General features: G+C 34.7%; 5 protein-coding genes across 5 annotated transcripts; 2 read left to right on the plus strand and 3 right to left on the minus strand.

Annotated features, from left to right (window-relative positions):
- Nucleotides 1–14,060: 14,060 nt before the first annotated feature.
- Nucleotides 14,061–17,857, plus strand: LOC139891390 (uncharacterized). Its single transcript, XM_071874351.1, has 9 exons — nucleotides 14,061–14,329; nucleotides 15,350–15,462; nucleotides 15,599–15,771; nucleotides 16,074–16,167; nucleotides 16,355–16,465; nucleotides 16,562–16,651; nucleotides 17,113–17,198; nucleotides 17,276–17,340; nucleotides 17,486–17,857. The coding sequence occupies exons 1-9, from the start codon at nucleotides 14,113–14,115 to the stop codon at nucleotides 17,593–17,595; spliced, it is 1,059 nt and encodes a 352-aa protein (XP_071730452.1). The 5' UTR covers nucleotides 14,061–14,112; the 3' UTR covers nucleotides 17,596–17,857.
- A 17,025-nt stretch (nucleotides 17,858–34,882) lies between these two features.
- On the plus strand, nucleotides 34,883–38,658 carry LOC139891391 (uncharacterized). Its single transcript, XM_071874352.1, has 4 exons — nucleotides 34,883–36,052; nucleotides 36,943–37,184; nucleotides 37,278–37,481; nucleotides 38,299–38,658. The coding sequence occupies exons 1-4, from the start codon at nucleotides 34,918–34,920 to the stop codon at nucleotides 38,437–38,439; spliced, it is 1,722 nt and encodes a 573-aa protein (XP_071730453.1). The 5' UTR covers nucleotides 34,883–34,917; the 3' UTR covers nucleotides 38,440–38,658.
- An 86-nt stretch (nucleotides 38,659–38,744) lies between these two features.
- On the minus strand, nucleotides 38,745–40,355 carry LOC139891392 (uncharacterized). Its single transcript, XM_071874353.1, has 5 exons — nucleotides 40,063–40,355; nucleotides 39,645–39,751; nucleotides 39,407–39,554; nucleotides 39,126–39,320; nucleotides 38,745–39,031 (listed from the first exon to the last, which is right to left on the minus strand). The coding sequence occupies exons 1-5, from the start codon at nucleotides 40,294–40,296 to the stop codon at nucleotides 38,798–38,800; spliced, it is 918 nt and encodes a 305-aa protein (XP_071730454.1). The 5' UTR covers nucleotides 40,297–40,355; the 3' UTR covers nucleotides 38,745–38,797.
- A 637-nt stretch (nucleotides 40,356–40,992) lies between these two features.
- Nucleotides 40,993–41,796, minus strand: LOC139888265 (uncharacterized). Its single transcript, XM_071871284.1, has one exon. The coding sequence runs from the start codon at nucleotides 41,794–41,796 to the stop codon at nucleotides 40,993–40,995; it is 804 nt and encodes a 267-aa protein (XP_071727385.1).
- A 597-nt stretch (nucleotides 41,797–42,393) lies between these two features.
- Nucleotides 42,394–42,903, minus strand: LOC139888266 (uncharacterized mitochondrial protein AtMg01250-like). The gene has a single exon (XM_071871285.1). The coding sequence runs from the start codon at nucleotides 42,901–42,903 to the stop codon at nucleotides 42,394–42,396; it is 510 nt and encodes a 169-aa protein (XP_071727386.1).
- Nucleotides 42,904–72,089: the final 29,186 nt, after the last annotated feature.

The following is a 72,089-nucleotide window of genomic DNA, read 5'->3' on the forward strand; positions in this document are numbered from 1 at the left end:
TACATCTAAGGTTGGTGTTAGAACTTCTGAAACAGGAACAATTGTACGCTAAGTTCTCCAAGTGTGAATTTTGGTTGCGAGAAGTACAGTTTCTGGGTCATGTGATATGTGAACAGGGTATCAAAGTAGATCAGTCTAAGATAGAGGCCGTAATGAATTGGAACTCACCGAAAACGCCGACAGAAATAAAGAGTTTTCTAGGTTTAGCAGGTTATTACCGTCGATTTATCAAAGACTTCTCTAAAATAGCAGGTCCGTTGAATAAGTTAACTAGAAAAGATGTAGCCTTTTGATGGAATGATGAACAAGAAAAGGCTTTTCAGACTCTCAAATAGTTGTTATGTCAAGCGCCGGTTTTAGCTTTACCAGAGGGAACAGAAGATTTTGTGGTCTATTGTGATGCGTCATGTGCAGGTTTGGGTTGCGTTTTGATGCAGAGAAATAAAGTTATAGTGTATGCTTCACGACAGTTGAAGAATCATGAACGAAACTACCCTACTCACGATTTAGAGTTAACTGCAGTTGTGTTTGCTTTGAAGCTTTGGAGACATTATTTGTATGGTACACATTGCGAAATCTATACAGATCATAAGAGTCTTCAATATATCTTTTCGCAGAAAGAATTAAATATGCGTCAACGTCGATGTTTATAATTGATTAAAGACTACGATTGTGAAATTAAGTACCATCCAGGTAAAGCAAATGTGGTCGCAGATGCTCTGACAAAAAAACCATTGAAAATGTTAGATTTATGAGAATTGAAATAGTTTCAGACTTGATTGATCGATTGAAAACCGTTCAGTTAGTAGCTTTGAATGACGAAAACCTAAAGACTGAACAAATGACTAAAAGAAAATTTGACCTATGCAATGATTCTAGAGGATTAAAGACCTATAAAGATCGAATTTGGGTGCCTATGCTTGGAGATTTGAGGGATTTAATCCTTACTGAAGCACATAAATCGAGGTTATCAGTACATCCAGGTAGTACAAAGATGTATAGAGACTTGAAAACATTGTATTGGTGGCCGACAATGAAGACAGATGTTGCAGGTTTCGTTGAGAAATGTCATATTTGTGCGCAAGTTAAGGCAAAACATCAGAAACCGTATGGATCTCTACGACAGTTAGAAATTCCTCAGTGGAAATGGGATCATATAACGATGGATTTTGTAACCAAGTTACCCTGAACCCAGAAAGGACATGACATGATCTGGGTGATTGTGGATCGTTTAACAAAGAGTGCTCATTTTTTAGCTATTCATGAAACAGCTTCGTTAAGTGATTTGGAAGAATTGTACTTGAAAGAGATCGTTAGTCGACATGGTATACCGTTGTCAATAGTTTCCGATAGAGATACTAGGTTTGTATCGAACTTCTGGAATAGTTTGCAGCAGAATTTGGGTACGCGTGTGAATCTAAGTACAGCTTATCATCCACAAACAGACGGTCAGAGTGAACGTACGATTCAGACACTAGAAGACATGCTGAGAGCATGTGTCTTAGAATATGGTGGTTCTTGGGATTCGCATCTTCCATTGATAGAGTTTGCTTACAACAATTCGTATCATTCAAGTATTGGAATTCCGCCGTATGAGATGTTGTATGGTCGAAAATGCAGAACTCCTACGTGTTGGTTAGAAGCAGGTGAAAAACAATTTGCAGGTCTCGAAATTGTTCAGATAATCGCAGAAAAAGTCGAAATTGCACGTGAGAAGTTAAAAGCAACCAGAGACAGACAAAAGATGTATCTGATCCGCGCAGACGTCCGGTGACATTTAATGTAGGTGATCGTGTTTATCTGAAAGTTTCGCCGTGGAAAGGGGTGATCAGATTTGGTAAACGTGGTAAACTAGCACCGAGGTTTATTGGGCCATTTCCGATCAAAGAAATTTTGAATGATCAGACTGTTGTTTTAGATCTTCCATCAGAGTTAGCAGGAATTCACAACACGTTCAACGTGTGCTATCTGAGAAAGTGCAAAGTAGATGATGAAAGTCAGATTCTTCCATTGAAAGATTTGAAAGTCGACTTGACTAAGAAGTTAGTAGAAGAGCCGGTTAGAATAGTGGACAAGAAAGTCACAAAGCTAAGAAAGAAACAGATTCCTATGGTGTTAGTGGAATGGCGGCATAGTTTAGGTTCTAACTTGACGTGGGAAACCGAGGAGTTAATGAGGGTGCGCTATCCCCATTTGTTTGACCTTGACCAGATTCCGAGGACGGAATCTTCTTAAGGGGGTAGATTTGTAACATCCTCAATTGGGCCTAGTTGTAAGATTACTATTTTGCCCTTAAGTTTGTATTGCGTTATTATATGCTTTTATTTTTTATTTAATATTTGTTATTATTTAATGATGTGGTTAGGACCAGTTTGTGACAAGGGTCACAGAACAGGTTTGTTTATTTAGTTTGGACTTCGTTTGGGCTACCAAATGATGTGCGAAAGATATCAGATAACTGATAAATACCCGTGTGTTGCACAGTGTGGGAAATTAATCTAAATTAAGTGACTAGTGCAGCTCATTTCTTCCCATTTCTAGAAAATTCCCAAACACACCCGTTCTTCATCTCCCTCACCTACTTCAAACCCTAATCCTTGATTCTTGTTTTAGAGCTCAAATTGTTCATATCATTGTGTTCCTTGTGATTTACTGATTCTAACAAGGTAAGATTCATAGCTTTTCATGCTTTAATCTTCAAGAAAATGGAGTTTTTGTGTTAGTTTTCATAAAAGTGTAAATTTGGGTCAAAACAAGTGATTTAAGTGTTGTTATGGTCAAATTGTTGTGGGTTTTGAGTCTATATCAAGTAGTGAACAAGTTGTGGTCGATTTTGGTGTTTAAAACGAGCTCTAGATCGAGATTTGAGGATTACATCGTGAAGTCCGTAGCTTTTGTTCAGTTTCTGATGAAGATGAACACACTCGGCCGACTGTCGGTCGACAGTCGACCGACTGAGGTAGTGGACCGACCGATTGACAGACAACCGACCGACTGGCGAGTGAACCAACCGACTGAGATTTACTTTCGGCCGATTGTGGAAATACCAAATAAGTCGACCGACTGTGGAAATACCAAATAAGTCGACCGACTGGTAAGGTCAGTCGACCGATTGTATGGGCAGTCGACCGACTGAGTGTCCAGGGCAGAATATTTTACCTAAGTGTTGATTTTTAGCCGTTATGCTGCCCGTTTGTATTTTGATGTTTATGATGTAAATTTTGAAAGTGCACAAGTGTTAAGGAGAAAATTTTTAGCGGACAGTTTTCTGACAAAATTTTCTGTATTGTGTTATTTGGTGTTTATGGACATAAACGAACTCGTGTATATGTATTTCTCAGGAGAAAAGGAGAAAAAGAAGGTTCAGTGATTAGATAGCTGAACACCTATGCATGTATACTCGAATGAAACCTATGCGACACAATTTAAAGTAGTTAAAAGACGCTCCATCTATGCATGTATACTCGACATCCAAGCAAGTATCAAAAAGAGTGCGGAAGCATGTATCAAGTAGCGCTCAAGGACCTGAGAAAACATATAGAAAACTGTCAACGAAAACGTTGGTGAAATCATAGGTGTTTTAGTAAACGTTGCATTTGAACCACATGATTTAATATAATATGATTATAAAAATCATTTGCATTCCAAAGTCGTTATTTGTTTCGCGGGCACCCAATTATCAAACTTAACTGTTTTGCACCCTTTGCGTAGTGTTAGAACATACACTAGACCCGAAAATATATTTCATCCGCTAACAGTAGCGAACTGTCCGAATGAGGCTCGTCAAGCCCATGTGATCACATAATATAAGTTCACGTTTATACCCTGCAAGTGTAACTAATGATAATTGAATTGAGGATTTTCGTTCAAACCCGTACGTGGAATGTTTGTTTTCGTACTTGTGTTCAATGTGTAAAAGTATGATACGTATATGTTTCTCATCCCATAGTTTAAAGCATAAAAGTTGTTTGAAAGATGGGACTATGATCTCACCTTGAGTGCACGTATGAAAACTACTTCACAAATAACGTGTGCAAAGGATAATGCTACTCTCGACCTAAACAAATAGGTCGTATCAATAACGGTAAACACGATAGGTCAAAGATGTTCAATTAGTCCTATGGCTCATTACGACTCGATTATGTAGCATGTGAATCAATTTGTCAAGTTTCATGCAAGATACAAGTATAGAAACAAGTTAGGAAGATTGCATAATCATTCGGTTAAGTTTAACAAAAAGTCAAACTTTGGTCGGTCAAAGTCAACGAAAAAGTCAACGCGTTCGGGTCGGGTCCCGAACTATTTTTCTATGCTAGTTATTCATATATAAGCATGTTAGAACAAGTCTCATGTGAATAGGAGGTCCATAGCGTGCCAAACATTTTTCACATAATTGACATATAGGTCAGAAGCTGGACACGCCTTCGGTCGCGCCGCGACCAAAGGCTGCCGCGCCGCGACATTTAACGGGTGCTGGTACCTGGTCAGTTTCAATTGTTCAAGTCTTTTTCCGAACTTCGATCAAACACAAATCACAAACCGTAGACACTTATGACACCCATTTTATATCGTTGGAAAGCTAATTTGACAAAGAACACAACTAAACATATTTCATCAACCAAAAACATTATTTGCAACAACCGACTTTTCAAATCAAATGATCAATCAATGCACACAATTAATGCTTCAAATTTTACAAGTGCACATTTATGATTCGGGCATTTAATCAAGCATACAATACAACTAACTACTTACTAACAATAATTCATGGCATTCAATGCATCAAATATTCATTTCAAGCTTATCAAACCCTAACCCAAATTCACCAAAATCACTAATCAAGTTTATGGAGTTTTTTCAAGCAACCTACACATGAAATTGAAGCTAGTGATGTTAGGAACACATTTAATACATGCATTTATGACATTTAACATCACTCAAATAACCAAATCACCAAATCAAACACACCAAAGTTTATGTTCATGCTAGTTACTTCAAATAACAAAATCGAACATATAAATCATATATTCATGTTAGACTTGAGCCATAGACACTAATTAACAACTTTATAAGTTAAAAACATCAAGAACACAAAATCTAGTGATTTTAGAAAGTTACCCAAATGTAATGAAATCGGTATGGAATCGAAGAGGAAGTTGCAAGGATTCCAAATATGTAATTTGTTTTGCAAGACACCCGCTAGCTTGGATTTAGATGATGATTCTTTGTTTGAAGATTTGAGAGAAAAATGGAAAGTATAGAAAGAAAAGGAAAATGAAATGGAAAAGAAAGAGGAGGTGGGTTGACTAGTCAAATGCTAGTCACCTCTTTGGCACTTTGGCGAAACTAGTCCCTCGAGTTCGGTTACGGGTGCGTGAATTACCTAAACGAGATATTTTTAAAACGCGTATTAACGAGGGATGTCATAATCATATAACGGAATTTAAATAGTTAAACGGAAAAGTAAACGGAAAAGGCGGGATGTTACATTACCTACTCCTTAAAAGAAATTTCGTCCCGAAATTTAAGTAGGCGTAGTAGTCGTTGTTTCTTCCTCGGAATTTTGCGTTTCCGGAATCGGGAATAAGTGAGGGTATTTCTTTTGCATTTGATCTTGCCTTTCCCAAGTAAACTCGGGTCCTCTTTTAGCATTCCTACTAACCTTGACAATCGGGATTCGGCTTTGTTTCAATGTCTTGACGGAGGTGTCCACAATTTCAACCGGTTCCTCCACAAAATGAAGTTTGTCATCAATAATAAGTTCCTCGAGAGGTATGACGATATCGGGTTCAGCAAGACACTGTTTCAAGTTAGATACATGGAAGGTAGGATGAACAGAGCTAAATTGGGGCGGAAGATCTAAACGATAAGCAACGGTTCCAATACGCTCCAAGATTTCGAAAGGACCAATATACCGCGGATTTAGCTTCCCGCGTTTCCCAAAACAGATTACACCCTTCCAAGGTGCGACTTTTAACATTACTCGGTCACCGACTTGAAATTCGAGGTCGTTGCGTCTTTTGTCGGTGTAGCACTTTTGACGACTCCGGGCCGTCCGAAGCCTATCTCGGATTTATACGATCTTCTCGGTGGTTTCGTGAATGAGTTCGGGTCCGGTGATTTGCACGTCGCCTACCTCGGCCCAACAAAGAGGTGAACGACATTTTCGACCATATAACGCATCAAAAGGTGCGGCTTTAATACTCGCGTGATAACTATTGTTGTAAGAGAACTCGGCGAGAGGTAAGTGCTTGTCCCAAGCTTTTCCAAAATCAACCATGCAAGCTCGTAACATGTCCTCCAAGGTTTGAATTGTGCGTTCGCTTTGTCCATCGGTTTGGGGATGATATGCGGTGCTCATGTCTAAACGCGTTCCCAACGCTTCTTGCAAGGTACGCCAAAATCTAGAAACAAAACGGCCATCTCGGTCGGAGATAATCGATAAAGGTACACCGTGTCAAGCTACGATCTCCTTAATGTAAAGTTGTGCAAGTTTCTCCATTTTTTCGGTTTCTTTCATAGCGAGAAAGTGTGCGAATTTGATGAGACGGTCAACAATAACCCAAATGGTATCATAACCGACCGTTGTCTTTGGTAACTTGGTGATGAAGTCCATCGTTATTCTTTCCCACTTCCATTTTGGGATTTTGGGTTGTTGAAGTAACCCGGACGGTCTTTGGTGTTCGGCTTTGACTTTGGAACATGTCAAACACTTGGCAACATAAGTAGCTACGTCCCTTTTGATGTTCGGCCACCAATATTGTTCTTTAAGGTCGTGGTACATCTTATTGGCACCGGGGTGAATCGAGTATCGTGACTTATGGGCTTCATCTAAAATAAGGCTTCGTAGGTCCCCATAGCTAGGCACCCAAATCCTTCCGGCGTAATATCGGAGTCCGGTCTCCCTAATTTCGAATCGAGAGACGAGAATGTTCAAGAGCTCGTGTGAAACATTTTCATCCTTGAGAGTCTCATCTTGGGCTACCCGAATTTGGCTATTAAGGTTGGTGTGGACGGTGATGTTTAAGGCTCGGACACGAAGAGGCATCGCTCTTTCTTTTCGACTTAAGGCATCGGCTACTACATTTGCCTTTCCGGGATGGTAACGAAGCTCGCAATCGTAATCGTTTAAGGTTTCAATCCACCTTCGTTGTCTCATGTTTAGTTACTTTTGATCGAAGATGTGTTGGAGACTTTTGTGATCGGTAAAGATAGTACTCTTGGTTCCATAAAGATAGTGTCTCCACATTTTAAGTGCAAAGACAACGGCTCCGAGTTCGAGATCATGTGTCGTGTAGTTTCGTTCATGAATTTTGAGTTGTCGAGAAGCATAAGAAATGACTTTCGTTCGTTGCATCAACACACACCCAAAACCATGTTTCGAGGCATCGCAATATACAACAAAATCGTCATTACCTTCGGGAAGTGACAAGATAGGAGCGGTGGTTAGCTTTGTTTTCAAGATTTAAAATGCGGATTCTTGTTCGGTCGCCCAATTGAGTTTCTTTCCCTTGTGAGTTAACGCGGTTAGAGGACGAGCAACCAAAGAGAAATCCTTGATGAATCTACGGTAGTATCTGGCGAGACCCAAGAATTGACGAATGTGAGTAGGAGTAGTAGGAGTCTCCCATTTACTAATGGCTTCGATTTTCGTTGGATCGACTTTAATACCTTGGTCACTTACAACATGACCAAAAAATTGAACTTCCTTTAACCAAAATTCACACTTGGAGAATTTGGCATAGAGTCGTTCTTGTCTTAAAAGTTCAAGCACAAGTCGGAGGTGTTCCTCGGGTTCTTCTTCGCTTTTAGAATAAACCAAAATATCATCGATGAACACGATAATGAATTTGTCAAGATACGGTTTGCACACGCGGTTCATAAGATTCATGAACACCACCGGTGCGTTAGTGAGACCAAATGGCATTACAAGAAATTCATAGCTACCATAACGAGTTCGGAAAGCGGTTTTGGAGACATCTTCCCCCTTAACCCTTAATTGATGATAACCCGAGCGGAGATCGATTTTTGAATATACACAAGACCCTTGTAGTTGATCAAAGAGGTCATCGATGCGAGGAAGAGGATATCGGTTCTTAACCGTCAATTTATTCAGTTCACGATAATCAATGCACATTCGTAGGGATCCGTATTTCTTTTTAACAAACAAAATCGGAGCGCCCCAAGGTGAATGGCTAGGTTGGATAAAACCACGATCAAGTAGTTCTTGGATTTGGCTTTGCAATTCTTGCATTTCAGATGGAGCAAGTCTATAAGGTGCACGTGCTACGGGTGCGGCTCCCGGAATAAGATCGATTTGGAATTCAACCGGTCGATGAGGTGGAAGACCCGGCAATTCGTCGGGAAATACATCGGAATAGTCACTAAAGATTGGCACATCATCGATGTGCTTCTCATCGGACTCGACTTTCTTAACATGGGCAAGGATTGCAAAACAACCCATACGGAGTAGTTTTCTAACTTTAATGCACGAAACGAGGTTGAGTCCAGTGCAACTCTTATCGCCATAGACGATCAAAGGTTCGCCGTTCTCGATAGGAATCCGGATTGCGTTAAGATCACAAAGGATGTGAGATTTCGTTTTGGCTAGCCAATTCATACCGATTATTACATCGAAGCTTCCTAGTTCCATGGGTATCAAGTCAATTTCAAACTCATTACCCAAAATGTTTAACGTACACCCCCGGTAATATGTGTCGGCACTCAATAGTTTTTCGTTGGCCACTTCAATGGTATAAGTGGTATCTAGTGGAAGTGGTGGAGTGTTAAAAGAATGAGTCAAAGTCTTGGATACAAAACTCTTATCGGCACCCGAATGGAATAAACAAGTAACATAAGTGTTGTTGAGGAGAAACGTACCCGTGACTAATTCATTGTCATCTCGGGCTTCCTCGGTGTTGATGTTAAAAGCTCGTCCGCGTGTGTTGGTGTTGGCTTTCTTCTTCGGACACGCATTTCTAAAATGACCCGTTTGGCCACATTCATAACAAGTACCCGGTTTTGGTGCATTGGGCACCTTTTGAGCGACGGGGGCGGCACTTCTACAATCGTTGGCCACATGACCACCCCTTTGGCACCGGTGGCAAAATAGATTGCTACATTCACCATAGTGGTGTTTGTGGCATTTATTGCAAAAGGGTTTATTTCCGCCATAACTTTTCTTGGCGTCGGAGGTGAAAGACTTTTTGGTGAAGTTGTTGTTGTAGTTGTTGCTTGATTGGGGGGCTTCCCATTTTCTTTTGTTGCCGCCCGATTTATCCTCGGCCTTAGGTGCCGAAACTACGATTTCGTCAACCGTTTCGATCAATTGGCAGGCCATGTTCAAGGCTTGTTGTAGGTTAGCGGGTTTGGATGACATCACTCCTTGTTTGATGCTCTTTGGAAGACCATCCATATAGAGTTCAACCCTTTGAGATTCGGGGTTCACGAGGTTGGGACGCATCAAGGATAGCTCGGCGTATCGTTGATTGTAGGCCTTGAGATCGTTTCCGACCGCCTTTAAAGTTCTTAGCTCTTGTTCGAGCTTTCGGGTTTCTTCACGAGGGAAAAATTCGACGATCATCCTTTCCCTCAAATCGGCCCAAGAGAGGGCGTGAGCTTCATCGGTACCCACCGATTGTACATACGTGTTCCACCACGTGAGGGCGATACCGGCAAAGGTGTGGGTGGAATATTTGACTTTATCTTGGTCCCGACAACCGCTTATGCTAAAAACGGCTTCCGTTTGTTCGAACCATCGAGTGAGTACAACCGGTCCTCCGGTTCCATCAAAAGTGTGAGGTTTGCACCCCATGAAGGCTTTGTAGGAGCACCCTTCGCTTGAGTTACCGGCCCCTTAATTGTTGTTGTTGTTATTGTTGTTGTTGTTGGTGGAGTGATCGGCCATGGCCGCCTCTACGGCGGTGGCTACCATTCATTGTAGAGCTTGTTCAGGAGTCTCATGGTGTGGCACACGACGAGGAGGCATTGTTCCTTCAAAACACAAGAATACCGTTGATTAGTATTCTTAATAACACTAACCATGATATGGAATAAGGATAGAAAGAAATTTTCCTTGACTCGCCTTAAATTCTTTATGCCATAATGTCGGAATGTTCATATGAGTCACCGTAATATAATCCCGGAAATTATATTACCCTAATTCATATGTGCATTCGACACTAATTCATATAGTCAAGGTGGCGCGTCAATTAAATCAAGTAACGTGAGATTAAGATTGAATAAGAATTAGATATGATAGACGAGTTCGAGTATAATGCACAAGTAGTCAAGTAATTCCTAATTCAAGTCTATATGCCGGTTGTAGTCTAGACTCACCAATGTACCCTATGACTCGGGGTCGACACCAATGAACTCTAAATCCCTACAACCAACGCTCTGATACCATCTGTAGCGACCCGACCAAATCATGTTTGACGGCGCCGATTACTTAGGTCCCGTTACGTGGTCATAAGTCTTTAACATGACGTTTGACCAAAATATATCGCATTCATTTCATAAGAAAAAGGATGTTTCAAGTTTACAAATGTAGTTCAAAAGACTAGTTACATTACAATGTTTAACGTACGAATGAAACCTATGCGACACAATTTAAAGTAGTCAAAAGACGCTCCAACTATGCATGTATACTCGACATCCAAGCAAGTATCAAAAAGAGTGCGGAAGCATGTATCAAGTAGCGCTCAAGGACCTGAGAAAACATATGGAAAACTGTCAACGAAAACGTTGGTGAAATCATAGGTGTTTTAGTAAACGTTGCATTTGAACCACAAGATTTAATATAATATGATTATAAAAATCATTTGCATTCCAAAGTCGTTATTTGTTTCTCGGGCACCCAATTATCAAACTTAACTGTTTTGCACCCTTTGCGTAGTGTTAGAACATACACTAGACCCGAAAATATATTTCATCCGCTAACGGTAGCGAACCGTCCGAATGAGGCTCGTCAAGCTCATGTGATCACATAATATAAGTTCACGTTTACACCCTGCAAGTGTAACTAATGATAATTGAATTGAGGATTTTCGTTCAAACCCGTACGTGGAATGTTCATTTTCGTACTTGTGTTCAATGTGTAAAAGTATGATACGTATATGTTTCTCATCCCATAGTTTAAAGCATAAAAGTTGTTTGAAAGATGGGACTATGATCTCACCTTGAGTGCACGTATGAAAAGTACTTCACAAAGTAATGTGTGCAAAGGATAATGATAGTCTCGACCTAAACAAATAAGTCGTATCAATAACGGTAAATACGATAGGTCAAAGATGTTCAATTAGTCCTATGGATCATTACGACTCGATTATGTAGCATGTGAATCAATTTGTCAAGTTTCATGCAAGATACAAGTATAGAAACAAGTTAGGAAGATTGCATAATCATTCGGTTAAGTTTGACAAAAAGTCAAACTTTGGTCGGTCAAAGTCAACGAAAAAGTCAACGCGTTCGGGTCGGGTCCCGAACTATTTTTCTATGCTAGTTATTCATATATAAGCATGTTAGAACAAGTCTCATGTGAATCGGAGGTCCATAGCGTGCCAAACATTTTTCACATAATTGACATATAGGTCAGAAGCTGGACACGCCTTAGGTCGCGCCGCGACAAAAGGCTGCCGCGCCGCGGCATTTAACGGGTGCTGGTACCTGATCAGTTTCAATTGTTCAAGTCTTTTTCCGAACTTCGATCAAACACAAATCACAAATCGTAGACACTTATGACACGCATTTTATATCGTTGGAAAGCTAATTTGACAAAGAACACAACTAAATACATTTCATCAACCAAAAACATTATTTGCAACAACCGACTTTTCAAATCAAATGATCAATCAATGCACACAATTAATGCTTCAAATTTTACAAGTGCACATTTATGATTCGGGCATTTAATGCACACATAAAACACGCCGTTTTGTAGATAATCAAGCATACAATACAACTAACTACTTACTAACAATAATTCATGGCATTCAATGCATCAAATATTCATTTCAAGCTTATCAAACCCTAACCCAAATTCACCAAAATCACTAATCAAGTTTATGGAGTTTTTTCAAGCAACCTACACATGAAATTGAAGCTAGTGATGTTAGGAACACATTTAATACATGCATTTATGACATTTAACATCACTCAAATAACCAAATCACCAAATCAAACACACCAAAGTTTATGTTCATGCTAGTTACTTCAAATAACAAAATCGAACATATAAATCATATATTCATGTTAGACTTGAGCCATAGACACTAATTAACAACTTTATAAGTTAAAAACATCAAGAACACAAAATCTAGTGATTTTAGAAAGTTACCCAAATGTAATGAAATCGGTATGGAATCGAAGAGGAAGTTGCAAGGATTCTAAATATGTAATTTGTTTTGCAAGACACCCGCTAGCTTGCATTTAGATGATGATTCTTTGTTTGAAGATTTGAGAGAAAAATGGAAAGTATAGAAAGAAAAGGAAAATGAAATGGAAAAGAAAGAGGAGGTGGGTTGACTAGTCAAATGCTAGTCACCTCTTTGGCACTTTGGCGAAACTAGTCCCTCGAGTTCGGTTGCGGGTGCGTGAATTACCTAAACGAGATATTTTTAAAACGCGTATTAACGAGGGATGTCATAATCATATAACGGAATTTAAATAGTTAAACGGAAAAGTAAACGGAAAAAGGCGGGATGTTACAAATATAATAAGCATTAATATTAATATTAACTAAAGTTATTTTATATAATTAGTGTAAACTTTAGTTAACAAAAAGTGTCGACTAAAAATAAATATTTGATCAACGTCAAATTTAATTATATATTACGTATGGATAACAACCCTATAGGCAAATTAGTCAATTCAAGTATGGAAATATGAGGGTTGTTATATTTTGAACTATTCAACGTTTAATTATTCGGTTTTATCAAACACGCACTTAACAAGGTATTTCGCGTTTAAACCAAAGTAATCTCGCTCAATGTTCGTGCACACCAACGGATCACGATATATGTAGAGACATCATGAGCATGAATTGTTAGAACTTTCAGTGTTGACTACAGCAGTGGAATTAAAACATCATTTTGATATGCACACGTCTTTATCGTCTCGTCAGAAAAATAATGTACATCTTATGAATATTTTGAGATTAAAGGGAATTTCTTATATTTTGTATCATTCGATTTGTATTAAAGTGTTTGTTATTGTTTGTTTTTCACTCTACAAATTGTTATGTCATATGTCGGTGCTGACGCAGACGTTTTTACTGTACAATGTTTGTTTTTCTTAAGACACGAGGTAAAATAATGTTTTATTATGTCTATAAACTTGTAGACTTGAAAATATGCCTTCTCTATTATGTACCAGATCAGATTAAGCTATTTTATAGATATAATAATAAATAATATTTTACTACTACCTCCGTCCCATTACAAGTGTTCACTTACTTTTTGCACACAGTTTTAGAAAATTCCACTAACTCCATTCTCCACCAATCAGAAATTTTCTCTCTCCAGAATAACCCCTTCTTATTGGTTGAAATACAAAGTGGACACTTGAAATGGGACATCCCAAAATAGAAATGTGGACACTTGTGGTGAGACAGAGGGAGTATTAAACATATAGATAAGATATTTTGGCCACATGCATATCTTCAGACATATTTTATTAATTAAACAAAAAAAACTGTTAAGTGTCTTTTGTTTTTCAGTCTACATATCCTATTATGTTTTATGTCTGCGCGTCTGCAGAAGTTTTTACTGCAGTTTGTTTTTCCTAAAAACATAAGATAAAATAATGTTTTATTGTGTCTGTAACCTCGTAGACTTAGAAATATGTGTTTCTAACAGCTGCACACATGATTAAGTTATTTTGCAGATATAAAAACAAACCGTATTCAATATTCCACATATAAACCTTCATGGTACATCTTCTTTACATACATAGTTGGCAGATCTTGGAAAAAAAAAATATTGAAAAATAAAGAGTCGTTAATTTAGTTGGCACGTTAAAGAAAAAAATGCAGAACGAATTAGACAAAATCACAAAATCATCATATCATATCATATATCCTTCATCAATCCAACTCACAAACACACCAAACGCATGGGCTTAACAACTGTTTGCTTATCTCCGGCAACCTTCTTATTCACCGGACTCACTACTCATTCTTATTCACGCCCATCAACCACCTTTAAACCTTCAATCTTATTCCCTATAAACCCTAATCGTAATCCCACATCCAATTGTTCTTTATCTTCATCTTCCTCATCGATGTCATCATCCTATACTTTCCAAATCCACGCGTCATCATCATCCACCGGTAACCAATTGTGTAATTTTAATCTTATTTTTGATTCATTTTTTGCAATACGATTTCACTACTAAAATGCAATTTTTAATTCTCTACTCCAGCTGTATGTACAAAACATTATCAAGTTATTATTTCCTTGCAATTGTAATCCGATGATGATCACTTTTGTAACTCATAATTATATGTTACTTGTATTACTTACTAAGGCAAACAAGCAATTCTTAATTTGATAGCTATAAATGTTAACATACTACACTATTATTCTCATTTTCACAATTCATATGCAGTCCCGGAAGCTAGGATTTTTTTTCACCGGGGCGAAATTTTTTAAAACCTAGCAATTTTTTTGGGCAAAATATGGAGGTTTTTGGCCAAAATTTGAATGTTTTTGGACAACATTGAAGGTTCTGGGGCAAAATATGTAGGTTTTGGGGCGGAAAAAAACCCACGGAGGCAAAGTCGAAAAATCCGGAATTTTTACACTGAAAATTGCAAATCTACTGACCCCTTACATAAAAACGCCCCTGTTCATATGTAACTTGCTTCCTATCTTTTTACCATTTAAGTTTGAGGTTAATTGCATAAAATAGTATCCAACTTTACCAAAATTCTCATTTATAGTACTCAACTAAACTATAATTTGGTCAGTTAGCATATCTAAGTATTCTTTTATTTGTAGATATGGGCTATAGTCTGTTATCAACTCAGGCTATTAAGTTTTATTAGTATGTTAATAAAGGGAAATTTAGTACAGTTACATGTCTAAACTAAGTGGTTTTATCAGATTAAAAGGAAAAAAATTCTTATCTTAATCAGACCAGTCTGAAACTGAATTGAATGAGAACCAAACTGAACCGCACATAGAATCGCTTATTTTTTCATGTATATTACTCATTTGTGTCATGGACCATACATATGTTAAACATTATGTATGTAATTCAGAGGAATTTTTTTCATTAACTATCTTTTATACTTCCCAATATTTTTGATCCTCACCAACTTCTCTTTATGAACTTGATAATGCTGAAGATGCTGCAAGTGAAGAATTAGACCGTTCATCTACTACCCACATTGGAGCCAGTGATTTGCTGATTGTTGGACCAGGTGTTCTCGGCCGTTTAGTTGCAGCAAAATGGCGGGAGGTGAGATCAACACATATTAATGTTTTTACTACATTCATTCATAGATCATAATGTACTTTGATTCACTTTTTGTTATTGGATTAGCTAAGGGACTTGTATTTTTTGGCGAATTAACACTAACTCATGTGACATGCAGGAACATCCTGGATGCAAAATTACCGGGGAGACAGTTACTACTGACCATCATGATGAGCTAATCAACATGGGTATCAATCCAACTTTGAAGGGAGTTAAACGGGACCATAAGTATCCTTATGTGATCTTTTGTGCCCCACCTTCTCGAAGTTCAGACTATGCTAGCGATGTTGGGTAATGTACAACAACTTTCACCATAATAAATTGGAAATTATACTTACTTTCTGTTGTCTCAATTGTGGGTAAATCACAAAAGCTTTTGATATGAGTTCTATCCATATTGCCTTTTAAAGTTTTGATCTTTTCTTGGTTCCAATACTTTTCCATGGTTTTTGCAATATTTTACATGTAATTGTAGCCAAGCTCCAAAATAATTGACTTAATTTGTTTCATCCAAGTATTGAAGACCTACTCTAACACTTAACATTTATATATGCCCTCAATTTGTGTTTAATATTAAACAATATAATAATCAGGGAAGCTGCATCACTTTGGAATGGTGAAGGTTCTTTTTTGTTTACATCAAGCTCAGCACCATATGATCGATACGACAATGGAGACTGTTATGAGGTGTTGCATCTCACATATATCATTCTGCTGCTATCACATTACTTTTTACTTCCTTTGTCACTTACAAGTTTCAACTTCAACTGTTGTTAGTTTCTTCATATTAAATATTCATAAATTTATATAATCTTTCTTGTTTTATTTTGTTCTATCCTGTATAAATGGCGATGTTCAAATATGGGGCATACAGGATAGTCCAGTGGTTCCAATTGGGAAAAGTCCCAGGACCGATATTCTTTTAAAAGCGGAGAAGAATGTTATGGATGCCGGTGGATGTGTCGTTAGGTTAGCGGGACTTTACATATCCTTTTGCACTTCCTAAATTTTGCTAAATTTTTTGTATTTTCAAGATGCAATCTGCAAATCTTGTATTATTGAATCTTAACTATGTACGCACAAAGCCGATAGAGGAATGCATCTCTATTATTTGCGTGTGGGAACTGTTGAAGCTAATCCAGATCATCTCGTCAATCTCATCCATTATGAGGTGCGCTTACTTTGGCAATTACATCAATCAAAATAGTATGTAGAGGTGGTAATTGGGCGGGTCATTAGGTTTTGATAAATTGTCAAAGCTCAAAACTTAAAAAAGTAATGGTTTTGCATCAAAATATGTCAGGTTGGGTTGCATTTATAACAAAAAAAAAAATACTCCGTATATTTTATTAATATTTAATATACAGTATCATATTAAATTACAATGTTATTATTATGGTAGCAATAATAACATGTTTTTTCTTCTAATATGATGCCTTGGGAGGTTTTACTCATAAAAATAAAATTGAATGAATATTTTAACCATACCACCGATTGACCCACATTCTTTTTTTAGCAAATGATATAATTTTTTATCCGAATGATATGACCCATTCTTAAATAAATTATTTATGATTATTTGTGTGTGATTATGTTCACGTAATATGATATGGAGTTGTTGCATCCCTACAGGATGCTGCCTCTCTTTCAGTTGCAATTCTGAAGAAGAAGCTACACAGTCGGTTATTTTTGGGCTGTGACAATCATCCTGTATCCAGGTTTGTTCTTATCACATTTTCGTATTCGTGTATGTATGTAGTTCATCCTAAACTGAATAAAGTTGTTTATTTTTCAGACAAGAAGTTATGGACTTGGTTGCTAAGAGTGGGAAATTTGATCAGACATTTGTGGGCTTTACAGGTAAATTAACATAACCAGATCTTTAAGTTTTGCAAAAAAACATACAGTGATCATTCATAATTCTTCAATGGCTTATTATACCTTAACAAAGTATATGCTTTATGAATCACATAATTACATTTCATGAGATGATATGGTTGTGCAGGCACGGATGGTGTTTTGGGTAAGAAATTGAACAACTCAAGGACAAGGGAGGAGACAGGATGGGAGCCAAAATATAAAAGCTTTGCTCATTTTCTTGGGGTACCTACTTGAAGGTCTAGCTCTCATATTGAATGGTTAAATCAACATGAAAACTGAAAAGGGAGTTTGTATTCTTTTAGCGATTAGTTTGGTTACGGATGATGGTTGTACAGAAGAATGATGATGGTCTGTGTAAGATGGGATGTATTGAACACTTTTGTGGATTTTTGCAATGAGAAATGCTAGATTAACCAAAAATTGACAATTTTTTCAGTTGAATATGTAATGGTTGACGTGGTTATTGAGAAATATTATACACTGCATCCATACAAAGTTTACACATAAATATCATCTATCAATTACTATATGATAAAAGAGAAGTAAGCAAGAGAAATAAATAACTAATTTTGATTGTTGCATTTACTTGTTCACATGATTTTTTTTTTTTTTTTTTTTTAATATTTTTGTGTTTGTGTGAATTTAGCAAACTTCGTATTTATTTTATCCCTTAAAAGCTATCATGGACATTTTTAGGATATACCTCACATAGATTAAATATTGTTGTTATATTTGTAAGTTATTATGGATATTTGAAGATTTTCATTCTGAGTTGAGCTATCACTTGATCAAGATGATGAATCCATATATCCATCATCTATTTATCTTTTATAAATCAAACAACGACAATAATAAAACTCAATCTTACATGGGGAGGTGGGGTCTGGACAATCTAAAATAATTAATAATATTCCTACAACTTTTATCATTATAACCATGTCCAGTGTTGTAAAAAACCCGATTACTCGCCGATTAATCTTCGATTAATCATTTTTAGGAGCAATCCGTTCCGATTTTTAAAAATTCGTTTAATTAAACGGTCAACGTCAATTGATGGATCAAAATCGAATTTGGTAATCAAAGTTAGTCAAAGTAAAAAAAGGTTAACATTTTAACATGAATTTAAACTAGAATTATATAATTTTGAAGCAAAATGAACAATTTTAGACAATCTATATATATACATATATATATATATATATATATATATATATATATATATATATATATATATATATATATATATATATATATATATATATATATAAGAATTGAGTCCTGAAAAATTAAATAGGCCTTAATAAATATCGTTAACTCTATCAGAATTACCCTTCCTTTATATTATTTACCGCCTGTAGAAAAAATTGACTCCTGAAAAATTAAATAGGCCTTAATAAATATCGTTAACTCCATCAGAATTACTCTTCCTTTATATTATTTACCGCCTGTAAAAAAAATTCATCATTAACTCAATTGCATTTACCCTTCCTTTTTAATATACGGAAACTCTTAAAAAAATAAAGTCAAGTTATATTCCTAATATTTTTGCGACACTTTTTTTATTTTTCTTTCTAAGATTTTTTCACCATGCATCGTATTTTTATCTCTCTCCCTAATTTATTTTTATCTCTCTCTCTCTCTCTCTCTCTCTATATATATATATATATATATATATATATATATATATATATATATATATATATATATATATATATATATATATAGGGTGAGGATCCATGGAGAACTCATGGTAGTAGAGAACTCATGGAACTCGTACAGATTCACTAAATCTGCGTGCAGATTCACATTTTTTTTTTTTTTTGCAGATTTTTTTTTTCTGTTCAGATTTTTTTTTTGTTTGCAGATTCAGTCAATCTGCGTGCAGATTGACGATTTTTTTCAGTTTTTTTTTTTTTTTTACAGATCGACTTTTTTTCAGTTTTTTTTATGCAGATTGAGTCAATCTATCTGCGCTTTTTTTTTGCAGTTTTTATTTTTTTTTTTGCAGATCGACTTTTTTCTGTGCAGATTTGACTTTTTTTTTTGTGCAGATTGACGTTTTTTGCAGTTTTTTTTTTTTTTTTGCAGATTCACTTTTTTTTTCTGTGCAGATTCGCTGTTTTTTTTTTTGCAGTTTTTTTTTTCCCAGATTGCATTTTTTTTTTTCATAGATTGAAGCTCAATCTCCACATAGATTGAAGTTCAATCTATGAGTTCTATGAGTTCTCTACATACTCTAGTTCTCTAAGGATCCTTTCACTATATATATATATATATATATATATATATATATATATATATATAAAATGTGACTCCTTGAATCATAATTATGCACATTAACTCAACTAATTTACCCATTTACCCCCACTTAATATTAACCCATTTATCCACTTATATAGCTATAATAATAATAATAATAATAATAATAATAATAATAATAATAATAATAATAATAATAATAATAATAATAATAATAAGAAATACGACTCCATGAGTCATCATCAATATTTAAAACGTGACTCCATGAGTGTCATAATTATACACATATATTAACCCAACTAATTTATCCATTTACCCCCACTTAATATTAACCCATTTATCCACCGGGAAAAAACTACTTCATACTCCATGGTCACGAAAGAAATTAAGGTTCCTTACTGATACGATATACTTCTACCTACAAAAAAGTTTCGGGCAAAATAACATTGACAGACAAAATTTATGGTTTATTTGGGAATTACGAGTTAACTGGTTAGCGGTCATCTTTTGTGCTACCGTTTCGCGGTGTTGTGGTCGACTTTCAAATTGATTTTGTTGCAAATTCTGAATCAGTTTAAGAAATTAAGGTATGTTTCTTATGATGTTTGTTAGTAATTGTGGAAATTATGTTAGATTAATTATAGAGTAATGCTTAAAAAATTGAAGACAATGAAAAATGTTTACCCAAATTAAAAGTGGTTTAATAATAGTAACAGCCTGGATAAATCAAGAAGTTTAACGCTAAAGGAATTCAATGCAAGCATCAATATATATATTTTTTTTTTTTACTTCAGTTACCATCAATTAATTGATCTAATTACTTGAACATGACTTTTATTACCACCTTTAGAAGATGAATAATGACACTTAATCATTCACCTTTAATGAACTTATTATGTATGTATAGTTATGTAATCATTACATATCACTCACATTTAATTAGACATGTCCAACTTCTATAGATTATATTAATATAAATACTTCATAATGTTAAACATCAAACACAAAAACACTTCTTTCTCAAAATGGGTAAGGTTAAAACTCGCTGATTCTCACAAAAATTCATTCGTCTATCTTATTTAACTTCAATTTGAAGATAGTGAATCTCAAGTACAGGTCCTAATTTTCCTTTAATGGGATATGAATACAATTCATGTAAAATAAATGAGATTGGGGTTTATTGTAGCGACCCCGACAAATCGTCAAGTGATGGCGTCGTCTACGTAGGTCCCATTGCATGGTCATAAGTCTTTAAGACAAAGTTTGACCAAAATATGTCGCCTTCATTTCAAAATAAAGATTGTTCCCAAAGTTTACAAGAATTGTTCAACCAAAAGTTAAGTTACAAGGTTATAAGTACAAAGGAAAATCTAGGCGACACGGTTTAAAGTAAAGTCATAAGACGCTCCATGAAAAGCATGTATACTCGACATCCAATGCAAGTATCAAATAATGAGCGGAAACATGTATCACATATCGTGCAAGACCTGAGAAAAACATAGAAATCTGTCAACGAAAACGTTGGTGAAATCATAGGTTTAGTAAGTATTAAACGTTGTTTTTGAACCACAAGATTTTGTATTTCCATAACGTAGATTATCCAAATCATTTGCATTCCAAAAGTGTTGTTATACGCGAGCACTCAATTATCAAAACTTAACCAACGTTACCCCATCACACAGTGCTAGAACCCGCACTAAAACACAAAAATATATTTCATCCGCATAACGGTAGCGAACCGTCCGAATGAGGGTTTGTTAAACCCGTATGGCCACACAATATAAGTTCTCGCTTACACCCTGTAAGTGTAACTAATGATAATCGAATTGAGGCATTTTTGTTCTAACTCGCACGTGGAATGTTTGTTTTCACACTTGTGTTCAAAACATAAAAGTAAGTAGTACAAGATGTAACAAAGTATATGTTTTCTCAGCCCACGATTTAAAAGTATAAAAGTTGTTGAAAAGGTGGGACTATGATCTCACCTTGAGCGCAAGAGTTAATAAAGTACTTCAACGAGTAAACGCGTGCAAAGACAAAGCTAGTCTTGACCTAAACATATAGGTTATATCAATAACGGTAAACACAAAACGGTCAAAGATGTTCAATTAGTCCTATGGCTCGTTACGACTCGATTAATATAGCATGTGAATCAATTTGTCAAGTTTCATGCACGATACAAGTAGTTAAGTATGTTAGAACGATTGTATAATCGTTTGGTTAAGTTTGACTAAAAGTCAAACTTGGTCAAAGTCAAAGTCAACGGGGTCGGGTTGGGTATCCGACAATTTTCCCATGATGAGAAATCATTTATGAGCAGAATGGCCAAGTTTCATGTTAATCGGAGTTACGGTTAAGCGGGAAACATTTTGTGAAAGGAAAAATAAAAACAAAAATGAGCTGGGCATATGCACGGCGCGCAATGGGTTGCGCGGCGCGCACCCAAGTGTAAATCCTGGTCAGAACTTAACCACGAAGGCAAACATCTGGGATTTCTAATTCTGCGCGGCGCGCGGGTATATGCGCGGCGCGCAATACCTGGGAAACATGCAGTTTGCAGAAAAATGGTCCAAGTCACGAACCAAAACTCAAATTAACATATTTTATGAACCGAAAACATCCAAAATGCATACTATATATCGTTGGAAAGGTAATTTGACAAGGAAAACAACTAAACACGTTTCATCAAACAAAAACATCAATTTCAATAACCGATTTTCCGTCAAGTGATCATTAAGAATCCATTTTCAAAGTTTCAAGTTCATCAAATGCATTTTATGATTCGGGAATCCAATTTACACATACGATATGCCGTTTCGAAGGTAATTAAGCATACATTGCATCTAAACACTTACTAACAACATTAACAAGTATTCAACGCATCAAAAGTTCATTTCAAAGTCTAACAAACCCTAACCAAAATTCACAAAAATCAATAATCGGGTTTTTGAAGTTTTCTTAATCAACCTACGCATCAAAACGAAGCTAGTGATACTAGTAACACAATTAAAACATGAACTTTAACAATCAAACAACATTTAATCTTCCAAAATGCAAGATTAAGCAAACCCATTTCAAATGTTCAAACTAGTTACTCAAAACAACAAATCGAGCAAGTAAATCATATATTCATGCTAGACACGAGCCATAGACACTAACTAACACCATTTCAAATCAAAAACACGAATTTAGAGAAATCTAGAGTTTTAGAAATGTTACCCAAACGAGATGAAGTTGGTATCAAATTGTAGAGGATGAAGAGAGGATTCCAAATATGTAATTTGTTTTGTTGTAAGCCTCCTAGATCGAATTTAGATGATGAATGATTGAATTGGGTGTTTGTGTGTGTGTTCTTGCTAGAGAGAAAGAGAGAGAGATGGAGGTGATTGAATGGTGGTGATTGGGGTGGACTAGTTGACCTAGTCAACTAGTTTGCCCCGTGTCAATTTTAGTCCCTCGAGTTTAGAAGCGGGTGCGGGATTTAACCGATCGAATATTTTTAAAACGCAAGTTAACGAGAGGTGTTATAATTAAATGACGGAATTATTATGAACGTTAGTCAACGGAAACTACGAATTTAAATAACGAAAGGTATTATTAAAAAAAAAAGACGGGCGTTAAAATAATTTAACGGAAAAATGCGGGATGTTACATTATCCACACCTCAAAAGAAATTTCGTCCCGAAATTTAGTTGGAAATAATAATCGATACCTCTCACTCGAGACCGGAGATGTCAATGCTATGAATAAGTGAAGGTACGTCCTTGAGTGTTCTCATGAATTTGGATTTTTACGATCCCCGGTTTCAACTGGTTTTCCTATGAAGAGAAGTTTGTCATCAATAGCTGGTGCATCTAGAAGGATTGCAAGTTCCTGTTCCGCAGGACACGTTTCTAAGTTTGTTACACGAAATGTAAGGTAAACGGAAACTTAATTGAGTCGGCAGTTCTAAATGGTAGGAAGCGGCTCCAATACGCCCCAAGGTTTCAAAAGGTTCAATATTGCGGATATAACCTTCCTCGATTTCCCGAAATGAATTACACCTTTCCAAAGTGCGGTTTCTCAATACTACGCGGTCACACACTGGGTTTGGTGGGGTTTTCATCTAAGTTCGGCATAACTCTTCTGGCGACAATGGGTTGTCTCGAGCCCTTCTCGGACTTGAACGATCTCAATTGTTGTTTCTTGATGGAGTTCAGATTTCGGTGGTTGATGCTTTGGTTAAATGAACAGGGGTATGACATTAGCGGTCATATAGGGTTTCGGAAAGTGCTGCGTTAATATACGAGTGATAGCTGTCGTTATAAGAGGAACTACAGAAGGTGACAATACCAGTCTGTAACATGTCTTTCCAAGATTGAATCGTACGTTTGCTCGGTTCGTTGGTTGTGGGAGATACGCGGTACATGTGTCTAAGCAGGTTCCCAAGGTTTCTTGTAACACTAGAAGTGAAACGAGTATTTCGATACAGGATAAATGACGAAGATACACCGTGTTGGTGTAGAATCTCTTAAGATATGTTTGAACAAGTCAGTTAGGGTTCGAAAAATGTTCGTTAGGACTATTCACCCTCGTGGCGAATACTAATGTAATATGAGGAATTTCTCTATCCATGGAGGAATGTTACAAGGAGTTTCTTTAAACGGAAATGCGAGCGATAAAGATAGGAGTGAAATGAGGACTTAGAATAGGATGAGCTTGCATCTCGAGGTTGCCATAACGCGCCTCTAGTTGTCAAAAATTGAAGTCTGGAAGAGAAACAAGATAGTACACGTAATTGTATAGTTCGGGGTTGAATAATAGTTGGCCGATTATCAGAAACACAAGGACGTTAAGTCAAAGAAGAGTGAGGTATCGTTGGATTGTGTGTTATCTTAAATTCCAGTAATATCAGACGGTAACGGTGAAATAACATAGGTATGTAGTGTGGTACGTGATGACGAGAAATTTGATCGGATCCACAATTTAGTATTCGAATTCTTCGCGCAAAACAACGAATTTTAGTTACGTTGATTTTTGAGTCGAGAGAGTATGCCTTTCGGCGTTCAAGTAGAAATATTTCCATGTTTGAGTTCCATCTAGTGCTATACGAATTTAGCTAGGAAGGTTGGTGTGAAGAATCACGCTCAAGGTTCGAACACGGAGAGGTTTAAAGTTTTCCCTTAGTGAGTTAACGAGTTTAAAAGTCGGGTAACACGAGAAAAGTCAGAAATGAATCTTCGGTGATAACAGGCGAGATCTAAGATTTTACGAATACAAGTCTGAGTTGAGAGAGTTTCATGATTACGTGTGGCTTGATTTCGAGATTGATTGTAATGCCTTGACCATTAACATCATGGTCTAGAAAATTTGACTTCGTTTAACAGAAATTCTCACTCGGAGAATTTGGTATAGAGTTGCTCTTTTCTCAAAGTTCGAGCGTAAGATGATGATGTTGTTCGTTTGCCTTCTTTACTTGAATAAGTTAAGATGTCATCTATAAATATGATAACAGATTTGTCTAGATAAGTTGCATACGTGGTTTAGGAGGTTCATGAATACGGACGGAGTCCTAAATAAATCAAACGGTACTAAGAGGGATTTACAACTAACGTTGCGAGCTCGGAAAATGGCTTAGGAGACATCGTCTCCCTTAACCCCCAATTGATGATAACCGGAACGGAGGTCGTTTTGGAATGCACACGAGATTCATGCAAGTAATCAGGTGGTCATGGATACGAGGAAGAGGGTATCGGTTTTCAACCGAAAATTATTTAGTTCACAATAATCTATACCTAGTTGTAGGGAAACAATTTCTCCTTAACGAATAGGTTCTGAGCTCCCTAGTTCTATAGGTGTCAAGTCAATATTCTTAACGTATATCCTCCGATAGAATTTATAGACACACAATATCTTTCCGTTGGTCGCTTAAATTGCCTAAGTAGTATCTAAGGAAAAAAAAGTGGAATGTAATGAGTACAAGTCAAAGTCTTGGTTGTAAAACGTCTAGCGGTAATTGAATCGAATAAGTATGAAATATACGGTTTGTTGTGAAGAAACGTACCCGTGACTAGTCCATCATCGTCTCGGGCATCCTAGGTGTCGATGTTGTAAGTTCAACGGCGCGCGTTGGTTTTTGCTTTATTCCTTGGGCATTCATTCCTAAAATGACCCGATTGGCCACATTTGTAGCAAATACTCGGCTTTGGTGCGTCGGGCCCCTTTTGAGTGACGGGGGCGGTACTTCCACAATACTTGGCAATATGACCACTACCTTGGCACCGATGGCAAATTAGCTTGCCACATTCACCAAAATGATGCTTGTGGCATTTGTTGCAAAAAGGTCGTGTCCCGGCATAACTTTTCTTGCCGACGGGGGTGAGAGGTTCCTTGGAAAAGTTGTTGTTGTAGTTACTCGATTGGGGGGCTTCCCATTTTCTTTTGTTGTCACCCGACTCATCCTCGGCTTTAGGTGCCGGCACTTCAATCTCGTCTACCGTTTCGATCAATTGACGGGCCATATTCAGGGCCTCTTGGTGATTACTGGGTTTGGATGACATTACTCCTTGTTTGATGCTCTTGGGAAGACCATCCATGTAAAGTTCAACCCTTAGAGGTTCGGGGGTCACGAGGTTTGGGCACATCAAGGATAGCTCAGAAAATCGTTGATTATATGCCTTTAGGTCATTCCCGACCGCTTTTAAAGTTCTTAGTTCGTGTTCGAGCTTACGGGTCTCTTCGCGCGGGAAGTATTCGGTGATCATCTTTTTCTTTAAGTCGGCCCATGAGAGTGTGTGGGCTTCATCGATACCCACCGACAGCACATACGTATTCCACCATGTGAGGGCGATACCGGCAAAAGTGTGGGTGGAATATTTGACTTTGTCTTGGTCCCGACAACCGCTTATGCTAAAAACGGCTTCTGTTTGCTCAAACCATCGGGTGAGCACAACCGGTCCTCCGGTCCCATCGAAGGTGTGAGGTTTGCACCCCATGAAAGTTTTGTAGGAGCAACCCTCGTTTGAATTACCGGCTCCATGGTTGTTGTGGTTGTGGTTGTTATTGATGTCGGAGGAGATACTAGCCATAGCCGCACCTATGGCGGTGGCTATCATGCGTTGAAAAGCTTGTTCGGAAGTTTCATTACGTGGCCCGCGACGGGGAGGCATTGTTCCTTCAAGACACAAGAATATCGTTGATTAGTATTCTCAATAATACTAATCATGATAGGGAATGATGATGTAGAGAAAATTTTTCCTTGACTCGCCTTAAATTCTTTATGTCATAATGTCGGAATGTCCATATGAATCACCGTAATATAATCCCGGAAATTATATTACCCTGATTCTCATGTGCATTTAACATTACCTCATAAAGTCAAGGTGGCGCGTCAACAAAATTTATCAACGTAAGATCAAGATCGAATACGAGTTAGATATGATAGAAGAGTTCGAGTATAAATGCACAAATAGTCAAGTAATTCCTACTTCAGTCTATATGCCGGTTGTAGTCTAGATTCACCTATGTACCCTATGACTCGGGGTGGACACAAATGAACTCTAAATCCCTACAACCAAGGCTCTGATACCACTTGTAGCGACCCCGACAAATCGTCAAGTGACGGCGTCGTCTACGTAGGTCCCATTGCATGGTCATAAGTCTTTAAGACAAAGTTTGACCAAAATATGTCGCCTTCATTTCAAAATAAAGATTGTTCCCAAAGTTTACAAGAATTGTTTAACCAAAAGTTAAGTTACAAGGTTATAAGTACAAAGGAAAATCTAGGCGACACGGTTTAAAGTAAAGTCATAAGACGCTCCATGAAAAGCATGTATACTCGACATCCAATGCAAGTATCAAATAATGAGCGGAAACATGTATCACATATCGTGCAAGACCTGAGAAAAACATAGAAATCTGTCAACGAAAACGTTGGTGAAATCATAGGTTTAGTAAGTATTAAACGTTGTTTTTGAACCACAAGATTTTGTATTTCCATAACGTAGATTATCCAAATCATTTGCATTCCAAAAGTGTTGTTATACGCGAGCACTCAATTATCAAAACTTAACCAACGTTACCCCATCACACAGTGCTAGAACCCGCACTAAAACACAAAAATATATTTCATCCGCATAACGGTAGCGAACCGTCCGAATGAGGGTTTGTTAAACCCGTATGGCCACACAATATAAGTTCTCGCTTACACCCTGTAAGTGTAACTAATGATAATCGAATTGAGGCATTTTTGTTCTAACTCGCACGTGGAATGTTTGTTTTCACACTTGTGTTCAAAACATAAAAGTAAGTAGTACAAGATGTAACAAAGTATATGTTTTCTCAGCCCACGATTTAAAAGTATAAAAGTTGTTGAAAAGGTGGGACTATGATCTCACCTTGAGCGCAAGAGTTAATAAAGTACTTCAACGAGTAAACGCGTGCAAAGACAAAGCTAGTCTTGACCTAAACATATAGGTTATATCAATAACGGTAAACACAAAACGGTCAAAGATGTTCAATTAGTCCTATGGCTCGTTACGACTCGATTAATATAGCATGTGAATCAATTTGTCAAGTTTCATGCACGATACAAGTAGTTAAGTATGTTAGAACGATTGTATAATCGTTTGGTTAAGTTTGACTAAAAGTCAAACTTGGTCAAAGTCAAAGTCAACGGGGTCGGGTTGGGTATCCGACAATTTTCCCATGATGAGAAATCATTTATGAGCAGAATGGCCAAGTTTCATGTTAATCGGAGTTACGGTTAAGCGGGAAACATTTTGTGAAAGGAAAAATAAAAACAAAAATGAGCTGGGCATATGCGCGGCGCGCAATGGGTTGCGCGGCGCGCACCCAAGTGTAAATCCTGGTCAGAACTTAACCACGAAGGCAAACATCTGGGATTTCTAATTCTGCGCGGCGCGCGGGTATATGCGCGGCGCGCAATACCTGGGAAACATGCAGTTTGCAGAAAAATGGTCCAAGTCACGAACCAAAACTCAAATTAACATATTTTATGAACCGAAAACATCCAAAATGCATACTATATATCGTTGGAAAGGTAATTTGACAAGGAAAACAACTAAACACGTTTCATCAAACAAAAACATCAATTTCAATAACCGATTTTCCGTCAAGTGATCATTAAGAATCCATTTTCAAAGTTTCAAGTTCATCAAATGCATTTTATGATTCGGGAATCCAATTTACACATACGATATGCCGTTTCGAAGGTAATTAAGCATACATTGCATCTAAACACTTACTAACAACATTAACAAGTATTCAACGCATCAAAAGTTCATTTCAAAGTCTAACAAACCCTAACCAAAATTCACAAAAATCAATAATCGGGTTTTTGAAGTTTTCTTAATCAACCTACGCATCAAAACGAAGCTAGTGATACTAGTAACACAATTAAAACATGAACTTTAACAATCAAACAACATTTAATCTTCCAAAATGCAAGATTAAGCAAACCCATTTCAAATGTTCAAACTAGTTACTCAAAACAACAAATCGAGCAAGTAAATCATATATTCATGCTAGACACGAGCCATAGACACTAACTAACACCATTTCAAATCAAAAACACGAATTTAGAGAAATCTAGAGTTTTAGAAATGTTACCCAAACGAGATGAAGTTGGTATCAAATTGTAGAGGATGAAGAGAGGATTCCAAATATGTAATTTGTTTTGTTGTAAGCCTCCTAGATCGAATTTAGATGATGAATGATTGAATTGGGTGTTTGTGTGTGTGTTCTTGCTAGAGAGAAAGAGAGAGAGATGGAGGTGATTGAATGGTGGTGATTGGGGTGGACTAGTTGACCTAGTCAACTAGTTTGCCCCGTGTCAATTTTAGTCCCTCGAGTTTAGAAGCGGGTGCGGGATTTAACCGATCGAATATTTTTAAAACGCAAGTTAACGAGAGGTGTTATAATTAAATGACGGAATTATTATGAACGTTAGTCAACGGAAACTACGAATTTAAATAACGAAAGGTATTATTAAAAAAAAAAGACGGGCGTTAAAATAATTTAACGAAAAAATGCGGGATGTTACATTTATTGTCTCTGATGAGCTGGTGTATAATTACCTTTTATATTATTTTAAACATATTTATATATGGATATGTATATGATTTGTATATGTAATGCAGTTTGTATGTACGTGTTTTATATATAATGTAGTTTTTATCAATTGATACAGGGCAATGCTATTCATAGTACTACAAAAAGTAATATAGCCAATTGTTTCATGAATTGCAAGAAGGGATGTGTTTACTTCATTGGTACCTTTATGGTCCTCTCCTAAACAACAAAGATGCATACTCCATTATGAATGATAACAAACACTTTATTTAGCTCTAAAGCTCGATGTATTTGAGAAATGATGCAAGTGATGCTGTTGATGGATTCGATACCCATTCAAATATATCAAATTTGAAAATCTAGAACCTACAAGGCCAAACAATTTTATTGGTATCATCTCATATTCTTTGATGTCTTTATGTATTGACGTATTGTAGATTCTAATTCATTTGATCAAATATAAACTATGATTATCTTCATATATTTTAGATTCTATTTTTTTGATCAAATATAAACTTGAGTTGGATATTATGTAGATGTCATTGGATGTGTACTAAATGTTGGCAAGTGGCAACCCATAACTCTAAAAATCAAGCGCAACAATCCTAGATTTTGATCTTGCGAACCAAATGTCACATCAACTTAGTTTTCATTATTTTTATCTCTGAGACGAATGGATGATAAAATAGAAAGAGTTTGGGCAGAGAGGTGTCCATATTGTATTATAGATACACAAACTCTTTTAATGCACCAAAATTTAAGCCAAAATGGTATATAAAATAAATATTAAATCTCTGATGTCATATTAAATATTTCTATATCTATATATGTTATATTCTAAAGTATTTTACATGTGATTTTGTATTTTTTTTAATACTACAAATGATCCCTCTTAATTATTGACTTTCAACTATCTACGTGAAGATATACATGTACTACATGGAAATATACATGTACATGTTACATGTACATTTACATTAATTTATTTTGTAAACATTATCTTGCAAGGCCAATTTCATATGCACTTTTCTCAGTCATTGGAGGACTTACTGAACAACCATTGAAAGAGCATCAATAGTGTCAGGGAGATCATTTGCATATTGCTTCACAAATTACACCTAATAACCGTTAGTTACTAAATTGAAAACTATTAGTAAACTTAACAATATTGAGTATTATAACCTCTATTTAGTAAAGCCCGTTGTATTGCATCAGAGAGTTTTTAACATCGTTTCTTTTCTAATTGTATAAATTAATTAATCAATTTAGAAATCAATAAACAACCCCTTTATTTTTAACTTGCAGCCATAATAGAAGTATTCATGTCTTTTTGGATGTGTTCTCCGTTCGTACTTGATTCTCAAAACATGAAGAAGATGCTATAATTTGCTGCAGACTTTTTTTTTGAAATAATCATTTATTATTACATGATTAATTATCGTATGAAGATGACCAAACATTAGAATATATTTTGTGTGGATGTCCAAAAAAACTTTGAAGGTGAAATATGCCAACAACTGAAATGAATTTACAGTATATCAACTTTTGATGATCTCAATTTCTATTTATCTTCGTGTTATAAAATTTAACACAATTGTATTGAGATATACGCAAAGTTTAATATGAGGTATTTTTTTTTTTTTTTTTTTTTTTTCAGGATGTTGAATTGCTAAATCTTAGACATATGATAGACATTTCTACATAAACCTGCTATCTACAGTATATGTTGTTCTTATTATAATAAACTTTGAGCAAAATCGTACAGAGTACTATGGTTCCCAGCTTCGAGCTAGACCGACTCAAGTTCATGGTTCAGCGAGCCACAATCAGAATGGATCAAGCGTTTACATCTCCAAACTTTAATAATTCAAAACACGAGAATCAGATTATTGTGACGTGAAACAAATCGTGCAACGCACGGGTCTTACCACTAGTTATGTTAAAAAGTATCTTTATATTTATAATTTTAGTCTATAGTTACACATATAATTATTAAAAGTTAATATTTAAATGTATACAGTACAATCCGATTAATCTCCGATTAATTCCCGAATTACCGATTAATCTTTCCAAAGTCCCGACCCATTAATCCCCGAATAGCGAATTTTGCAACCTTGACCATGTCACTTGATGAATTCACATATACATTATCTTTTGGTCAATTACTCATAGTTTTGATAAATTCACAACTTTTATGCAATATATATGTGTACAATATAAATCTGCAATGTATAAAACAAGAGCGTAGGCATGCGCGCTTCGCTGCTTAAAATTGTGTGCGATATTCATTACAAAGTTTTTTTTTGTTGTGAAAATATAAAATGTTAGAAGGTTATCTTAATGTAAATGAAAAATGTAGAAGCTAAAGAAGAATGCGTAAAGCAAACTTATAAATATCAACGCAATACTAACTAAGCTGCGATAATTTACATTGGCAACATGTTTACGATTACAAGTTAAGGATTACAAAAAGTAGGCTGGAATAGTTGCAGTGTTACAAAAAATATGCAAATGCTTTTTGGATGCTGCCTTCTAATTATACACCCCCAAAAAAAAACCAGCCATTGTCACTGATTACGTGGCGCGCATATACAGGGGACGTCCGATCCATTTAACAGCGAGGCAAGCAGGTTACGTTGTTTTGTGCATTTTGTTACATCCGATCCATGTACCTCACTGCACAATTACATACATAACTTCGTTGCGTGAGAATTACATGTTTTACATATTACAAGCCTAGAAAACTCGCATTCGTTAACATAGTGAGATCGAACGGAAAAAAAAAACCAAGTGAAAAACACTTACAGTGTCACCAATATAACCAACAAACGTTCGATTTCAAAGGAGAACCAAGCTCATAAGTCTGCTAAATTAGTAGACTTTTGCAAACTACTAAACATCCAGTTTTATTAAAGACTCATGAAAACAAACTACAAAAGAATTAAATCTTTCAATTGAAGTCAGACCACCTCATGATGCAAGTATGATTAAAAAGAGGTAATACCTGTAGACGACAATTATCCTATCAAATGTTTGTTCTTGAATTGTGATCTTGCTTGTCAAACTCCTTAAACTCGTAAGATGAAAATAACAGTTCAGTAAGTTAGCAATCACTATTTATTAGGTAAAACGCTTGGATAGCAAATACAATTAGTTTGTGTTTTTATTACATACTTTTATCACATATAAAATAAGATGACTTTTTTAAAACTAAGTAGCTTTAAGTAATATCCGTTAGCCTGCAAGCATAAAAAAATTAGTTTAAAAAAATACTACAACTGATATATAAAAAAGGATAAAAGAAAAAGGAAGGAACTAAACGTTTATGGCCAAAAAGTAATTTGGTTCAAGCCAGCCCAAGTGAGATTGACCCATCTAAACCCCAAAGTTCTTTTGAATTCTGATCCTTTACCTGCCCCGCCCATTTTATCACCCCTGCCAATTACCAACATCATAATTCAAGATTTTCAAGCCAATAAGCAAAATTTGCAATAGAACTTGCCTTGTTAGTCTAATAATCCATGCCCATAGACGTCAACTGATCATGTCCACATTCTCCATGATAAAGTAGTCAGTAGTCTTATCAAATCCAATACCTCATCAGAAGATTACATACTAAAACAAATTTATACAGTAAACAATAATAGCATACCATGAAACATGAAAGTGTACAGCTTCTAATAAGTCATTAAACTTGAGCTTCTCAAGTATATTATGTTAAGATATATCCAACTGTACACTTTCATTATGTTTAAGATATATCCAACCTGATACACTTTCTTTCAATAAAAAATATTAAATATTAATAAATAAATAAAGAAAATATAGTTTTTGTAGACGATCTCATCATATTATTAATTTTTACAGAATGACCTTTATCTATTTTTTTGACCTTGATGACCTTCATCTTTGCAATTTCGAAACGGATGACCTCGTGCCTAACTCCCGTTAATTTCCTACCGTTAAGTTGTGTCACATGCTCAGCACATGAGGGCAAATCCGTCCAAACACATAAAATCGACAAACTAAACACATAAAGTTACTGTTGCATCAAACAAGTTACAGATTAAATTCAAATTCAAATTCAAACAAGTTAAAGATGATGAGTGCATACGTGTCAACTTAAGAATTACAAAGCATATGCTTTCAACTTCTGGTCCCTGGTAGATAAATAAGTTAATTAGTATGGATTTCTGATTTCATTGCTCCTTAACAAATGAGGCTACATCATACTCCATAATAAACAGTTTTACAGTGTACATCTCAATAGTATTTAACAAATAATATATGCTCTTCTAAACCCAAAATTTCTAAATAACTATTATAATAAAATAACACGTCCTCTTATTAAACTATTATGTCTCAATATTGAAGAATGTAGCACAAACAATTTATTATTATTATTATTATTATTATTATTATTATTATTATTATTATTATTATTATTATTATTATTATTATTATTATTATTATTATTATTATTATTATTATTATTGATTTTGTACTCTGGGAGGTAAGAGTAAGTTTGAATGAAAATACCTCTTGATTTGAATCCAATTCATAACCATTTTTTGCAATCAAGGGCTTTGGCAATCCCTACAGATTCCAAAATTACACATGTGAAGTTAGAAAGTATAATATTATGTAAATGAAAATATTATAAACAGGCACTCTTTTTAAGTTACCAGCTTCTTTTAGGTGAGGAAAAAATATGAAACATTTAATTCAATTCAATAAAATTATTTAAAAATCAGTTTTTAGGTTTTAGACGAAATAGTCAACATGGTCAAATTCAAGTTAACAACAGAATTATGCTCTTAACAGTATAGCCACTCAAGTAATAAGAAATGGTGGGGATTAAAGACTCGACATTCGCAAACTCTTTATCGATGGAAAATGAGGGAAGCCTTTGCGGTATATTTCCCATCTCTCATATGCTAACATTTTATGTGTTTGGACGGATTTACTCTCATGTGTTGAGCATGTGACACAACTTAACGGCAGGAAACTAATGGAAGTTAGACACGAGGTCATCCATGTCAAATTTGCAAAGATGAAGGTCATTGAGGTCAAAAAAATAGATAAAGGTCATCCGTGTTGCTTTGTACAAACATAAAGGACCAACGACGCAATTTTGTCTAATAAATAATACTTCTCTTTTATACAGCACAAGACACAAATCACAAGTACCCTCTATTCGTGCAAAAACCATAATTCAAAAACCCAATGGCGGGTGCCGTCGGTGCAGCTACCATCACCGCCGCTACAACCACCACCTCCCCCTTCCCGCCGGCATCGCAACCCACCGGAAAAACACGTATCACCTCATCTTCACTTCCATCATCATTTCCATCACGTGTAAGAAGAACTAGTCATCTCCGTAAAAAAATCCTCAAAACCCTAGAAAATAAACCCTATCCAGACACAACTCTTTATCCCCAATTTCCCGCCGAAATTCAAACAATCTCGATAGACGAAGCATCGAAACAACAGCAAATAGCTGAAGTTGACCAGTTTTCGGTATCTGAATCAACTGGATTTTTAGATGGCATTGCGAGTACATTTTCGAATCAATCGTTTGCTAAAATTGGGTTGTATTTAGTTGGGGCTTTTGTATTTCAGACGATTTGTGCCGTGTTGATATTCGGATCGAATGATTTAGATGATAAAGATGAAAACTTGGATAGTGATAGTTATGAGAAAACTATGGTTAGGGCTAACAGTGAATCGAAATCGAAATCGGGATTGAATTCGCCAATGAGTGGGAATGGAGGTGGAATGGTGTTGATTGATGAGTCTGAAATGGATAATAAGATAGACGAAATTCGAGAAATGGCAAGGGAAGCTAGAAAGCAAGAGAAGGTTGACGCGAAGAGGAAGGGGTTAGTCGAAGATGGTGATGAAGATGAAGTTGATTTTGATTTAATTGATAAGAATTTGAAGGAAAAAGAGGTTGATGGTAGGTTAATGAAGTTGAGGAAAAGTTTAGAAGGTGAGTATGAGAAGTTGCCGAATAAGTTTCCGAAAAAAGAAGGTGATGTTAGTAACGATGGTGATATTGGTGTATCGGCTGCAACCGATACATTTGGTTCATTGATGTTTAATAAGAGGTTTAAGCATAAAAGTCCTTCGATTGATTCAGGGGACAAGCCGAAGGGATTTAGTGGGGCAACAGAGAGTAATGTTGCTAACGGGACATTGATAAATGGTGTTACCTTTGAGGATGAGAAATTGCAAATGAATAAAAGAATTGATGGAGAGACATCGAGTAATGATGATAATAATGGATTGGACATTAGTGTTACGAAGGATGATAATAAAGAGCAAGAATCCAGAGTAACTAAGACTGAATTGATAGCTGGTATGTTCAAAAGACAGTTTATGTAGTTACTATTTTGGTAGTACAGTGTTTTGTGCATTGTTTTTGTAATTAGTTTGAAATATGAGATTGGTCTTACTAAGGCATATACAAGGAATTTTGTTGAGGTGGCAAAATGGGCGTATAGGGTTGGGTTAACACTTTAAAATGAGTAGCTCAATGGTACCCGATGCTTATGATCCCTGGGCCCACATGTGTTTGGCTTGAATCAAAGACAGGTGCAAGTTCGAACCCTTTCGTTTACATTCTTGGTATCCAGGGGAAGGTACTTTAAAGTCACACGTACCTTTCGGGGTGGGATTGGTGGTTGCCATAGGCAAACAGGGTACAGGGTTAATAAGGTGGCTATGCCAAAATACACTTTTTGAATCGAAGTTTATTGTGATTTGGGCCAACCACAATATACTTTTTGTCCTTCCTTTGTTGAATTATATAAAATAAATAAACGGGTGCTAAATATTAGCATTATACAAACCATAGTATTGCAGTATATTCTAATAAACTTTATGGAACAACTTATGAGGTTATATACATTTGAAATCCATCTTTGGCAACTTTCGACTTGAAAAAATTTAAACTATCTTTTCCATGTTTACCCATTTGACCTGTTTGAAATGTAATTTAGTCCAGAACCTCTTATACCCATAAGCGGGTTGGAATTGCCACCTCTATATATATGTTTTATAGTGTTCAATCAGTTCATGAGATAACCCAGCATAATAGAAAAGAAAAGTAATATAACTTTGTCAATGCAGTACAGATGGATATTTACTTCAATCCATTTCAGGACTCGAGACTTGTAGAATGTGTAGGAACTGGTGAAGTATGGAATTACTGTGATTCACCTAAATTATGATTTATTTAATACACAGGTACCTCATACGAACCAAAACATGAGAAGCAAGCAAGTAAAACTATGAAGTCAGGAAAATCAAACAATATGGAGACAAGAAAACCTCGAGGATTTGGTAAAGAAAGTCCTTCAATATCCACCGAACAGGATGATTCTAACAGGAATAGCAATTTGAAGGGGAAAAAAGTCGGAAACAGAAAATCTACAAATAAATGTAGTTCCCTCACTGAATTTTGGTGGACTAGACTCCCCTATGTTCTAGTACGTAAATTTTGAGTAGTTAGCTTTCATATATCATAAACATTTATTCCAATAATCGCTTGAGCCAGTAACATGACATCATTAATTTATTAGGCTGTTCTCATGCAAAGAGGTGGCGAAAGGGAAGAATCGGAAGGACTGTTCACTTTAAGGAGTACATCTCAAAGTAAGAGCGGGTTATCTCACACTGTTGCTTTTGAAGATCGTAGTGATGCTACAAATTTCTGTTACCTTCTGGAATCTTTTTTTGAAGATCTAGGCGACTTCTACACAAATATCATACCAATACCAACAAATGTGAGTAAAAAAATTCATTCTTTATGCCATATACCGATTTAAGTATGTTTAATGATCATCTAGTGTTGTGAATTTGGGGATGCAACCGTGCTCAAACATTTGGTAACAGATGTAGAAGTAATATCCCCCTTTACAAAACTTGACTCGATTCTTCATTCTTGGGATCATAGTAAGCCCATAGTTTTGATCGTTAGCCCATTTACTTTTGAATGGGTTAATTTGGGTTATGCTCAGTTCTAAGGGGTCAAAATGGGTGTTGGGTAATAGAACCAGATAAAAAGAGAACGGGTCAAATGGTCGATACCCAGTGTGTATTTCTATTTCTAATGTGAACATACACCAAACTAAATTTATCTTGAAAATCAGATAGTTTTTGTGATCATATATAAAACACATTAATATTTCTCCCGTTTGACCTGAGCCCATTTTGACCCATTAACTACATTCATTTTTACAAGAACATACCCCTCAAATTTTTAACATAACTTAAATGGTGGTGTTCGTTTAGCCACCTTAGATGGTGGTGGGCTAATGAATGATGTGGAAATGAGGGATTTAGGATTGGGAGTTAAGCACACTTCAGGAAGTTGGTGGGGTAATTATTATATTTACTATTACATCATTTAAAAAGACTTTGAAATTAAAAATATAGAAAGATCGTGAAAAGGGTATTTTAGTCAATTTAGTACGGACGGCCATTTAAGAGGAAGAAGTAAACTTCTTGGATGCAAAAAAGTTAAGATATGGTTTATGTAAATCGGTGTAAACCACATGAACACTTTACTCATGTATTAGTTACATTGGTAAATGTTCTCAGGAGCTTGAAGAGGCTGTTAAATCACAGAAAATGAATGTAGTTGTGGTGAAGAAAGGTCAACTCCAGCTCTACGTTGGTCAACCACTTACAGACGTCGAGTCAGCCTTGCGCACACTGATTGAACAAAGCGAGAGACTCTGATACACATTTTTATTATTTTAAAATTCTGTTGATCTGTAATGTTTTTGTTCTAATGATAGAAGGATGTTCTTAAAACTAGCATTTGTATTGTTTGTCTCCGCAGTGTTTTTCCCCCTGTTGTACTGCTTATTAATTGAATAGTTAGTCATTAGTTCAATTTTTTTTTTTTTGGTTTTCAATAACAAAAGCTTCAATTATGTAGAATAATAAGTTGAAAATCATTGACAAACATTTCATTCTTATTGAAACATATTCAAAGTAGTTATCCTAAAAGAGCAAACTGCTCTTTTACATAAACAAACTTGAGCCATCTTCATATGATGGCCTTTAACTAAACATTAATGGCATAAAACAACTTTTACTGAGATGCAACAAGTTTGACCATGGTCAATGCATCAATGGCTGACAAATTCAATTGGCAAAAGTGTTGCCATTTATCTTCTTCATTGTCCTTATCCTCCATAACTGTCTTGTAAATCAGCAACACGATACCTCGAGCTGCTTCTCTTGCTTCTGGGAGTCTATCTTTCAACAATTCAGCTGACATTTGCACCAAAGAAACAAGCCCATAATCTCTCATATCTCCCACCTCCTAAAAACAAACCAACAAGTTTAATTTGATGATGTCATCTTCGATATACAAGAGATAATCAGAGATAATCGAGAAAAGGTTAATTTTTTAATACCATTTTTGAGACACATTGAGAGATTGAAACAGCTGCTTTGGCCCTAACTCTCATATTCGAATGGCTGACATACAATTTGAGCTTGTTAAGCAGAGGGATAGGAGTTGTAAATACCACCATTGTATTTAATGTTCTCTCTGCTTCTTCACACACAAACTTTTTATCTTGAGAAGCTTTCAGCAGTAGTTGGAGCATCTGTTCAATCACAAGTAAATTCTTAGATCGTAATTACAGATCGTTTATGCGAAAAAATAATTTGTTAAAAAACTAATAAATTGTACCATTTGGTCAACAGCATCAGAGGTGATTAAGTCAAGCAACTTATCACCATAAGATTTAAAAAGATCAGAAGCAGCCATGATTGAAGTCTTGCATAAAGCACTTCTTGGATTCTTCATTGATTTCACTAAAATCGTAACAACCTTATCTCTGTTTTCATAAAACATAATATCAGTAAACCCCACAATTTTTACTTTTTTAGCATCATCAAAATACAGGAAACTATAAGCTTTTACATACAAGATTGGGATCAACAGAGTGGAGTGGTGCAACGCAAATCGTCTAACGTCATTCAGTGAATCGCAAATCTTCAGCCAATCTTTAGACTCAAGTCCTTCCATAAGGTTCTGAGTTATCAAAATTCATAAAAGTCTGAATCAATATAAAATAAATTTAAAAGTGGTTAACGAAGAAATTGTACAAAACTATAATTCCCAAAACGTCTAATTAGGGTTCTTGATAAAGATCTGATATTTTCAAGAAACAGTATACTGTAGACACATGTATATCTCGAACTTAACATCAAGATCAGAAAAGGGTAACGAAGAAATAAAAAAATGACTAAATCCCTAAAATCCCAATTAGGGTTCTTGATAAAAATCCAAACTTTAAATAAATCATACACACGTGTACCCCAAACTTAACAACATATAATTACCTGAAACTTGACATCAGGATCAGAAATTGCTTTGAGGTTTTCAGAGGCGATATATTCAACGGAATCAACAGCAGGAGCAACAGCAGGATCCAAAGGGGCTTTGTTTTCATCATTAACAATCAAATCAGTTGGCTGTTTAGGTTTTGATTTAGCAATCAAGTTCGAAACTTTAATGGCCTTTTTAGGGCGTTCAGGGGATAAAGGTAAGGTATTATCTAGAGATCGAAGCGCCATTGAATGAAATTATTTGTGTGCGTATGTGAATTTTTTGAAGAAGTGAAAGTAATGAGTGGTAAAATGGTGGGAGAGTGAGATGAGATAATTAAGTTGAAATTTTGGGGGCAACGGCTTTAATTTTGAAATGGGCCAAAAAAGTAAAGTTAATTCTGTAACGGTCGTATTTGTTGACTTTTGGAATGATTAGATATCGTGGATCATGGATGGAGGGTCCGGTGGCCCGGCCCATGTTTTTTAATGCTGTATCCGTACTAGTACTTTTTAAAGTTATTTTTTTCTTTTTTCTTTTAAGGAAAAAAAAAAAGAGAGTAAATGTTCACCATTTTAACCTTTCGGTGTTTAATAGTAAATAAAAAATATACGTAATTTTATTTTTTTTGAAAAGCAAAAAGTTTTATTATTATTATTATTACCCGGATTATAACAATACAAGTCCCTATATGCTTCTATACAGTGCTATAAACAATCGAAACAGTCGGAAAAAGATAGGAGATAAAAATCTAAGCTGTAAAATCGGAAGTGACGTAGACTAGGTAACACTATGAGGGAACGATCTTGAATACTCAAGCGGGAAAAGAGGGCGCAACCGTGCCGATCAAGCGGCGACAAAGTTGACACACAACCAAACCATTTAATCTACCCCACATAGGCTAAATAGAATAATGAACACTACCCGATTTAAATTAAGTCATATTATCCAACACCAATGCGATTTGAAGGAGATGCTACGTAGAATGACGGGTTGAGGAGCCATTGATGCCACTCGATTGGTACTTTTTTTCGCGAACGATTTGATATCCAACTAAAACTTTGGGTTTGTATTTCGGAGATTATCGCTGTGGGGTTCCATATTTTTCCGGAAAAGATCATTAGGTTTCTATGTTTCCATATAATGTAGCACGCAATCCATTTAGTAGCTTGCCACAAGGACAATCCAATAGAATTATGTGTGAAGCCTTGATCAGTGATGATGGCTTCATTGATGTTAGAGATATTTATGCTATTTTGATTCCACCAATCGAGTATTTGTGTCCAAATTGAAGATACTTTTTGACAATTTACCAACGCATGTTCAGTGGTTTCGATATGATGCTCGCATAAGGGACATAAGATTGTATGAAGGTCAATTCCTTTTTTATCAAGTTCACTTCTAACAGGGATTTTTTGTTGGACGACCCTCCATGAGAAAATGAAGACCTTTTGTGGGACGTATTTGTTGCGAGGTAGTGATAGATTTCTAGAGTTTGTGCCATATTTAAGCGTATTGATCAGATTTGACATTGTTGATGTAGTGAAGATGCCGGATGTGTCGAGGGAAAATTTCCATGAATCAGGGCAGTCTGAAATATTTACGGAAGTTATAAGATTATTGATTTCCGTGAGTTCATCCATTGCGCGACCGCTAGGAGGCCTGGACCAATCCCAGTTTCCTATCGAAGTGGAGTTAACGTGCAATATTCTATCGACAACAGTTGCTTCTTTATGGGATTCTAACATGAATAATCTATGAAATAATGATTTTAAGCTCTCAGTTCCGATCCATATATCATGCCAAAAACTTATTGAAGTGCCATTCCCGATGCGCTTTGAAATTGAGGATGTGAAGGATGTGCCTACGTTGTCAGCAACTTTTCCGGCTTTAATAATCTCTTTCCAAATGGTGCGGCCTGAAATGTTCCTGCATAAAATGTTAGTATCCAACCCCCCCCCCCCCCCCCCCGGCCCATAAATGCTTTTGATTATTTTTACCCATAATGCATTACTTTCATTTTTAAAACGCCACTACCACTTACAAAGTAATGATATGTTTTTAGCAAAAAGGGACCCCACGTTTAAACCCCCGCATTCGTATGGTAAAATTATTTGGTCCCATTTAATCCAATTAATTTTATTATCATTTGAAGACCCACCCCAGAAGAATTTCCGTCTTTTAGATTCGAGAACCTTAAGGATAGCGGATGGTGCATGGAATAAGGAGAAGTAGTATAATGGGATACTACTTAGAATAGATTTGATGATCGTAAGACGACCCCCGAAGGAAATAGATTTTGCAGCCCAATCCGATAGTCTTTTATCGAATTTTTCAACGATTGGCTACCAAGAAGAAGTGTGTGAAGTGGGGACTCTAATAGGAAGACCGAGGTAAGTAAAAGGGGTAGATCCCGCAGAGCAATTAATGTACTGAGCCATTTGCTCGGTTTCGGTCAAAGATGTACCAATACCGTAAAGCTTGCTTTTGCGGAAATTGACTTTGAGTCCCGAAATATTTTCAAAACATTTAAGGAGTTTGGAGATATATTTTGCGTTTCGTTTATTCCACTCACCGAAAAAGATTGTATCGTCTGCGTATTGGAGATGTGTAATAGTGAGGTTGTCGTGTCCGATTTTTAACCGTTGCAAATGACCATTGGCTAATGCTCTTTTGACAAGTATGTTAAGACCTTCGGCAACAATGATGAATAGAAACGGCGATATGGGATCGCCTTGTCGGATTCCCCTTTCAGGGGAAAATTCTTTGGTGGGAGAGCCATTAATTAAAACAGAAATAGACAATGAGGAAAGGCATGCCCGAATGAAACCAATCCATTTTAAACCAAAGCCCATGAATTGCATGGTTTTAAATAGAAAGTCCCATTCAATGCAATCGAATGCCTTTTCAAAGTCGACTTTAAAGATTAGGCCTTTTTGTTTTTTACGTTTTAATTCATCAATTATTTCGTTTGCAATTAAGACACTATCTAGGATGTTACGACCTTTGAGGAAAGCGGTTTATTCAATTCCTATGACTTTATGAATGACCTTTGCAAGGCGATTGGAGAGTATTTTGGTGAGGATTTGATGTGTGCAGGGTAGTGTACGAAATAGTTATATTTTTATTGCTAAATACTATTAAATACGATATAATTTTACACAAGTTATTTATTTATTTATTTATAGAGTGGATATACCTAAACCTTGCTACAACACTATAGGCAGTGTACCTAATCGTAAAGTAGTGTAGTTTTTAGTAAGTCCGGTTCGTCCACAGGGAACTAGCCAAGTTTAACGCTATATTTTTAAAACTATATATATATATATATATATATATATAATATTATTATTATTATAAAAAGGGGGTTTTACCGTTTAATGACCGGTTTGTCGATTTTAAATAAAGCGTAAAGATAAATGACGATAATATAAATGACAGAATTTAAATTGCGATAAAGTAAATTGCGGTAATTAAAATGACAGTAAATAAAGGTACGATGAAATATGAAATAAAAGTATTATGCTTATTTAAACTTCCGTAATCATGATGTTCGACGTGTTGATTTTAATTTATTACCCGGGTTAATTGTCCTTTGTCCTGGATTATTTGATACCTATTTGGTTTTTGTCCATAATAGTCCATTGGTCATAATTATAAAATGCTCGTCAAATTAACCTTATTCCCGAAGTCAAATATTCCAACTAATTAGGGATTCGAACTGTAACAAGGTTTTAATACTTTGTTAATAATTACACCAGGTTATCGACTGCGCGTAATCCAAGATTTTAATACTTTGTTAACAATTACACCAATTATCCTTGTATGTAATCCACCCCTGTTTTAATGAGATATGAATATTAATTTACCCACTTGATCAGAATGAATAATCAATTACCCAACCCGAATAATTAATTAAATGATTGTAAAAGATGTCGTATAAACGTCACTAAATAGGACATACATAATCATTTTAATAATTATTAGATTAACTAATTCGAAGATAGGTTCGACAGGTTCCAATGAGTTGTCGCTCAATTAGACAATACCCCTTATCTATTAATAGTCATAGTCCAATGTCCACAAGTGTCGGTCTTTTGTCCAAACCTTAATTATGGTACAAAGTCTAATAACCCCTTCTTAATATTTAGTCTAACATCATGATTACTTTAGCTCAAATAAGCATAATAATAACTTAGTTACGAGACATTAATTTAAAAAGGAAGAACATAGCTTACAGTGGTGATTAATCGCGTAGCGTTGCACGGACAGAGTTCCGACTTTAAAACCCGTAAAACATTTCTTACATTAACCCAACTAAACCATAATTTATTATTAATCTTAATTATAATTAAAATTATAATTATAATTATATATTACATAGAGATAAAGAGAGATTAAAAAAAGGTGTATAACTCGTCCGAAAAATGCTGAATTTATAGAATGTGGCCTGCTACAGTAACTCATGCGGTCGCATGAGATTTTAGTGCAAATCTCATGCACTCGCATGGGCTCATGCACTCGCATGAGTTTTATGCCTATTTCCCATGCGATCGCATGGCCGTCAGATCCAGCTCACATATTTTTTGTTTGCTAGTTTGTCGACGTTATTTAATATAATATATAATATATAAATAATTTATATAATTATTTAAATATTATATTATATTCTTGTGCACACTTGACTTGTAATTTTAGCTCCGTTGCATCGCGCGTTGATAGTTGGCTCAGGTCCCGGTTCCAGTTTTTCGAACGTCCTTGCGTACTATTTAATATCTTGTACTTTGTGTTTTGCGGCTTGTACTCTTATCATTTTTGGACGTTTCTCATCAATAAATTGAACCACTTGAATTATATCTTGTACATTTGAGCTTTTTGGTCATTTGCGTCTTCAAATCGTCGTTTTCTTCTTTTGTCTTCGCACTTATTTATTTAAACGAATATTACATAAAAATAGAACAATTGCAACTAAAAGCTCTACATATTGGAAGGATATTGTGCCTAAATATATGTTCATTTGGAGCACTATCAAATATCCCCACACTTGAGCGTTGCTTGTCCTCAAGCAATACAGAATTTGAAATTAAAATCACACTTCACTCGAATCACTTTTTTATTCTCACACTTTATACATCAGTGATTTTGATACGGCGGTAAAAACAATGATAGTAACGATGTGGTTTACAGTCCCACATGACTTATAAAATTTAGATCCTTAAGGAAATTGGATCTTTATGAAAACATTTGGTCTTTTGAAAATTCATTCTAGCTTTTACCCTAGATAAGTTTTCTGGAATAACCCTTCACCAGTGTTTGCAAATTGTTTTTGTGGATTTTGTGGGTTTCAGATTTGAAAAATTTAGCTCAAAACTTGCGGTTTTGTGTCACCCACTTGCTAACCTTGTATTGGGAAAGCAACACGTCCAGTTTACTTGCTCCGTATATTACCTTTCGGTAAACTACCGTCCGGTTGTAAAGGAAAGCGTTGAACAAGCAACTGTTAAGGCAATGTCCCTTGACATGCTTTTGATTATGTTCTATATCGTGTCGGATGCAATTACTATCCTTTGTAGGAGCAATAGTAAAGATCACCCTATAGTTTTTCGGTCTGGAACAAGGTCCTGTCTTCGACCATGCTATGCAACCACCGTTCTTACGGTTGACACCCGATTTGGTTCAGGTGACCTAATGAATTCCAGGTGAATTTCTAGGCTTTTACGTTCAATGGTAATGAACGCATTGAAAATAGGTTTTCAGAAAAATAAATCGATTTTAATTTTGATCAAAATATTTTCTCGTTCAAGCTCGAGTTTAGATATCATTGAATTCCATGAGTTTGTAATTCTCAATCTTTAAAGTCAATCTCAAGGATTGAGTAATATCAGGCTTAAAAGCTGATTTTGTATCTTTAAGGAGATTATCCTTTCCGGGGGTCTGATTCATTAGTCTTATCAAGCTAATTTGCACAGCGCCCTCCCCATTTTACGAGACAGATCCTCTCATGGTTAGGATAAGTCTGACCACTTGGCGACCATGTTTGATGCTGAGGTCCGTGAATTTCCTGCTGATTTTAGAGATGACTTTTCTAGATTTTTCGTCAACCTACAGCTGGTCTGGACGACAACTTCCTGACTTAAATCAAGAAGTGCGTGTCTTTTTCGGAAGACTTTACTTCCTTTTAATGATGGAATTGATTCATCGTGTAGATCCATCTTTCTTTCAAATATATATTACAGTAAATTAGGTAAAACTGATTAAAATCGTCCAAAACAAAAGTACCTGCAATAATCTGTACCAAATATATGTGATATGTGTTTTAAAGAACTTGGTAAATTCTTCCCACACTTAGCTTTTATTTATTTTTTTCTTTGCCTTTTTATTCTCCTCTATTCCATTTTAAATGAATTCTAACGTTTTGGGTTGTTTCTCCATTTATGTTCTCTCCGAGGTAACAATAATTTCGGTATTATCACCTAGTTTTATCGTTCATAAATGTGTATAAACATGATTTTAAATTCATTTAGTTGAAAATTTTTCAACTTTTCACAAAATTTGGCAATTATACTAAGTGTAAACCCGAGAGAATTTATAACCCTTCCCCACACTTGAGATCATGCAATGCCCTCATTTGCATGAATCAGACTATAATTATAAATTCATGAGGGTGATTAGTGTAGAAAAGTGATTAAAAATACCCAGTTTGAAATTTCTAAGCTCGTCGAATGATAAATGGCGCGCCTCATCGTTCATTCCTTTTGTTGTAATTTCACATATGTTTTGCGTCTTATCATCAAAATTAGTAGCTTTTGCTGAACTTAATGTCATTCTTTGAAAGTGCGCCGTTTTACCTTGTTTTGTATATAAGATAAACTACAAACATATATATAATATATATATAAATATATATATTTTTTTATATAAAACCTTTATTTATTAAAACAATTTAAATGAATAATTTTTAAAATTTTGTTTCCTTTTACTTTAGGTAGTTTCGGTATGTTTACCTAGTCCGTCCCTCGACAAAATTTAAAATTTGTCATTTTTAAAGCGATTGTTTTAAAAGCAAAGATTTTTGGGGTTTTTAAATTTTTTTGGTATACTTTAGATCAATAATATTAAAAATAATGATAACAAAATTTGTCGTCCCGCCCTCGGGTAAAACAATTTCGGTTCCATGACCTAGTCTTCAACTTACGATGAATTTTAGAAATCATTTTTTAAACTTAATGAAATAAAGTAATTTTTGTTTTTAAATTCACACAAAACTTAAATTTAAAAGATGCATATTAATTTCATACAAAACCTACAAAACAAAAATTCAGAATGGGGGGAGAAAACTAGTTCTTTAGTGTCTGCTAGCTAAAAAGACCAATCAGATTCCATTCTCGAAACTACACGAGAACAGAACAACTAACTCTAGACAGCGTTTTTTTAGAACATTCGAATCTCTCCACACTTAGGTAGATGTGGTGTCGAAATTGTGATTAACTTCATCGTCAATTTCTTTTAGACCATAATCAACTTGCATATCTGTGACCTTTGCTTTAAGTCATTGGTCGGATTCCTGTGTAATATCCACAAATTTAACTAGTTTCGCCTTTTCTTTAGGCGATAGATTAGATACTAACCGGTTACATAACTTAAAGTTTCCCTTAATTCTAGCATCGCGAACTCGTTTAATAAGTTTCTTCATTAAACTATTAATAACGGGGTCATTTAATTTCGTATCAACAACGGGGTTCTTTGTTATCAGGTCATCATTAGGTGTTACTTCATTTTTCCCACACTTAGGCGTTTTATTATTGTTAAGCACTACCGTTGGAGTTGGTAAAACAACATGGTTCTTACCAATTGGTTCAACGGTTTTGGTTGGTGGAGATTTAGACTTTCAACTCACAAAGGTGATCAATTTTTCATCATCACTAAGTGTCATTCTACCCTCTCTTACATTAAATAACGCCCCGGTGGACGCTAAGAATGGTCGACCTAAAATTAGAGGAATGTTTGGGTCCTCTTCTATGTCAATGACAATGAATTCGACTAGAAAGGTTAAATTACCTACTTGAACGGGTAGATTGTCAGCAATTCCAACTGGGTGCCTAATGGTTTGATCAAAGAGTCGGACACTCATCTCTGTTGGACTTAACTCACCTACTCCTAATCTCTTATATAATGAAAGAGGCATAACACTCACACTCGCACCTAAATCTGCTAGTGCATCATACATGATACAATCACTAAGTAGACAAGGAACAATAAATTCACCCGGATCACCCACCCTGGGTGGAGGTTTTGGTGGAACTGTCTTCACCGGGTTTATCTCTACGGTTTTTGTTTCTTGTACTTTCTTATTCTTCATCTTCTTTCCAGAGGTATCACAAATTTTATTACCTATCACTTGCTCATACTCAACTCCTTTTCTTGGAAACGGGATGGGTGGTCTGTATGGTGCCACCACTGGCTTTACATACTCGGTTGGTGGTGGTGTTCTAACTTCTTCATTATTACTCACATCTAAAACCTTCCCATCTTCTGGAGCTGGTTTTTCAGAATTTGTTGATACCATATTAACATTCTCATTCTGAGGATTTACTTCAGTATTACTCGGTAGCTTTCCTTGTTCCCTCTCACTCATCATGCTAGCAAGAGTACCTAAGTGTTTTTCTAGATTTAAAATGGAAGCTTGTTGAGTTCTTAATGATTGATCAAACCTCTCATTTGTTTGGGTTTGAGATGTAATAAATTGTGTTTGAGATTCCATTAGTTTTACCATCATTTCTTCTAGATTTGACTTTTTCTCTTCGGTTTGTTGTGGTGGTTTATACAAGCCAGGTTTTTGTTGATTGAAAGTGTTGTTTTGAGTTGGTTGGTTATTCGGACCTTGTTGGTTGTACGAGTTATTATTAGGTCCATTTGGATTGTAAAGAATGTTTTGATTTCGATTGAAGTTTGGCCTTGGCGGTTGATAATTATTTTGATAATTATTTCCCTGCCTTTGGTTCATGTAGGAAACATTCTCACGTTGTTCCATCATTTGCTCAATGTGACAATCTTTCATTAAGTGTGGTCCACCGCATTGCTCACAACTGATTCGTATTGCGTGAATATCTTTATTCATCTTTTCCATTCGTCTTTTGAAAGCATCTATTTTTTCGGAAACGGAATCAAAGTCATGGCTAGAATCGGCTCTAGCCGCTTTAGATGATCGAATGATATCTTTTTCCTGGTGCCACTCATGTGAGTGGGATGCTGTGTTATCAATAATTTTGTAGGCTTCAGTTGCGGTTTTCTTCATAATGGAACCACCAGCTGTTATGTCGATGTCTTTTCGTGTAGCAACGTCGCATCCTTGGTAGAATATTTGTACTATTTGATAAGTGTCTAAACCATGTTGCGGACATCCTCTCAATAACTTTCCAAATCTTGTCCACGCATCATATAATGTTTCATTTGGCTTTTGCGTGAACGTAACAATTTCTCCTTGAAGTCTCACGGCTTTAGATGCTGGAAAGAATTGTTTAAGAAAATTTTCAACTAAAACATTCCATGTATCAATCGCCCCTTCAGGTAATGATTCTAACCAATCTTTGGCTTCTCCCTTTAAAGTCCAGGGAAATAACATGAGATAGATCTGTCCATCCTCCACTTCTCGGATTTTAAATAGAGTACAGATCCTATTAAAGGTTCGAAGATGTTCGTTTGGATCTTCTTTTAGCGTACCACTATATTGGCATTGATTAGTTACCATGTGTAGGATTTGTCCCTTGATTTCATAATCTGGCGCATTAATGTCTGGCTTAATAATGGCGTGACCTTGGCCCGTGCGTGTGGCTCTCATTCGGTCTTCCATACTTAGAGGTTCCGTTACTTCCATAATTGAATTTGTTGAATCTGAATCACTAGAGGATTCTGATTTAACGATTTGTGGTTCAGGAGGAATGATTAGTGGTTCAGGATCTTGGAATTGTCCTTGAATATCCTCCGGGTTTTCAATTTTGAATTCGGGTTTAAAAAATGGATTATCAGGATTTTGAGTTGGAGTACTTGGATTACTAGATGATGTTTCTAGAGAAAAATCAACGGCGACAATGTTGGCTAGATGTCTTGATCGAGTTACAGGTGGTGAACGTATGAAAGGTGGTGAACGTTTTGCTCGGTGCATTCACAGAATATCCTATTAGTTATAAAAGATAAAAATTAATTAAGTTATCAAATTAATAGACTTTTCTGATTTTGCCCACGTTTCAAATAGCCAATAGATGCAGCAGGTAGCCAGGACCCTTTAAATCGAAAGCCCACAACTCGCCACTAACAAATCCAAGTATTACTAAGAACCAGAAAATTTTGGATGTCTATGAATTTAACATCTTAAAATAATTTTTCGTTTTGAAATTTTAGAGAAGAAATAAGAAATTCGATGTCCTAAAAACTAGAGCGTAGAAATGAGAAAGAAAAAGAGTGCGTCGAAAAATAAAAATCGAAAAACAAATGTCGAAAAACAAACAGTCGAAAAATAAAAATAAGAAAATAAAGCGTCGAAACTTAGAATTCTAAAAACTAAATATTAAAAGTTGCGTCTAACGGTATTAAAGCTTAAAAGGAAATCTATATTCAAAACGGCAATAACTTAAAAGGCACTAAAATCTATTTAAAATTAGAGCGATAAGTGACGTCGTAGAATTCTAAAGTGCCTAGATCTTAATCTAAAGAAAAAGCACTTGGTGTAATGTCGTTGTAGTATAGTGGTAAGTATTCCCGCCTGTCACGCTGGTGACCCGGGTTCGTTCCCCGGCAGCGGCGCCAAAAACTTGATGTGTGCAGTGTAGTGTACGAAATAGTTATATTTTTATTGCTAAATACTATTAAATACGATACAATTTTACACAAGTTATTTATTTATTTATAGAGTGGATATACCTAAACCTTGCTACAACACTATAGGCAGTGTACCTAATCGTAAAGTAGTGTAGTATTATTTCAAGTTCTATATTGCTTGAGGACAAGCAACGCTCAAGTGTGGGAATATTTGATAACGCTAAAAACGAACACATATTTCATAGCATTATCCTTCAAGAAAGACAAGCTTTTAGTTGCAATTGTTCTATTTTCAAGTAATATTCGTTTAAATAATAAAAGGTGAAGACAAAAGATAGATTCGATGATTTGAAGACGCAAACGACCAAAAAGCTAAAAAGTACAAAGTACAATCCAAGTGGTTCAATTTATTGATGAGAAACGTCTAAAGATTACAAAAGTACAAGTCGCAAAACGCAAAGTACAAGATATTAAATCGTACGAAAGGATACAAAACCATAAGTTTTGAGCTAAAATTTTAAAATCTGAAACCCACAAAACCCACAAAAACATTTGCAAACACCGGTGAAGGGTTATTCCAGAAAACTTATATAGGGTAAAAGCTAGAATAAATTTTCAAAAGATCAAATGTTTTCATAAAGATCCAATTTCCTTAAAAGATCTAAATTTTTATAGTCATGTGGGACTGTAAACCACATCGTTACTATCATTGTTTATACCGCTGTATCAAAATCACTGATGTATAAAGTGTGAGAATAAAAAAAGTGATTCGAGTGAAGTGTGATTTTATTTCAAGTTCTGTATTGCTTGAGGACAAGCAACGTTCAAGTGTGGGGATATTTGATAGTGCTCAAAATGAACATATATTTAGTATCAATATCCTTCCAATATGTAAAGCTTTTAGTTGTAATTGTTCTATTTTTATGTAATATTCGTTTAAATAAATAAGTGCGAAGACAAAAGAAGAAAATGACGATTTGAATACGCAAATGACCAAAAAGCTCAAATGTACAAGATATAATTCAAGTGGTTCAATTTATTGATGAGAAATGTCTCAAAATTACAAGAGTACGAGCCGCAAAACGCAAAGTACAAGATATTAAATTATACGAAGGGACGTTCGAAAAACCGGAACCGGAACCTGAGCCAACTATCAATGCGCCACGCAACGGAGCTAAAATTACAAGTCAACTATGCACAAGAATATAATATAATATTTAAATAATTATATAAATTATTTATATATTATATATATTATTAAATAACGTCGACAAACTAGCAAACAAAAAATATGTGAGCTGGATCTGACGGCCATGCGATCGCATGGGAAATAGGCATAAAACTCATGCGAGTGCATGAGCCCATGCGAGTGCATGAGATTTGCACTAAAATCTCATGCGACCGCATGAGTTACTGTAGCAGGCCACATTCTATAAATTCAGCATTTTTCGGACGAGTTATACACCTTTTTTTTAATCTCTCTTTATCTCTATGTAATATATAATTATAATTATAATTTTAATTATAATTAATATTAATAATAAATTATGGTTTAGTTGGGTTAATGTAAGAAATGTTTTACGGGTTTTAAAGTCGGAACTCTGTCCGTGCAACGCTACGCGATTAATCACCACTGTAAGCTATGTTCTTCCTTTTTAAATTAATGTCTCGTAACTAAGTTATTATTATGCTTATTTAAGCCAAAGTAATCATGATGTTAGACTAAATATTAAGACGGGGTTATTAGATTTTGTACCATAATTAAGGTTTGGACAAAAGACCGACACTTGTGGACATTAGACTATGACTATTAATAGATAAGGGGTATTGTCTAATTGAGAGACAACTCATTGGAACCCGTCGAACCTATCTTCAAATTAGTTAATCTAATAATTATTAAAATGATTATGTATGTCCTATATAGTGACGTTTATATGACATCTTTTATGATCATTTAATTAATTATTCGGGTTGGGTAATTGATTATTCATTCTGATCAAGTGGGTAAATTAATATTCATATCTCATTAAAACAGGGGTGGATTACATACAAGGATAATTGGTGTAATTGTTAACAAAGTATTAAAACCTTGGATTACACGCAGTCGATAACATGGTGTAATTATTAACAAAGTATTAAAACATTGTTACAGTTCGAATCCCTAATTAGTTGGAATATTTGACTTCGGGAATAAGGTTAATTTGACGAGCATTTTATAATTATGACCAATGGACTATTATGGACAAAAACCAAATAGGTATCAAATAATCCAGGACAAAGGACAATTAACCCGGGTAATAAATTAAAATCAACACATCGAACATCATGATTACGGAAGTTTAAATAAGCATAATACTTTTATTTCATATTTCATCGTACCTTTATTTACTGTCATTTTAATTACTGCAATTTACTTTATCGCAATTTAAATTCTGTCATTTATATTAGCATCATTTATCTTTACGCTTTATTTAAAATCGATAAACCGGTCATTAAACGGTAAAAATCCCTTTTTATAATAATATTATATATGTATATATATATATATATATATATATATATATATATATATATATATATATATATATATATAGTTTTAAAAATATAGCGTTAAACTTGGCTAGTTCCCCGTGGACGAATCGGACTTACTAAAAACTACACTACTTTACGATTAGGTACACTGCCTATAGTGTTGTAGCAAGGTTTAGGTATATCCACTCTATAAATAAATAAATAACTTGTGTAAAATTGTATCGTATTTAATAGTATTTAGCAATAAAAATATAACTATTTCATACTATTTAAAATTAATGTCGTTGTAGTATAGTGGTAAGTATTCCCGCCTGTCACGCGGGTGACCCGGGTTCGTTCCCCGGCAGCGGCGCCAAAAACTTGATGTGTGCAGGGTAGTGTACGAAATAGTTATATTTTTATTGCTAAATACTATTAAATACGATACAATTTTACACAAGTTATTTATTTATTTATAAAGTGAATATACCTAAACCTTGCAACACTATAGGCAGTGTACCTAATCGTAAAGTAGTGTAGTTTTTAGTAAGTCCGGTTCGTCTACAGGGAACTAGCCAAGTTTAACGCTATATTTTTAAAACTATATATATATATATATATATATATATATATATATATATATATATATATATATATATATAATATTATTATTATAAAAAGGGGTTTTTACCGTTTAATGACCGGTTTGTCGATTTTAAATAAAGCGTAAAGATAAATGACGATAATATAAATGACAGAATTTAAATTGCGATAAAGTAAATTGCAGTAATTAAAATGACAGTAAATAAAGGTACGATGAAATATGAAATAAAAGTATTATGCTTATTTAAACTTCCGTAATCATGATGTTCGACGTGTTGATTTTAATTTATTACTCGGGTTAATTGTCCTTTGTCCTGGATTATTTGATGCCTATTTGGTTTTTGTCCATAATAGTCCATTGGTCATAATTATAAAATCCTCGTCAAATTAACCTTATTCCCGAAGTCAAATATTCCAACTAATTAGGGATTCGAACTGTAACAAGGTTTTAATACTTTGTTAATAATTACACCAGGTTATCGACTGCGCGTAATCCAAGGTTTTAATACTTTGTTAACAATTACACCAATTATCCTTGTATGTAATCCACCCCTGTTTTAATGAGATATGAATATTAATTTACCCACTTGATCAGAATGAATGATAGTTACGCGAGGTGTATATAAAATAGCTATTATATTTTAGCAGAAAATACAATTAAATACGATACAATTTTACACAAGATATTTATTTATTTAGAGAATGGATATACTTAAACCTTGCTACAACACTTATAGGCAGTGTACCTAATCGTACAGTAGTGTAGTTTTTAGTAAGTCCGGTTCGTTCCACAGGGAAAATCTTTAAACAAAGCTTAACGCTATATTAGTTTACTTTTATAAAAATACAAATATATATATAAGTAATATTATTATTATAAAGGGGGGTTTTTACCGTTTAATGACCGGTTTGTCGATTTTAAAACTTTAGTCGCAGTTAAAACCAAATGTAAAATATTAAAAATAAATACAAGACTTAAATTAAAGCGTAAAGTAAATAACGATAATGAAATTGCGAATAATAAAAGTGCGATAAAATAAACTTGCGATAATTAAAAAGTACGATAATTAAAAGTGCAATTAAATACAATAACAATAAAAATGTGATAATTAGAAGTGCAATTAAATATAAAATAAAGGAAATTAAATATGAAATAAAAGAATTATGCTTATTTAAACTTCCTTAACCATGATGTTTGACGTGTTGATTTTAGTTTTATGCCCATGGGTTAATTGTCCTTTGTCCTGGATTATTTAATATGTCCGTCTGGTTTTTGTCCATAACAGTCCATCAGTCATAAATATAAAGTGCGAGTGTCCTCGTCAAATTATCCTTATACCCGAAGTTAAATATTCCAACTAATTGGGGACTTAAACTGTAACAAGATTTTAATACTTTATTTAATAATTACACCAGGATGTCGACTGAGTGTAACCCAAGGTTTTAATATTTTGTTATCAATTATGCCAAGTGTCCTTGTACATAATTTCACCCCTGTTTTAATTATTCTAGTGGCTATTAATCCATTCCCGTGTCCGGTTAAATGAACGATTATTCGTACATATAAATACCCCGCCCATCGTGTCCGATCGAGTGTATATGGTAATTTATAGGGACGCCCAATTGTAAATCTTTATATTAACATTAACAAACTATCATTTAGTTAAACAAATATAAAGCCCATTAATAGCCCATAGTCTAATTTCCACAAGTGTCGTTCTTTTGTCCAAACCCCAATTATGGTACAAAGCCCAATTACCCAATTTTAGTAATTAGCCCAACATCATGATTACTTCGGATTAAATAAGCATAATAATAACTTAGCTACGAGACATTAATATAAAAAGGTTGAACATAACTTACAATGATTAAAAATAGTTTAGCGTTACACGGACAGAATTTCGACTTACACCCTTACAACATTTGCTAACATACCCTTATTATTAGGATTTAAAATTAAAATTAAAATTAAAATATAAATTATATATATATATTTACGTATATATTGAGAGAGAGATAGATTATGATTATGAAAATGCTCAGAATTCGGTTGGCTTTATAGGGAATTGAGTTCAAGGGTACTCCGCGACTCGCGGCAATTTTTGCCTTCAAACTCCGCGAGTCGCGGAGTTTGAAATTCCAGCTCACAAACTTTGGAGTCTTTCTTGCTGACGGATTTTTATTATTTATATAATATATAAATAATTATAAGAATTATTTAAATATTATATTATATTTATGTGCATAGTTGACTTGTAATTTTTAGTCCGTTGCGTCGAGCGTTGAGAGTTGACTCATGTCCCGGTTCTGGATTTTCGAACGTCCTTGCGTACAATTTTATATTTTGTACTTTGCGTTTTGAATCTTGTACTCTTGTAATTTCGAGACGTTTCTTATCAATAATTGGAACCTCTTTGATTGTCTTTTGTACTTTTGAGCTTTTTGGTCGTTTGCGTCTTCAATTCGTCGAATCTGTCTTTTGTCTTCACCTTTTATTATTTAAACGAATATCACTTGTAAATAGAACAATTGCAACTAAAAGCTTGTCTTTCTTGAGGAATAATGCTATGAAATATATGTTAGTTTTTAGCATTATCAAATATTCCCACACTTAAGCGTTGCTTGTCCTCAAGCAATATCGTCTTGAAATACTAGAATCACTTCTTTATTCTTCACACTTTGTACATCAGTGATTTCTATACGGCGGTATAAACAATGGTAGTAACGATATGGTTTACAGTCCCACATGACTATAAAAATTTAGATCCATTAAGGAAATTGGATCTTTATGAAAACATTTGATCTTTTAAAAATTAAATCTAGTTTTTACCCTAGATAAGTTTTCTGGAATAACCCTTTACCGGTGTTTGCAAAATATTTTTGTGGGTTTGGTGGGTTTCAGATTTGAAAATTTTAGCTCAAAACTTGCGGTTTTGTGTCAGCCACTTACTAACCTTGTATTTGGAAAGCAACACGTCCAGTATACTTGTCCCGTATATTACCTTTCGGTAAACTACCGTCCGGTTGTAAAGGAAAGCGTTGAACAAGCAACTGTTAAGGCAATGTCCCCTGACATGCTTTTAATTATGGTCTATAACATGTTGGATGCAATTACTATCCTTGGTAGGAGCAATAGTAAAGCTCACCCTTATGATTTTTCAGTCTGGCACAAGGTCCTGTCTTTGACCACTATGCAACCACCGTTCTTACGGTTGACACCCGATTTAGTTCAGGTGACCTAATGAATTCCAGGTGAATTCCTAGGATTTTACGTTCAATGGTAATGAACGCATTGAAAATAGGGTTTTCAGAAAATAAATCGGTTTGTAATTTTGATCAAAATATTTTCTCGTTCAAGCTCGAGTTTAGATATCATTGAATTCCATGAGTTTGTAATTCTCAATCTTTAAGGTCAATCTCAAGGATTGAGTAATATCAGGCTTAAAAGCTGATTTTTGATCTTTTAAGGAGATTATCCTTTCTGGGGATCTGATTCATTAGTATTATCCAGCTAATTTGCATGGTGCCCCCCATTGTACGAGATAAATCCTTCTCATGGTTAGGATAAATCTGACCACTTGGCGACCCTGTTAAATGCTGAGGTCCGTGGATTTCCTGCTGATTTTAGTGATGACTTTTCTAGATTTTTCGTCAACCTACAGCTGGTCTGGATGACAACTTCTTGACCTAAATCAAGAAGCGTGTTTCTTTTTCGGAAGACTTTACTTCCTTTTAATGATGGAATTGATTCATCGTGTAGATCCATCTTTCTTACAGTAAATCAGGTAAAACTTTTTAGTTTAGTCCAAAGAAAAAGTATTTTCAGTTATTTGTACAAAAATATGTGATATATGTTTTGAATAACTTGGAGAATTTTCCCACACTTGGCTTTTATTTTCCTTTTTATTGTCCTCTATTCCATTTTAAATGAATTTTAACATTTTGGTTTGTTTCTCAATTTATGTCCTTTCCGAGGTTACAATAATTTCGGTGTTAAAACCTAGTTTTATCGTTCATAAATATGTATAAACATGATTTTGAGTTCATTTAATTGAAAATTTTGAAAAATTTTACTAGAATTGGGTAGTCAGTATATAAGACTAGGGCTGTTCTTTATTATCAGAGAGCACTAGATTCTAATACAACTACTGCTTTACTAGTATTTTTAATATTCCCACACTTAAGCGTTGCTTGCCCTCAAGCAATATCGTCTTGAAATACTAGAATCACTTCTTTATTCTTCACACTTTATACATCAGTGATTTCTATACGGCGGTATAAACAATGGTAGTAACGATATGGTTTACAGTCTCACATGACTATAAAAATTTAGATCCATTAAGGAAATTGGATCTTTATGAAAACATTTGATCTTTTAAAAATTAAATCTAGTTTTTACCCTAGATAAGTTTTCCGGAATAACCCTTTACCGGTGTTTGCAAAATATTTTTGTGGGTTTGGTGGGTTTCAGATTTGAAAATTTTAGCTCAAAACTTGCGGTTTTGTGTCAGCCACTTGCTAACCTTGTATTTGGAAAGCAACACGTCCAGTTTACTTGTCCCGTATATTACCTTTCGGTAAACTACCGTCCGGTTGTAAAGGAAAGCGTTGAACAAGCAACTGTTAAGGCAATGTCCACTGACATGCTTTTAATTATGGTCTATAACGTGTCGGACGCAATTACTATCCTTGGTAGGAGCAATAGTAAAGCTCACCCTTATGATTTTTTGGTCTGGCACAAGGTCCTGTCTTTGACCACTATGCAACCACCGTTCTTACGGTTGACACCCGATTTAGTTCAGGTGACCTAATGAATTCCAGGTGAATTCCTAGGATTTTACGTTCAATGGTAATGAACGCATTGAAAATAGGGTTTTCAGAATACAAATCGGTTTGTAATTTTGATCAAAATATTTTCTCGTTCAAGCTCGAGTTTAGATATCATTGAATTCCATGAGTTTGTAATTCTCAATCTTTAAGGTCAATCTCAAGGATTGAGTAATATCAGGCTTAAAAGCTGATTTTTGATCTTTTAAGGAGATTATCCTTTCTGGGGATCTGATTCATTAGTATTATCCAGCTAATTTGCATGGTGCCCCCCCCCATTGTACGAGATAAATCCTTCTCATGGTTAGGATAAATCTGACCACTTGGCGACCCTGTTAAATGCTGAGGTCCGTGGATTTTCTGCTGATTTTAGTGATGACTTTTCTAGATTTTTCGTCAACCTACAGCTGGTCTGGACGACAACTTCTTGACCTAAATCTAGAAGCGCGTTTCTTTTTTGGAAGACTTTACTTCCTTTTAATGGTGGAATTGATTCATCATGTAGATCCATCTTTCTTACAGTAAATCAGGTAAAACTTTTTAGTTTAGTCCAAAGCAAAAGTATTTTCAGTTATTTGTACAAAAATATGTGATATATGTTTTGAATAACTTGGAGAATTTTCCCACACTTGGCTTTTATTTTCCTTTTTATTGTCCTCTATTCCATTTTAAATGAATTTTAACATTTTGGTTTGTTTCTCAATTTATGTCCTTTCCGAGGTTACAATAATTTCGGTGTTAAAACCTAGTTTTATCGTTCATAAATATGTATAAACATGATTTTGAGTTCATTTAATTGAAAATTTTGAAAATTTTTACTAGAATTGGGTAGTCAGTATATAAGACTAGGGCTGTTCTTTATTATCAGAGAGTACTAGATTCTAATACAACTACTGCTTTACTAGTATTTTAATGGTAACCAAGTGTTTAAGATAAAAATTATAAAATTCGAAAGTATTTAACCCCTTCCCACACTTAAGATCTTGCAATGCCCTCATTTGCAAGAAATCAGTAACAATTTAAATTATTGAGGGTGATTTGTGTGAAAATGATTAAATTTTTACCAAAGTTTCCAAATATATTGGCGTTTGTTTGCTGAATGATAAATGGTGCACATCATTTGTTCATTCCGTCTTGTTGTTATTTCACATATATTTTGCATCTTGTCGTCAAAATTAGTTGCTTTTGCTGAACTTAATGTCAGTCTTTGAAAATGCGTTGTTTTACCCTGTTGTGTACATAAGATAAACTGCAAACATATATACATATTTTTGAGGTTTGGTATATTACCCCACATTCAAAAATTATTAAAATCTAAGAATAAAAGTTAGAAAATTATAAAAACTATTACAATATTAACATAAGTATTAAACGTATCAACATTACAAATTACAAAATAAATAAAACTAAGTAGACTAGGGATGATACTGATACCAATAGGGGTTCCATGCATAACCATAGGTGCTATAAAATGCTTCGGCTGGGTTATACGTAGGATACAGTGGTTGCATCTCTATAGACCAGGGAGGGAATATGGGTTTTGGAGTAGGAATATAGTTTCTACCTATATGTTGGCAATGAGCTATGATTTGGTTTTTGATGAACTTGCCAATCTTCAAATGCTCTCTGTCTAGCATTTTCGTACTCCTGTGAAGCTATAAACCTTTGTATTTCTTGCATTTCATTTCCCCCTCCTACATTACCTTGCTGTTGGTTTCTCTCAACCTGTGGATGTCTACCATGGTATTGTACTGCGGCGTTATTTCGCCTCTTCAAAACTTTCGCACCATGGTATACATTTAAACCTATAGTATCGCGGGGTTCTGGTTCTTCGACTAATAATCCCCCCCGACTTATATCCACACCGAGATATTCAGCAATCAAAGTAATAAAAATACCACCTCCTATTATGCTATGCGGTCTCATCCCCCTAACCATAGCTGATAAATAATAACCCACACAATAAGGTATACTTACAGCGCTTTGTGGGTCTCGAATACACATATGGTAAAACAAATCCTGTTCATTTACTTTTTCCTTGTTCTTACCTCTTTGTGTAATCGAATTAGCTAAAAATCTATGAATCACTCTTAATTCAGCTCTATCTATATCCAAATAAGAGTAATTTTCCCCTTTGAATCGGTGATGGCTTGTCATTTGACTCCATACACCATGTGTATCAAAATTTTCATCTATCTTTCTACCATTTAGTATCAACCATCTATAATCGACAGATGCTAACTCCTCAGGCGTATATATACGTAAAGCCTGAGCCATGTCTAGTAAAGACATGTGGCGCATCGAACCTCCTAACAAAAATCTAATAAAAGATCGATCAGTTAAACTAGCTACCCGATCATTTAATTCTATACTACACAACAATTCTTCACACCATACTTTATATACAGGTCTACGCATGGTGAATAAACGTACCCAGTCGTTAAAAGTAGAATTACCATACCTCTGTGCAAGTAATTCCCTAATTGGCCCGGCCAATTCTACAGCTTCTAATGGTCCCCATTCTATGACCATAGGTACCTCAACAACTTTAGAATGAAGAGTATGCAAACCCCTTTGGTATTTTGGATAATCTATCCAAAGTCTGTCAAATCTCAGGTTCGGGTGCAAATCTTCCAAGTGCATATCAGAAAATGTCATGACTGGATGAGGTATATCTTGCTTGTAGTAGTTATCCACCTCCTGTTGTTCCGCATTCTCAGTAGGAGCATTGCTAGCTTGGGATGAAGATTCACCCCTTTCATTCTGCAAAACACATCAAACACAATTTTTGTGCATCCAAATATGCATTAGTGTCAGCAAAATCATCAATCAAAATAATTACAATGACATGATCAATTTATATCAAACTTAAGCTCATTTTCATATTTTTATCAAATCTACACTTTTTCAAATAAGCATATACGAAAATGTTCGCCAAGTTCATAAGCATTTAACTCAAATAACATGTCAAAATAATCATTACTAGCAATTAAACAAGTTTCAAATGGCATTATCTTTCAAAAATCAAGTTCATGAATTTTAGACTTGAAAAAGTCCACTTTAATTCTCAAAATCATGTTTAGGCTCAAAGTTTGGATCATTTAACTACCTAAACATGTTACACTACTTAATTTAGCAACAATTCATGACAAAAATCGGCCATAACCTGTTTATATCAAAAAGCCCCAAATTTGCTCAAGAACACAAACCCTAGATTACTCTAAATTTGAAGTTTAAGGCTTCTAATCATGTTAAATAGCATCAATCTAGGTTATACAAGCATAATACATAAACAATTTAAGAATAATTACACTAAAAAGCATCAAAATCAAATTGGGGAAAAAATTGCTCAAGAACACTAATTTTCGGATTAAATGGTGTTTAGGTGTAGAAATTTACCGTTTTTCTTGAGTAATTCCTTGATAGCATCCTTCTCAACATGATTTTAGTAAAAGATTTGATGATTAACGGTTAAAAATTGTGATTTTGGGGGTGTTTTTTCGGGTTTTTGCGGCTTTATTTTCGCAGTTCTTTTTCTGTGTTGTGGGTTGGGACTGATCAGTTCGATCAGTATATATTTTTTTTCTAGATTTTTCATCCTCCGCGAGTCGCGGTGGATTTCCCTTTCAAACTCCGCGACTCGCGGAGTTTGTATTTTTTTTTTTTATATATCTTATACTAATTAAAACAATTAAGTAATTAATTTTAAAATTTTGTTTCCCTTTTTATTTAGGACGAGGTCGTTTCGGATCGATATCCTAGTCCGTCCTTCGACAAAATTTTAAAATTTGTCTTTTTGTAGCGATTGTTTTAAAAGCTAAGATTTTTGGGTTTTTTTAATGTTTTTGGCATACTTTAATTCAATAAGATTAAAAATAATGATAATAAAAGTTCTCGTCCCTCCCTTGGGTAAATCAATTTCGGTTCAAATACCTAGTCTTCAACTTACGACGAATTTTAAAAATCATATTTTTAACTTAATGAGATAAAGTAAATTTTTGTTTTTAAATTCACACCAAACTTAAAATAAAAATACATAAAATTCAAAATTAATATTAAAAATTCACACCAAACTTATATTAATTTTTCAAATATTTACAATTTTAAATATATTGTTTTTACAAAGTTTACAAAGTTTACAATATTAATTTAAGATTAATATATTAATTTTAAAAACATGGTAAAAATAAAATTAAAAATCTTTTTAGCTTTTTATCCCACTTTAATCAATCAAATATTATCAAAAATATGCGCCCCTCTTTTCGGTAAAATAATTTCGGTTCCAAGACCTAATTTAACTCATGACGAATTTTTGAAATATTTTGGGTTGATTGATTAAAGATATTTATACCTTAAGAATAAACGTTAAATTTCGCAGTGATGTAATAAATTTTTGAATGATATCAATAATTTCGGTCGCCAAACCTAATTTTATTCAATACCAATTTAATACTTTATAGCGAACAAATTAGCGTTTATTATCAAAAGGTTAAAAATAAAAAAATAAAATAAAAACTGTACAAACATACCTGTGAAATAGATTTCTTAGTTATATGATCTATCCCATTCATAAGATAGTCGGTTTAATTGGTTTTCCATAGCTACATAGGCGTAACCTCGAGCATTCAGTGTCTTTTCTTCTAAACATATGAACAGTCCGTCTCTGCATAAAGTAACAAATTCGGTATTTGAATAGGTTTGATTATTTGAACATTTACCTCCATGTGACCATTTTCCGCATTTGTGACATCTTTCTAGGTGTCGTGCTCTTCTTTTCGCTGCGGATTTTGATTTTCCTTTACCAAATTGTAACTTATTATCTTCGCATCTGGATTCTTTTCTAACTCCGTCCAATCTTTCTCTGATTACTGATACTATTTCACTCGGTAGTGTGTCATTATTACGTTTAGTGATCAAAGCGTGTAGCATTAGACCATGGTTTAGTTCACAGGCAGTCTTCATTTTGTAAAAACCTAAAAAAATAAAAATTCAGAATGGGGGGAGAAGACTAGTTCTTTAGGGTCTGCTAGGGAAAGACCATTCGGGTTCCATTTTCGAGAACTACACGAAAACAGACAATCTAACTCTAACAGAAATACATATTATCCTTTAAAGACTTGATTCTCCCCACACTTAGTTAGCTGTGGTGTCGAAATTGTGATTAACTTCGTTGTCGACTTCCATCGGACTATCTATGTAGTGTTTAACTCTGTGACCATTAACTTTAAATTCAATCCCATTTGAATTTATTAATTCTATCATTCCGTATGGGAAAACTCTTTTGACTATGAATGGTCCAGACCATCTTGATTTCAATTTTCCAGGAAATAGCTTGAATCGTGAATTGAAAAGAAGAACTCTGTCTCCTTCTTTAAATTCTTTTGAACTTCTGATTCTTTTATCATGCCATTTCTTCGTTCTTTCTTTATAGATTAACGAATTTTCGTATGCTTCATGTCTTAATTCTTCTAATTCGTTTAGTTGACTTAATCGTAGACGTCCGGCTTCATGTAAATCAAGATTACATGTCTTCAAAGCCCAAAATGCTTTGTGTTCAATTTCTAATGGAAGATGACATGCTTTTCCATAAACAAGTCTAAAAGGTGTGGTTCCAATTGGAGTTTTGTAGGCTGTTCTAAAAGCGCAGAGTGCATCCTCCAATTTAATGGACCATTCCTTCGGATTTGATCCTACGGTTTTCTCTAAAATACGTTTTAAAGCTCGGTTGGTATTTTCAACTTGTCCACTTGTTTGTGGAGGATATGAGGTGGAGATTTTATGAGTTACTCCATATCTTTTAAGAACTTTCTCAAGTTGATTATTACAGAAATGAGTACCCCGATCACTTATTAAAGCTTTCGGTGTTCCAAACCTTGCAAAAAGACGTTTTAAAAAATTGACTATAACTCGTGCATCGTTAGTTGGGAGAGCTTGTGCTTCCGCCCATTTAGATACATAATCAATGGCTACGAGTATATATAGATTATTATGAGATTTTGGAAATGGACCCATAAAGTCAATACCCCAAATGTCAAATACATCACATACTTGGATGACATTTTGTGGCATTTCATCACGTTGACTTATTTTTCCGGCCCTTTGACAAGCATCACAGGATTTGCAAAGAAGGTGTGCGTCTTTGTAAATTGTAGGCCAATAGAATCCAGCATCATAAACTTTTCTTGCTGTTAGTTGAGGCCCATAATGCCCTCCTGTTAGTCCTGTGTGACAATGGTTTAATATTTTACTAGCTTCATCTTCAAATACACATCGGCGTATTATTCCATCGGGACAACTTTTAAACAGATGTGGATCTTCCCAAAAATAGTGTTTTATATCACTGAAGAATTTCTTTCGTTTTTGGTACGATAATCCTTTTTCAAGGAATCCACAAACTAAGTAGTTTGCATAGTCTGCAAACCATGGAATTTCTTTATAATCTATCTTCAATAGATATTCATCAGGAAAGTTGTCTTGTATGGCCGATTCATTTAGAACTTCTAATTCGGGATTTTCAAGACGAGAAAGATGATCAGCGGCGAGATTTTCTGCTTATCTTTTATCTCGGATTTCAATATCAAACTCTTGTAAGAGTAAGATCCAACGGATTAATCTTGGTTTAGCATCTTGTTTCGAAAATAGGTATCTAAGAGCAGAATGGTCGGTATAGACCACCGTTTTTGCTAGAACGAGATATGATCGAAATTTGTCAAAAGCAAAGACAATAGCAAGGAGTTCTTTTTCAGTAGTTGTATAGTTCGTTTGTGCTCCTTGTAACGTCTTACTAGCATAATATATAGGTTGAAATCGTTTTTCAATCCTTTGTCCTAAAACGGCTCCCATTGCAAAATCACTTGCATCGCACATTAGTTCAAATGGTAGATTCCAATTTGGTGTTATCATGATTGGCGCATTAGTGAGTTTCTCTTTAAAAATATTAAAAGATTTGATACACTCATCTGAAAAGATGAATGGAGCATCCTTTTCTAGAAGTTTATTCATAGGAGTGGCAATTTTAGAAAAATCTTTTATGAAACGTCGGTAAAAACCGGCATGCCCTAGAAAACTCCTAACTCCTCTAACATTGGTGGGATGTGGAAGTTTAGCAATTACATCTACTTTAGCTCTATCCACTTCAATTCCTTCTTTTGAAATTTTATGTCCAAGAACGATGCCTTCTTTAACCATAAAATGGCATTTCTCCCAATTAAGAACTAGATTTGATTGTTCGCATCTAATAAGCATTCATTCCAGATTAGCTAGACATGTTTCAAATGTATCACCAAAGACTGAAAAGTCATCCATGAAAACTTCCATGCATTCTTCTATCATGTCATGAAAAATCGCCATCATACACCTTTGAAAGGTTGCAGGGGCGTTACAATGTCCAAATGGCATACGTTTGTAAGTAAAAGTACCATAAGGGCACGTGAATGTAATTTTCTCTTGGTCCTCGGGTGCTATTGGAATTTGAAAATATCCGAAAAATCCATCTAGAAAACAATAGTAACTATTTCCGGCTAATCTTTCCAACATTTGATCAATGAAAGGTAAGGGAAAGTGATCTTTTCTGGTGGCGTCATTTAATTTTCTATAATCAATACATACACGCCATCCTGTTACAGTCCTAGTAGGAATAAGCTCATTTTTCTCATTTGTAATGACAGTCATGCCACCCTTCTTAGGCACGCATTGAACTGGGCTTACCCATGGGCTACCAGAAATTGGATAAATTAAACCTGCATCTAGCAGTTTAATAATCTCTTTCTTAACTACATATTGCATATTAGGATTTAGTCTTCGTTGGCGTTGCACATACGTTTTATGACCTTCTTCCATAAGGATTTTATGTGTGCAATACGAAGGACTTATTCCTTTAATATCATGAATCTTCCATGCAATGGCTGGTTTATGGGCTTTCAACACAGAAATGAGTTGTGATTTCTCATTTTAAGTAAGAGAAGACGATATTATTACAGGTAATTCAGATTCACCATGTAAATAAGCGTATTCCAAATGGTTTGGAAGTGACTTTAACTCTAATTTCGGTGGTTCTTCTATCGATGATTTGTATCGATATCTGTCTTCTTCTTTTAGCATTTGGATTTCTTCTGTTGTTGGTTCATATCCATTAGCTATAAGTGTAGCTAACATTTCAGCTTCATCAATTGGTTCATTACCTTCTCCTAAAGAACATTCTCCTGTTCCTTGTAATTCTGAAAATTCTTCTAATAATTCTGCATGTGCATCTATAGTTTGAATATAATAACATGTATCATCTGCAGATTGTGGTTGTTGCATTGCTCTATCAACTGAAAAGGTAACACTCTCATCCTCTATACTTAAGGTCAATTTCTTATCGAACACGTCTATCATTGCTTTAGCCGTGTTTAAGAATGGTCTTCCTAATATGAGAGGAACTTGAGAATCTTCTTCCATGTCCAGAACAACAAAATCTACTGGAAATACTAAAGTACCAACTTTAACTAGCATGTTCTCCATTATCCCTCTAGGATATTTTATTGATCTATCGGCTAGTTGTATGCTTATTCTGGTTGGTTTCAATTCTCCAAGGTCTAGTTTAGCGTATAGTGAATATGGCATTAGATTTATACTAGCACCTAAGTCTGCCAATGCTTCTATTGAACTAAGACTACCCAGAAAACATGGAATTGTGAAACTTCCTGGATCAGATAGTTTTTCTGGTATCTTATTCAACAGCACTGCTGAACAATTAGCATTCATGGTAACAGCCGAGAGTTCTTCCATTTTCTTTCTATTTGAGATTAGATCTTTCAAGAATTTAGCATTTCTAGGCATTCCTGAAATCACATCAATGAAAGGAAGATTTACATTTATCTGTTTAAACATATCCAAGAATTTGGATTGCTCGGCTTCAAGTTTCTCTTTCTTTATTTTACTCGGGTAAGGAAGTGGTGGTTGGTATGGTTTAACATAAGGTTTATCCTTAGCTGTGTTATCTTCATTAACCTTTTCAACTACCGGTTCTTTTTCCTTATCTTGATCAGGTTGTGGTTCTTGTGGAGTAGGAATAGCTTCATCAGAAGTTACATGTATTTTAGGTGGTTTAAGTGTTGTACCACTTCTTGTGGTAATGGCTTTAGCTGTTTCATTCCGGGGGTTAGCATTTGTATCACTAGGTAGACTTCCCGGTTTTCTTTCACCTATTAACCTTGCTAGGTTACTTACTTCTTGTTCCAGATTTTGAATAGAAGCTTGTTGATTTCTAAATGCTTGAGCATTTTGTTCATTAGTTTGTTTCTGAGATGTGAAAAACTGCGTTTGAGTTTCAACTAGCTTCGTCATCATATCTTCTAAATTCGGCTTTTTATCATCGGTTTGTTGTGGTGGTTTGTTTTGAAAATTAGGTCTTTGCTGATTGTAAGTATTATTGGATACTTGTTGATTGCTAGGACCTTGTTGGTTGTTGTATGGATTATTTCGGTTATAGTTCTGGTTTTGATTGTAAATCGGTCTTGGCGGTTGATAATTATTCTGATAATTATTTCCAGGCCTTTGGTTTATGTATGAAATATTCTCTCTTTGTTCCATTGTTAATTCAATACTGAGACAATCTTTTGTCAAATGTGGTCCTCCACGCTGCTCACAACTAATTCGTATTGAGTGAATATCTTTAGTCATCTTTTCCATTCGTCTCTCGACAACATCTATCTTTGAGGAAATGGAATCTAAGTCATGGCTAGAATCGGCTCAAGCTGCTTTAGATGATCTAACGATATCTTTTTCTTGGTGCCACTCATGTGAGTGGGAAGCAGTGTTATTAATAATTTTGTAAGCATCAGTTTCGGTTTTCTTCATAATAGAACCACCAGCTGCTATATCTATGTCTTTCCTTGTAGTGATGTCGCATCCTTGGTAGAATATTTGTACTATTTGATAGGTGTGTAAACCATGTTGCGGACATCCTCTTAACAACTTTCCAAATCTAGTCCACGCCTCATATAGAGTTTCATTCAGCTTCTGTGTGAACGTAACAATTTCTGCTTGAAGTCTTACGGCTTTAGATGCCGGAAAGAATTGTTTAAGAAATTTTTCAACTAAAACGTCCCATGTATCGATCGCCCCTTCAGGTAACGATTCCAACCAATCTTTGGCTTCTCCCTTTAAAGTCCAGGGAAATAACATGAGATATATCTGTTCATCCTCCACTTCTCGGATTTTAAATAGTGTGCAGATCCTATTAAAGGTACGTAGATGTTCATTTGGATCTTCCTTCGGCGCACCACTAAATTGGCATTGATTAGTCACCATGTGTAGAATTTGTCCTTTGATTTCATAATCTGGCGCATTAATGTCTGGATGAGTAATTGCGTGACCTTGGCCAGTGCATTTAGCTCTCATTCGGTCTTCCATACTTAAAGGTTCCAGATTCTCCATAATTGAATTTGTTGAATCGGAATCACTAGAGGATTCTGATTTAATGGTTCGTTCCTCAACAATCTCTGTTTGAATGATTGGTGGTTCCGGAGGAAAGTTTAGTGGTTCAGGATCTACGAATCGTCCCTGAATATTCTCCGGATTCTCAATTGTGAGGTCGGGTTCAAAAAATGGATTATCGGAAATTTGAACTGGAGTACTTGGTCGACTGGATGACGGTTCTAAAGAAAAATCAACGGTGGTAATATTTGCTAAATGTCTTGATCTAGTTACAGGTGGTGAACGTACAAAAGGTGGTGAATGTCTTGCTCGGTGCATTCACTGAATATCCTATTAGTTTTTAAAAGGAAAGAAAAATTATAATAAGTTATCCAATCAATAGACTTTTCTGATTTTGCCCACGTTTCGAATAGCCAAAAGATGCAGCAGAGGGGCGGGATTCGTTTGGTCTCAATATAATTGAGGACTGTTTGGCTCCAATAACCCGGTCCACGTACAAATCCAACTATTACTACGAACCAGAAAATTTTGATGTCTATCAATTTAACCACTTAAAATAAATTTTCGTAATTTTAAGAAATTTAGATAAGAAGTAGAATAAAAATCTATGTCCTAAAACAAGAATAGCGAGAAATAAGAAAGAAAAAGAGTTCGTCGAAAAAGGTCGAAAAAGAAAAATGGTTGAAAAATAAAAGGTGACGGAAAAATAAAAGAAACTTATAAAACTTAAAAATACTTGACTAACCTAACCTTATTACTACAACTAACTTAAAATTATAATCGCAAATTGAGATTACAAATTGGAATGATAATTGATACATAGGTAAAAGTCGTCTAAAAATATTAAAGCTTACAGGAAAAACTATATCCCAAATGGAAATAACTTAAAAAGAAACTAAAACTTAAAAAGGCGTCGCAAAATTCTAAAGTACCTAAATCTTAGTCTAAAGAAAAAGCACTTAAGGAATTCTACGGCAAAGCCTAAAAATCTAGAAGTAAAAATAACTATGGCAAAATATAAGTTTAAAACTAAATATGAGCGAAAAATACAAATATTACGCTAAAACGATTAAAAAGGGACAAAATATAAAAATATACAAAAAGTTGTAAAAAGTTACAAATTTTTATAAAAATATTATTTTTATATTATTTATTTATTAAAACTATTAATTTTACAATTTAATTAAACTAATTTAACTAAAATATAAATTAAATAAAAAGAAACTTAAAATAAAACTAATTATAATAATAATAATTAATTAGGGTTAATAATAATAATAATTACTCCGTAATTAATTGCAGATTAGGGTTTCTGTCGGTGTCAGGGTATCGTCGCGAGTTGCGGTATTCCAAGCAGCAAACTCCGCGAGTCGCGGGGTTCCAAAATTCAACTCTGGTACAGTTTTAAATTTGACGTTTTTTTTTTTCAAATCTAAAATATTTATATAATAAAAACTTATATTTTAAAAATTAGAATAAAAATAGAACTACTTTATAATTTTATAAATAAAAATCTTAAAACTAGATTTATATATATATAAAAAAAATTTCGGTTTTTTTTATATGTTTTAAATAAAAACAAAATACTTAAATAAAACTTATATAAAAATAAAGAAACTTTATAAAACTTAAATATTTAACAAAATCTTAAAAATACTTATATTTTTGTTTTTCTTTTTATATTTTCGAATATTTAAAACGTATTTTTATAAAAACGAATTTAAATAAAAGTAAACTAAAAATTTTTTTTTTTCTTTTTATATTAGCGTTGCTTTCGGCTTTTAAGCTAGATTGTCCCCGGCAGCGGCGCAAAAAATACTTGATAGTTACGCGAGGTGTATATAAAATAGCTATTATATTTTAGCAGAAAATACTATTAAATACGATACAATTTTACACAAGATATTTATTTATTTAGAGAATGGATATACTTAAACCTTGCTACAACACTTATAGGCAGTGTACCTAATCGTACAGTAGTGTAGTTTTTAGTAAGTCCGGTTCGTTCCACAGAGAAAATCTTTAAACAAAGCTTAACGCTATATTAGTTTACTTTTATAAAAATACAAATATATATATAAGTAATATTATTATTATAAAGGGGGGTTTTTACCGTTTAACGACCGGTTTGTCGATTTTAAAACTTTAGTCGCAGTTAAAACCAAATGTAAAATATTAAAAATAAATACAAGACTTAAATTAAAGCGTAAAGTAAATAACGATAATGAAATTGCGAATAATAAAAGTGCGATAAAATAAACTTGCGATAATTAAAAAGTACGATAATTAAAAGTGCAATTAAATACAATAACAATAAAAATGCGATAATTAGAAGTGCAATTAAATATAAAATAAAGGAAATTAAATATGAAATAAAAGAATTATGCTTATTTAAACTTCCGTAACCATGATGTTTGACGTGTTGATTTTAGTTTTATGCCCATGGGTTAATTGTCCTTTGTCCTGGATTATTTAATATGTCCGTCTGGTTTTTGTCCATAACAGTCCATCAGTCATAAATATAAAGTGCGAGTGTCCTCGTCAAATTATCCTTATACCCGAAGTTAAATATTCCAACTAATTGGGGACTTAAACTGTAACAAGATTTTAATACTTTGTTTAATAATTACACCAGGATGTCGACTGAGTGTAACCCAAGGTTTTAATATTTTGTTATCAATTATGCCAAGTGTCCTTGTACATAATTTCACCCCTGTTTTAATTATTCTAGTGGCTATTAATCCATTCCCGTGTCCGGTTAAATGAACGATTATTCGTACATATAAATACCCCGCCCATCGTGTCCGATCGAGTGTATATGGTAATTTATAGGGACGCCCAATTGTAAATCTTTATATTAACATTA

This window comes from Rutidosis leptorrhynchoides, chromosome 2 (genome assembly GCF_046630445.1).
Source record: "Rutidosis leptorrhynchoides isolate AG116_Rl617_1_P2 chromosome 2, CSIRO_AGI_Rlap_v1, whole genome shotgun sequence".
NCBI lineage: Eukaryota > Viridiplantae > Streptophyta > Magnoliopsida > Asterales > Asteraceae > Rutidosis > Rutidosis leptorrhynchoides.

What these genes read in the sequence shown, in the direction of transcription:
- LOC139891390 (XM_071874351.1), top strand. Translation starts at nt 14,113, where the DNA reads ATGGGCTTAACAACTGTTTGCTTATCTCCGGCAACCTTCTTATTCACC. An exon ending in CGCGTCATCATCATCCACCG is followed by an intron (nt 14,330 to 15,349) that starts GTAACCAATTGT and finishes ATAATGCTGAAG; the next exon opens with ATGCTGCAAGTGAAGAATTA. An exon ending in ACAATGGAGACTGTTATGAG is followed by an intron (nt 16,168 to 16,354) that starts GTGTTGCATCTC and finishes TGGGGCATACAG; the next exon opens with GATAGTCCAGTGGTTCCAAT.
- LOC139891391 (XM_071874352.1), top strand. Translation starts at nt 34,918, where the DNA reads ATGGCGGGTGCCGTCGGTGCAGCTACCATCACCGCCGCTACAACCACC. An exon ending in CTAGACTCCCCTATGTTCTA is followed by an intron (nt 37,185 to 37,277) that starts GTACGTAAATTT and finishes TTAATTTATTAG; the next exon opens with GCTGTTCTCATGCAAAGAGG. An exon ending in TCATACCAATACCAACAAAT is followed by an intron (nt 37,482 to 38,298) that starts GTGAGTAAAAAA and finishes AAATGTTCTCAG; the next exon opens with GAGCTTGAAGAGGCTGTTAA.
- LOC139891392 (XM_071874353.1), bottom strand. Translation starts at nt 40,296, where the DNA reads ATGGCGCTTCGATCTCTAGATAATACCTTACCTTTATCCCCTGAACGC. An exon ending in ATCCTGATGTCAAGTTTCAG is followed by an intron (nt 39,752 to 40,062) that starts GTAATTATATGT and finishes TTGATAACTCAG; the next exon opens with AACCTTATGGAAGGACTTGA. An exon ending in ACTCTGTTGATCCCAATCTT is followed by an intron (nt 39,555 to 39,644) that starts GTATGTAAAAGC and finishes TTATGAAAACAG; the next exon opens with AGATAAGGTTGTTACGATTT.
- LOC139888265 (XM_071871284.1), bottom strand. Translation starts at nt 41,796, where the DNA reads ATGTTAGAATCCCATAAAGAAGCAACTGTTGTCGATAGAATATTGCAC.
- LOC139888266 (XM_071871285.1), bottom strand. Translation starts at nt 42,903, where the DNA reads ATGGGCTTTGGTTTAAAATGGATTGGTTTCATTCGGGCATGCCTTTCC.